The sequence below is a fragment of the Lactuca virosa genome, chromosome 2 (assembly GCF_052849685.1).
Source record: "Lactuca virosa cultivar CGN04683 chromosome 2, Lactuca_virosa_CGN04683_v6, whole genome shotgun sequence".
NCBI classification, from domain to species: Eukaryota; Viridiplantae; Streptophyta; class Magnoliopsida; order Asterales; family Asteraceae; genus Lactuca; species Lactuca virosa.
Genome location: NC_136427.1, coordinates 50,163,866 through 50,235,954, shown reverse-complemented (window position 1 = coordinate 50,235,954; position 72,089 = coordinate 50,163,866). Strand labels below are relative to the sequence as shown.

The window sequence follows — 72,089 nt, the reverse complement described above, 5'->3', positions numbered from 1 at the left end:
TTCGGTTTTATCAACTTTATACTTGAATTTAAAACAATAGTTGTCCCATGCTCCAAGCATGTACACTATGTTTTCTAAATACTAGTCATGCCATACACCAAGTATGCATACTATGTTTGTCTATGATCTTTACTTTGTAAAATAGATCAATTGAACATCACTCCAATGATCCTCTTTTCACAGTCCCAAATCCTTACTGCAAATGCAAGAATTCCAAATTCATGCCATTTACTGAAATCTGTTAGATTCTAAACTTATATGCATTGATCCTCTTAATGATTATGCACAAAGTCAGAAAGACTTGACAACAATCATTACAGAGCATCCCAAAGGAGATCGGCTCCTTGGAAACATCATTCTTTCATTAAGTTTCCTAATCTTACACAGATTGAATAATTTCTAACTTTGAAACATTTCCATATTCCATTTTGACTATCACTTCTGAACAAGAGTTGCCTCCTTACAGATTATGTCAATATGGTCCTTCCAGAATTAACATTATACTTCCAATTGTCCTTGAGCAACCAATCTTTGGTAAACCTTAGATTGTCCTCGACAATTGCTTAATCATTTTAGTCATATCCAATTCTAGACCTTTTCCCTTCATAATGCCCCAGGCATTTGGAAAATTTTAGAAAGGATGAATATAGCACATGTAATCGATCCTATATCCGAAGCATATGGGACACGATTCATGATGTCTCACATAAAGACTAAACCAGTCTTTTGCTATAATATTTCCATTTCAATTTGCCAAGTTCTCAAATTTCAGATTATGAAAAGGGATGCCGTAATCATAATCGAATTTTAGAACGCAAATAATGGACCCATATATAGAATTTCCTTATGTTGAGCCATTCCAACATGAATTCATATATATATCCTTGATTAAATACGATTAAAATCTGAATCTAAGCTTTTAGAATTGAAATGAAGTATAATTTCCTCTCCCTTAATTATAGCAAAACAACTTTTTCAACCCTTGCAACCTCACGAATTGAAACTTTTGTTTTCTATAATTAACATTGCTAACTTGCAACCTTTGTCATAATTATCATGCTCCCACTAACATGATGATTATTAGCATAACACTTATGCTCCCACTAGCTTTGACATGTACTCAGAAATCAGCTGACTTTCTTACCAAAGTTCAGATTTCTGATACTAGATTGTTTTGATAAAACTTTATCAAAATCATACACCTCTCTTAGATAGCTCACATGTGTGTCTGAACAATTTTAGAACTATGAAAAGGGATGCCGTAATCATAGTCTCAATTGTTTAGACCTTTTCCACTTCTCACAAGTCCATGTTAGTGTGCCGGTAAACCACACACGCTCCACTAACGACTTTGAGAATGCAAATATCACAATTGCTATCTAGCTAAAAATCTACTTAGTGAAAGTGTTTCCTCACCATCATTTTCATGAATCGGAGAGAAACCTTATGACACTTAGATTTAATAGTGTATGTGTTCTTATCCATGTGAATTTGTCAAAACCATAATCACAAGACAAGGTTAGTGACAAATCCAAACTCATATTGATTAAACTTGTGCAATCTCAAATTCTTGCCATTTGGCAGCTCAGGTGCCTGCCATTGCTTCCAAGTAGTTGTGCAACCAATTGAGAACTCTCAGAACTCCTATGCAAAGCCAACTTGAATAGGCACAAAAATTTCAACACGATAGGTTATAAACCTCAAGTCGTGTGCTAGTGAAGGACTTTAGGTTTTATTCTTGATTAAGTCTTGAAACTTTCAAGAGCTTTAAGACTCCCACTGTCCTCTTGACATATAAGACTCCCTTGTCAAATATTCAAGAGATAGTGCGGATTATTTATCAAGACTAACACTTTACACAATTGGCCTAAGTTGGTCTCTGTTTTATCCAAAACATCACAACTTACCAATTTCAAATGTACAAGAGTAGATAACCTTTTACTCTTACATTTGACTAGTGTTAACAAACCCTCTTTAAGATATGTCACTCAAGTTACAATCTTGGAGTATGACTCTAAGAATTGTTTTGGAACGAAGTATGACTCATCTTTTTGATTTAACCATTTCAACAATTCATGACTCCTCTTCTTAGTCATAAGAATGCACTAAGATGACTTTAGAGGACCAATTGTGATATGGTATCTTAATCATTAAGATGATCATAAACATGATACTAAAGTACTCTCCCATCTTTTCAGATTTGAGAAACTTTTATCTTTCTGCCATACTTTGATTCTTCTTATTCGTTCTATCTCACATTGAAACTTCTCCAATGCTACAGACTTATACTTAAACTTATAAGTATAACCATATTTACTGAACTTAAGAAAATCATGACGAATAGTCTTCTTGATCTTTTGTGGTGGACTTGACCAGTGCACAAGAATGTGTACTCGATCCCTTAGTCCTTTCCTTACTCACATAAGGAATTAGTCTTAATTTTCCAAGCTGAAAGTTCTCATTCATCATACTATACAACTTGCATGATTCCAAGTTTCGGTCCAATTGAACCTTGGGTGATGAGAATCTTTCCTTATTTGGTAATATTAGACACTACCACAACCGAAAGAATCAAATCCATTTTTCCAATATTGCTATCAATGGAATCTTATAAGCAACAACTTTTCACAAATGCCATTGTAAGGATACTTAAAATAAATAAAATCAAAACCTTTTTCTTTTATTTTAAAACTTTGCGGAAAAACTTATCCTTACAATCCATATGAAAACCTTGTTGTTATCTATTCCTAAGCAATATAAATATCATAACTCTTAAGTAATAGCCCAAAATTCTAATCACCGAACCATGCGATTGAAATCCATCTTCGCGATCAGAATCAGCATGTACTTAATAGAGTTAGACAATGGACTTTACCTGAAGTAGAGCCAAACTTATTGACTTTAACATCCTTAGGTAAATTTGGCAGCTTCGTAACCAATGCCCCTTCCTTTGGCAATAGTTACCTATGGACCCTTGATAATGGGACTATCTCAGACTTCGCCTCTCTCTTTACCATTGGGTCAACCGAGTTGACTATGGCCGATCCCTTTCCATTGGGAAGAGAGAGCTTTACTGGATATCCAATGTCATCATTGTCAATGTCCATAGCGTTTTAGGAAGTTGATCTTAGCAAATAGATAAGATCATTAAGGGTCCTGTCTTAGTCTGTTTCATAGGATTCCCAAAAGAACTCACTATGTGACTTAGAAAGTAGTTGAGCCACCAACTTTCTCAAGACTTTGACACCCAACTCTCCCGGCTTGTCAATATGTGACTACATCTCCAAGATGTGATCACACCTAGACCTTGCCTTGCCAATAGGGCTTGAGTGACCTTAAACTTTTTAGGAACTTGTGGGTTAGGGAGAATAATTGGAGGAGGTGAAAGAAGTATGATATCCATGGGACATCATCTTCATTTAGGAAAGCTTGTTTCAAGAGATTTGGGAAGATCATAAATGTCTAGACCAGACATCTTTTTGGGAGATATTCAAGATAGTTGATTTAAAGTCCTTAATATGACACCCAATATGAAATATTAAGGCTAGGACCCAACAAACTATTTTATAACTTAGAAGAGGGATGCCGTAATCCAAGCTATAAAATATTTGAAGGTAGGTGAATGACGATTCACCAATTTCCACCATGAAAAACAAAATAATTTATTAGGTTTTAATTGGATTTGAAAGTCCTAGATCTTTGAGATTCATTGAACTGTTCAAAGGCATGTTTCAATCTTGAGTGTGCCCTTCAGGTTTTGTGACTGGGATGCCGAGGATCACAAAACAAGGTGTGAATAACCATGCAAATATACTTGGTACCCTTAATATTTACCCCTTAATCAGTGTGCCGGTTAACCACACACGCTCCACCGATACTATGATAAATATTAAGTTACCCTTTGCCTACCTTGTTAAGTCCAGGTTAGTGTGCCGGTTAACCACACACGCTCCACTAACGACTTAAGCAAAGTGCAAAGTGTAATTTCATGGGTTAGCACCAAATTCACATTTTCCTAAGTAACTAAGATTGGGTATTAATAAGAGTTTAGTTACTTAGTATTTATCATTAATACTTTTAATGAAAGGAGAATGATAGTCCTTGTCCTACCCGTTCGGCTAACGACCCTCCACCAGTCAAGGAAGCGGTGGGTGAGAGTGGACACCCATTAAACTGCCATTTTATAGGCAGTAACCTTATACCCCCCTTATAGACCGGCTTCGTGAATGAGGCCTACTAACGGTAAGACTGACTTTACTCTTATACATATATATAAATATTATTAACTTATAATATTATAAAGTATAAGGGTTGAATTTTAACTTTTAAAATTCTAAGGGCTAACTTGGAATTAAAGTATTCATAAGTGAAAACTTTTCAAATTCGAAAACTTGAGGGCAAGTTTTGAAACTATTCAAAACTAATTAATTCCATAACTTATGAGTTTAAAGTAGTTTTAATTAAAAAAAAAAAAAAAAAAAAAAAAAAAAAAAAACTTTTCAATTTCCATAACTTGAGGGCAAGTTATGGAAGACTTTAAACTAATTAATAAAAAAAAATAACTTTTTTTATTGTAACTTATGGAACTAATTAAGGTTACACTTTTTTTTTTAATTTAATGAAGAGACTCTTGAACCTCCATAACTTGAGGACAAGTTATGGAGTCATAAAACCATTTAATTAGAACTAGACTCTTCATTTTGTAACCTTTGCCAACTTTTATGAGTTTTATGATTCTTAAATGTGACTTTTCATATAACTTGAGGACAAGTTACAAAAAACACACTTTGGAATCAACTCTTAGATTAAAATGGATTGAAAACAACTATTTCACACAACTTTTCTATTAATCTAAGAACCTCATAAGAACAAGATAATTCAAATCATCAATCTTCAAGAAATTAGCATGAACATACAAACTAATACAAATCTTGAAATTATGACAATTATCTTAGAAATTGGATTAGCATGAACATTACCACATCAAAAACAAGTTTACAAAAACATCTTAGGGTAATGTTCCTAGTCCAATTCTGTCACACCCCGCTAAAGCGGAAACACGAGGCGTGGCAGTATAAAGGGTTTCATAGCAAAAGTTGAAAGACAACACCAACCATAGTATTAAAAATCATTACAATTTTACAATGGGTTTGAACAACTTTTAAAAGAAATTACAATGTAAATTGAAATACAACACATGCGAATGCTCCTAAAAGTGAAGTGTCCCTAAGTGCCACTTACTCGATGATTCCTGAAAAAGCATGTAAAACGAGCGTCAACTATAAAAATAGTTGGTGAGTACTCACAGATAAACAAAATAATATTGGTTCCATGAATTGAAATCAAAGTTTTGATAAAAGTTTCCAATAATAAAAGTATATTGTTAAAATGAGTAAATAAGTTTGTAAAAACAAAGTTCTTTGTCATCATGAGAGATAAAGTATGTTGCCCAAATAAGATGCAACATTCATATTCTCATGGAAGATAAAGTTCGTTACTCAAACGAGTAAACAAGTTTCATTACTAAAATGAGCAATCAATTTCGTTGCTACAAGGAGCAAACAATTTCATTGCTAAAACATGTATATAAGTTTTCAGTAATAAAAGTTCGTTGTTGTAATGAGAAACAAAGTTCATTGCTATAATTAATAACAAGTTTATTGCTATAACCAGAAACGAGTTTGTATGTGTATGAGCAAACAATGAGTCTCAACCAAACCTATGACTGAAGCCCTATCAAGATCTATGCTTATCGTTCCATAGATGAATATGGTATCATGCACTCCAACAATAGGGCGAGTGAGGAGTTGTCAATTCCTAATAGCGCTATCCATAATGACCATTGGCTCAAAGAGTTAATGGTTAGAGATAAGGGAAGGGCCTTAGTACGATAAGTTCTCATGTTCCGTGTTGCATAGACATACATAGAGAGACATAGCAATAAAATAGCAATCATGTTTAATACAAATCAATTTAAATACAACATTCAAAAAAATAGTTTTTCGGGACATGCTTTTCCACCCCAAAACATAAAAACTGAAAATAGGGGAGTGCGTGAATACTCACAATATGCAAAATATAACAACCAAGTTTATACGAGTCAATTAAATACAACGAACATAAATAGTTTAGGACATGCTTTTCCACCCCAAAACATTTAAAAACCGAAAATAGGGGAGTGGTGAATACTCACAATGCATTTAGATGATGCAAATGGTGCCTTGAACTACGTTTCACGTGTACCACTACCGATTCCTACAATAATGGTATTCGCTAGTGAGTGTCTAATCGAAATCTAACACTAGTATATTTACTACTACAATAGAATTATGCCAATAGTGTGTCAAAATTTAATATTGACAAGTTACAAACATTTTTATGTGAAAATTTAATTTCAATGAATCAATTGTTATATAACAATTTAAGTGGAAATTTCCCATTATTGAAATGCTAATATTTAACATTTTAAGAGGTGTTCCAATGATTAAATATTCAAAAACTAAATTAATTTAGTTCTAAAATTTCCCAAAGTTTTCATTTTAGTTTTAATTTAAGCAAAGACCTCAAGATAAATTTTCTTGAATTTTTGATTTGTCTGACTATTTTTCACGATTTTAGTTTCTTGAATAACCATAAAATCATGAAAAATACTAAAAAGTTAATAAAAATTACCAAACTTCAGATTTTGGTTCTAAATGTACTAAAAGACTTCTTGATAAATTTTCATGGATTATGAATATGTATAACCATTTTTCATATATTTAATTCTCTAAATAGATACAAATTCATGAAAAATAGAAATCAGTTTCCAAAATTACCCAAACTTTTTGTATTACTGTTATTAAACATTATTAAGCTGGGAAAAATATAAAAACTGATTTCTAAACTGTTTAACTAAATTTTATGATTTTTGAGCATTTATTCTAATAAAAATTGAAATAAATAGGAAACAGTTTTCAAAATTGCCCAAAATTTTTATAACACTTTTATTATACATGTAGAAGCTGTGAAAAATATAAAAGATATTTTTCAATTAGTCTTTCTATTTTTCTTTGTTTTATCCTCTTAAATAATCATTAATTGGAGAATAATTATTAAACAGTTAAAGTAAATTACCAAAATTTTTGTAAAGTTCATTTATAGTGTAAATAATCTGGGAAAAATCCCAAAGGTGGATTTTATCTACTAGAATCCGATTTTGTGTATTTAAGTGTATTTAATCTTAGAAAATAGGAGAAAAATAGTATACAGAAGAGAAAAATCATCAAAATTTTTATGTAGCCTCCTAATGTATTACAAGGTGTTCTGGTAAATTTTCATAATTTTTGGATGAGTAAAACTGTTTTTCCTGTTTTTAGTCCATTATAAATACAAAAATCGGAGAAAAATAGGAATACATTATGAAAAATTCTGAAAATATTTTTCTAAGTCTTCCAAAGAGAGTATAAGCTGCGAAAATTATTATATACCCTTTTCAAATTATCTAAAGCGGTTTTATGATTTATTGGGGCTAAACAAAAAAAATCAAAACCATATTAAACAGTAACAAAAACCGATGAAATTTAATGTGGGGTCATTATTTAGCATAGGGGTCATCCAAGAATTTACCTAGGATTTATAGACCTCAGAAAGTATTTTATATGATTTGTTGCCCTATTTTATTTCAATAATTATAATAATTCGAGAAAACAGAATTATTTTCTGAAAATTTGTTGAACATCCCATTTTGTTGATGGGAATCTGGGAAAAATCGGATTTGGTCAGAAAAGGAGTTTTAGATATTTATTTGGAAATAAATCCTTCATGAACATATTTGAAAGCTTTTAACAACATACTTTGATGGTCTAGCATCTAAGCTTGAAGATCATCACATGCATGTTTGTTTGAAGACCATTCATGAGTTTGAAATGTTCAAAAATCGTTTTTGAAAGAAAACTTAGAGTGCATGTGGTGATTTTCCACCAAAACTTGTAGAAAAGTGCATTTTCATGATCTTGACTTAGGTTTAGGTCCTTGGATTTCACCATTTACAACATGCATGTTGTTTTTGGGTGAAATCCTACCACCATCATCATCAAAACTGAAGTGAATGAACATGCACACATATTTTCTAAGAGAAAGGTGTAGAAGAAGAAGGAAATGCAAGAAAAACCTTGAAAACATGGAGGAAAATGAAAGGAAATCGTGTTCTACCTTAATGAACACCACTAGATGATGAAGATTTTGAGCATCATGAGTGTTCTTGGACTTGTTTGCTGTAAAATTTCGTGGTTCATAGAGGGAGGAAGAGAGAAAATGTGTGTGAGAGTGTGAGAGAGAATGAGGGAAGATGGAGTGTGAGAGAGAAGAAGAATGATTTTGTGTTGGGAAGAGGAGAGATATGGGGAGGGAGATCCGAATTTTCAATGAGGAGAGAGACTCCCCACCTCTTCCATTTACTTTATATAAATTTGCCTCAATTTTTATAAATTTTCCCATTTTTTTATAAAGTGTGAATTAAGCCATGATTTGTTTTATTAAATTATTGATTTAACTTGTTAATTAGGAATACATGTTGATAGTTTAAAATTTATTTTCCTTGAATTCCTTTTCATAATTTTGATTATTATAAGATAATATTAGAAGCTTCATAATTATTTTATAGAATTTTTAAGGTTAAAGTTTATAAATGTGAGTTTTTTGGGCATTTAGGGTTTTTAGGGTCTTGAGATTTAATAAATATTTGGATATCAAAATAAATTGAATTATTTGAGATTTCAATTTATGTTAGAGTTTCATAACTCTTTTCTAGTTAAAAATAATGTTTGTAATTTATTTTTATCGATTTATTGGCATTCTATGTAGTGGTTTCGAGATTCAAGCGAAACTGAGGAATCAAGTATACTAGTCATAGTTTTCAACTCTAACTTAAGTTCCAACGAGACTAGGACCTCATTTCTACCACTAGGTCAAGTGCATGATGTGTGTATATGATTCATGAAAAGGTGTTTGAGTCAAAGAATGACCCGAATATGGATAGTCTCTACAGTTAAGTAGTTATAGAATTCACATATCAATGTGAAATCTATGCACACTATCCATTGATTCTAATTGTTTCCAAGTTTCTAGTAGGTTATAACTTAGCTTCTAGTTACTAAGTCTAGTATGTGTAGTGCCTATATGTGCAACTAAGTTTAGTCAAATCTAAAACCGACTCGAATTTTGACGACTGTCACAAATTCCAGCCAAAACAATCGACTATATGCATCCAACTCGATTTTTCAGCTACTTTTGCAAGTATAACAAGAAAACAAACCAAGCTCTGATACCACTGTTGTGTTATGAGCATTCTAACACTCCTAAGTGTACATGCAACCCTAAATACCTTTGATCTATGTTTTCTCTATTATACATACAATTATGAACATCCAAGGTATTATCCTAATCTAGCATACAAAATAATAAATATAACAAGATAGAATACATACCTCTTTGATGTAGAATGTCTTCATGAAGCTTGAGTGCCTAGTGCCCCAAGTGTGACACCTCAAATGGTTCACACAACACCAAATACACTTGGAATAACTTGAGAGAAACTTGAACAGTCCTTGAAATCGTCTAGCCCTCACACTCACACATTAGTCCACGATTTCTTGAGCCATAGGATTCTTTTATATGGTGGCTATTAGGGTTACACCATGTAACTCATAACTTTACCCATTCCTTATGCTCCATGGATTTTAACCTCCATGGAGTATCCATGGGTCACCCCATGGACTTAGTCCAACATAAGGAATCTTGGATCACAAGCCCACATATATAAGAATGAATGATTTACACAATCAACCCATATATTTAATTAGTCTCCTTTTGATCACTTAATTAATTCCAAATTAATTCTTGATCAATACTAATTAAATAACCTTATTAATATATTAGAACTTATAATATATTAACCAACCTTAAGTGTTATTTCTCTCATTATAGTCTATCCAAATGCATGATGCCATGCAACCCAAATGGACCATGCCGGGTCGGGTCAAGTCTTACCAATTATAGTTATGGACTTAGACATTAATCCAACAGATATGACCAAAGAAATTGCGGTAGTACAACGTGATTATGCTTTTCTTAATCAGAAGGTTGATATTATTGCGGATGTGGTTACGAAGTTTGTGAAGTTATACGAAAGTTTGAGTCCTCAAATTACTCAACTTTCTACGAATGACAGCCAGAGTTTCGTGGAGGTTATTACTTTGCTAAAGGAGCTGAAAGACTTATCTGTCAAGCCTGTTTCGTCTTCGATCATTACACCCGAATTCTTGTCTCAGAAGTTTACTCAATTTGAAGCTGTTTTGCATAAACAGTTGGCCCCATTGTCCAGAATTTCAAATCTTCTACCAACAGATGCCCCACCTGTCAACACAGGGGTGCAAGGGGGAGAAAAGAAGGTTGGTGATGCGAAAGTTGGTGGGATTTCACATGAAGATGTTAAGACTGTTGGCAAAGTTTATTCTACAAATATTCCAACAACAAAACCAATTCTTTCATCTGCTGGGCAGTTACTTCAACGGTTGTTACCACGATACCAATTACAAGGCCAATTTCGAAAGGAATTGTTATTGGTTCTTCTGCTGGAGGTGGTAGTAGTTCGAAGCCTAAAGAAGTTGTTGATAGCTCTTCGATCAAAGACAAAGGAAAAACAATTGTGGTCGAAAGAAAGAGGAGAAGAAAGCTGAAGCAGAAGGTGAGTTGGAAAAATTAAGAGTGGTTCAAAGCATAATGAGACTTTATGCTAATGATCCTCCTGGAATGAACAAAGGTGATCCAAGCAAGTATTATAACTATGAAACGATCGAAGCGAAAGTTTCATATAATCATATGTATGCATTTCTGAAGCAGCCGAAGCAAAGCTATGCTGTTGCTAATTCTGACATGAATCAACTGGATTTCCCTGTGAATGAGATGATGTTCATGATGGCTCAATACAAGATTGCTGAGAAGTTTGATAATGATAATGAATACACGTATATGAAACTTAGGTTTCATGCTGTACTTGGGAAACTTCCAGAGGAGATTTGGTCTTTGATAAAGATAAAGAAGGTGATCAACATTAAGAAGTATGTTTTGTTCGAGAACATGATGCAGAACTTCCACTTCTATGTTACAAGGGCAAATGGTCAAATGTACGATTTCTCTGTGGCAGATTTTCCTCTGATGAACTTGTATGATCTTATACAAGTTGCATTGCTTTTGAAAGATAAAGATGCTTCGTATCTTCGAGAAACTAATCCAAAAGTTTTTCGTCTTGGGATTGCTCACATCAAGATATTCATAGACAATTACTATGAGTGTTTGGCTCTAACTGATGTGGAGTTAGCTACTGCGAAGGGGTTGGCAGTGAAAGTTCCGATGGAACTTCCGAAGACTCAAGCTGAGTTAAAGAAGTTTGCAGATGGGGAGATCTGCTTAAAGCCATTTGGAATGGTCTTCGCAGGAAAGGATAAAAATGGGAACGCTAAAATATTTTTGTTCCAGACTAACGAAATAGAGAGATACACTACGTCCCAGTATACGAACTTTATTGTTCGTATGAATAATTGTTCGAAAAATAATATTGGGGATAAGAAGGAGCTGAAGAAGATTATTTCTTGGTACACGGAAATTCGAAGGGTGATGCTGTATGCTATACAGATTCTCACGAACTGAAGAAGGTCAACATTATTACAAAGGGGGAGATTGTAAGGGTCGAAGACCTATTGTAATATGTCGAAGACTTAAGATTATTTTACAAGGCATTTTTGTAATGAAGCGTACTGTTTTAGTCCTTGTAATTTTTTGTGTGCTTTCATGTTTCCTATAAATAGGGACATTACTTAGAGTTAGAGAAGAGTCTGAGTATGAACTTGTCTATTTTCTCTCTGTAACATTTGAAAGCATAATAGAGCTGAAACCAGATCATATTTACATCGTGTGTTCAAATTACATTTTTGTTACTCTTATTTGTTAAATACTCGATTCATCACTTCATCACTTCCTAGATCCTCAGTCCTAATCTAGCATGCTGTTCTAATAAAGCTGATAATCATACCATAGCATAAACTTGTGGGTAATTGGGAGTACTTACTTGAGCTCGGCTGATTGCATGCACCACACCCTTTTCTGTTTTCAAAGTTCTTTTCTTTCTAAAAATTCTTTTCTCTTTTCTAAAACTCTTTTCTTCCCTCAAGATCCTTTTTACAAAAAAAATTGATTTTCTTTTTGAAAAATTTTATACCAATTCCTTAGTTTGAGTTCAGACACACTCGAAAGTGTGCCCGAATACCTCAAACCAAGGCTCTGATACCAACTTGAAACATCTCAAAATACGGCCCAAAATTTTCATATTTCAATCATTAATTAAATCATAAACCATCTAAGATCATAAATAAAATCGTGAGTCATGTATCATAACGTGTCATAAAAACTGTTCCATATAAAAATCTCATAACAAAATATCAGAGTAAAACTCCCAGGCTGAAGACTGTGGTGTGTGCCATGCGATCATCCCGAGCCCTTCCCTTTGCTAGTGGAAGTACCTGAAACCAAAACTAAAAATCGTAAGTACGAAGCTTAGTGAGCTCCCCCAAACTACCACATACCATACAATAACACATATAACAAATACTGGGCCTTGCCCACTGCATCGGGCCCCGCTCGGCATCGGACCGAATTCCGGCATAGTTTGGGCCCCGCCCAGTGCATCGGACCGAAGTCCGACATAATTTGGGCCCCGCCCGGTATCGGACCGAAGTCCGGAATAAACTGAACATAACATGAGCATAAACATATAACATATAACATAAACATATAACTGCTGCATCGGGCTTGCCCGACATCGGACCGAAGTCCGGAACACATAACACATAACATAAACATGCATGAATCACAAAGACATCAAGCATACATAACTACTTCTCGGGACCACCCGGGCATCAGACCGAAGTTCGGAAACATATAAACTACATCGGGCTAACCCCCGACATCGGACCAAAGTCCGGAACTACTAACATCTAAACGGGTCGGCATTGTGGCCGTAGACCCGTTCCTACTGGAAGGAAACTCACCTCGCGTAACTGGCTGCTGAAACACTAAGCGGAAAATATATGACTGCTGCTCCGGAGACTCCCGGGCTATAATTTCCACAATGACACTTAGTCAGAAACTGACAACTATCCTTAGGGTAAATTGACCATTTTACCCCTGGCTAAAGTCCACGTCCTGGTCAAAGTCAACTTTCCAGTTGACCGGACTCGCCGAGTTGGCCCGCCAACTCGCCGAGTCCCAATCCTTTCATCTATCCCCAACTCGTCTCCACTCGTCCAGTTTAGAAAGAACTCGACGAGTTCTCCTTCAATCATAACATCGTGACAATCTTCATCTGACTCGCCGAGTTCCTCCCGAACTCGTCGAGTTTATCTTCATCACTTGATAGTGTCTAGTCTGTGACTCGCCGAGTTGTATGAACAACTCGTCGAGTCCGTCTTCATGAGTTGGGAGATGGCCTTGGACTCGCCGAGTATGTTCCTACACTCGCCGAGTCCCATGGTTTCCAGATCCATGGCTATGTCCATTTTGTTGAGTCCCTTCCCTGGACTCATCTAAATCCCTTCTAAACTCAACCGGGTTCCTCCTGAATCTGTAACACCGTGATTTCAAATAAAATTTTCATTTTTAAAATTACAAAAATTCTCATAACATGTTTCACAAAAATCACAATTATCAAATTAACAAAACACACTTCCATAATTGTTTCATTAATAATCCAGGATCTTCCAAAACATAACTTTTTATCTCGTGTGTACAATCGAAACGGCGCCTTCCCGCGATCCTGAGAGAACCTGAAACACATATCACATAACACGGTAAGCACGAAGCTTAGTGAGTTCCCCAATATACCACATACAACACATACGCCACTCGAGGCTACAGTACGACCCTCCGGTCGATGTGTCTCAGCGGAACCCTCCAGTCCCGTAGCTCGTTGGACCCTCTGGTCCGGTCATAGCTCGTTGGACCCTTTGGTCCGGTCATAGCTCGTTGGACCCTTTGGTCTGGTCTATATCGTTGGACCCTTCGGTCCGGTCTATATCGTTGGACCCTCCGGTCCGGTCTATACAACACATAGCATACATATATCACAATGCACATAATCTCATACATACACATAGCACACAAGACCCTCCGGTCTACACATAGATACCACTCTAGGTAATGTATAGTGAGAAGACTCACCTCGGATGGCGAACAGATCCTATAAATGCTGCTGCTATACTCCGGCTTCTATCACTAAGCCAAACCCACAAATAACCCCATTAGGATATAAGACAAACCTTCACCTTATTAGGTCTAAATATGGTCCACCAACCCGGTCCATAAATAATCCAAGCCCAATGGGCCCACCAAGGCCCAATACCAAATGGGTTCACAAAAAGTCCTCTAATTGCCCAACTATGGACCAATTTTCCAAATTGGGCCCAAACCCTCACATGGGCCTTACCCTAAACCCATCTAAATATTCTAGTCTACATGACTGCTCTTGGATGGCTCATCAATGACCCAAACACCAAAGCCCAATAAAAAGGCCCAACTCAAGGCCTAAGCAAAATTAGGGTTTTCACATAAAATGACAATTAGGGTTAAGTGTTCTCTCTTAACCCGTTAAGGACTTAGCCCATTAAGTCCATTATTCCACTAATCCATCATACAACTGAATCGGCATGAGTCATAACTTCAGTCCACTAGTCCAAACGCGGGTCCCAATAGGCCCAAACCAACAGACCCAAAATTAGGGTTTTCTAAACCCTAATTAGGGTTTCAAGCCCAATCACGAGCCATCCCAGTCCAAGGTTAAGCGTTTAGGTCCATAAGGGTTCCACTAGACCAGGCACCACTCATTGCCACCTCGGGCGGTGGTGATCGGCGGCGACACATGGCGGCAGCCATCATTTCCATGGTGGTGGTGGTGGTTCCTGCCCGAAAATCACACATACACGTATCACATAATAAACACACACACACACAGAGCCACCTCCTACGGTGGCTGGTGGCGGCAGAATCGGTGGCAGCCACCATTTCCAATGGTGGCGGTGGGTTTTCAAGTCGTACAATCACATGTATAACCACCTGACTACCGAAGGCAGCAGAATACTCAAAACAAACTCATACACCCACCCACAACCACATCCCACGGTGGCTGGTGGTGGCGAGATGTGACAGAAAGCGACCGGAGCTTAACTGGCAGCAGCCATGGCGTCTCCAGCGACATAATCACAACAGCTAGCGAGGAGGAGAAAGGTGGGTTGCGGTTGAACTTACCAAACAATTCTGGTGGCTCACGACTTGTACACGACGACACAGCGGTTCTTTTCCGTCCTCGGTGGTTCTCCAGCGGCCCCCGACGCTTCCGGCAGCTGACGTCGCAATGAATGTCCTCAACGACAGCGTAGCAGTCGGCGGTGCACAGCAATGAGGCAACAGCGTCCAGATCGGAATAGTGAACGGAGGGGAGGTGGTGGCTGCTAAACATCACGCATGGCGGCTGTAACATCAGGGCTAGGGTTGCTACTGGATACCCGTGAGGAAAGGAGTGCCGGGTCTAAATCATGTGCCTTCAATTAAACATTTGATCATTTTTACAATGTTAGCCCCTCCCCCATAAGATCTTTTCCAAAACAGATCCTTAAGTTACCAAATAGCCCCTCAAGCCTTCAAATCTTTTCAATTTAAATCCATAGTTTACACATTTAACCCCCAATGTCCAAAACTATATCATTTGTTTCCCCACACCAACACCCTGCTAAATATTATTTATTTTAGGGCTATTATTCATTAATAAACCTTTATCTACGTATTTATTTAATAAATGGGATGTTACAATTCTCCCCTACTTCAATTGGATTTCGTCCTCGAAATCATTTCTTACCATCCCTTACACGTCCGACAATTTGAACGGCATGGCCACAAGCCCGAGCATAACCCCAGCCGTTCAATCCAACAGAGTTATCTCAACCAACCACATTGTACATACAACCATTAAGTTTACTTTACTCCAAGCAATGTTACAACCGATCTGTAGTCACACATCATTTCCGACCTCTGTCGCCTAACACTCACTAACTCCATGCATGTTGAGGTCCTTCTCAAACCAATCGAACTGACCCTCCCAGGTCTAGAACATCAGATACAAACCACAAGCACTCCAAATGAAATCCATCAGGGACCTAAAATCTCAACTCATCTATCCTTTACACAGATAGGGCCAGACTCAACTCCAGAGTCCGGTTCAACAGCAGAGTTGGAATCACTCATCTCCAATCAGATACTCGACTCATGACCTGTGATCTGCGAATCTACGCGTACATTACTCCCCCATTCTCTACGAATTGCGACAACCTCTTCCCAATTCAAGATATAATGAATCCCGGTCATCATGGAGACCCTAGTCTCGTTCCTGATCCGACCACTAGGTTCCCAAAGTCTCAGTTGTCAAGGCTACCTAAGCCTAAGAACTCCTCTGTGTCATGCTCTAACCAGGGAATACTACAGATTCCCGTAGTCTTACGATACTCTCACACTGACTCGTGAATGCTACAGCTCCCCGTAGGTTGATATCACTTACTCACTCACCCGTGGATGCTACGGCTCCCCGCAGACTTACATCACTTACTCATTCACTCGTGAATGCTACGGCTCCCCGCAGACTTACATCACCTTCCTATTTACTCGTGAATGCTACGGCTCCCCGCAGGCTTACATCACTTACTCACTCACCCGTGAATGCTACGGCTCCCCGCAGACTTACATCACTTACTCATTCACTCGTGAATGCTACGGCTCCCCGCAGACTTACATCACTTATTCATTCACTCGTGAATGCTACGGCTCCCCGCAGGCTTACATCACTTAACACAGAGAAATCGTCAAGGACTGAGATCACGTTAACGATCATCCGAAACCCCATCCTATTACCGATCAAAACCCATGTGAAGCTACTCATAATAACTCTGAAACTAATTGACAAATCAAGTGTTGCTCCTCCCGGAGTGTAGATACAATCTATACATCAAACTACCAAATCTCAACAATCGAAACTGGACCTCGACGAACCAACCGCCTCGAACTCAACCATTGCAACCCTGAAGAGTCCTTGACCACAATAAGATCCCTAAATAACGGCTACTCGTCGTGGATACACTCGTTCCTTCCTAGACACGTACCACATGCTCTATCTCGCTCTGCACCTCGTCTTGACCACCAATAACCCTGGTCTCAGGAATCCGCATCGCAGGTCTCTATATCTAGTTCTCTAACCACTCTTGAACAAATCTCCGATCTCCTCAAAGAGTACCCGGTTCTCCCCCACTCAGGGTTCGAACCCTCACCAATTGGTTTACCAACAATCTATCCCACTGACAACCTGCTCATGCTATAACCTTACTTCGCGGCAGACGTACTGCCCAGATACTCCGATGAAAGATCGTAACCAAAGCTACTCCACAGGGCTCACCCCCAACCTCGAAAACCAAAAATCTCAATACTTTTCCTGTTTCCCACATGAACAGAAATAGCACCACTCAGGTCACAGAAAATGACATCTCCACTATCGGCCGGTCGCTCAGCCCATACCGTATTCTCCCATAACGCACCGTCCCTACTCATCCCTAAGTCTTGTGACTCCAACTGGCATCTCACCAACAATCCCTCGGAGCTAACTCGATTTCCCTCTCAAGGGATGTTCCACTAAAACTCGTTCATCATGGCCCTCTGGCCCCATACTCTTTCACATCTGATCTCAGTCTAGACAATCACCACGGAATAACCGGTAAAACCAGAATCACTAACCGCCACGTGTCATGGTACTCAAACCATGTGACCACCTCTCGATCTGCTATGAATCATGGTACCCGAACCATGTTATCTCCTCTTAATCTTCTACGAATCATGGTACTCGAACAATGTTCTCTCTTTTCAATCCGCCTCAAATCATGGTACTCGAACCATGACATCACCTCTCGATCTGCTACAAATCATGGTACCCGAACCATGACATCACCTCTCGATCTGCTACAAATCATGGTACTCGAACCATGACATCACCTCTTGATCTGCTACAAATCATGGTACTCGAACCATGACATCACCTCTCGATCTGCTACAAATCATGGTACTCGAACCATGACATCACCTCTCGATCTGCTACAAATCATGGTACTCGAACCATGACATCACCTCTCGATTTGCTAGAAATCATGGTACTCGAACCATGACATCACCTCTCGATCAGCTACAAATCATGGTACTCGAACCATGACATCACCTCTCGATCTGCTACGAATCATGGTACTCGAACCATGACATCACCTCTCGATCTGCTACAAATCATGGTACTCGAACCATGACATCACCTCTCGATCTGCTACAAATCATGGTACTCGAACCATGACATCACCTCTCGGTCTGCTACAAATCATGGTACTCGAACCATGACATCACCTCTCGATCTGCTACAAATCATGGTACTCGAACCATGACATCACCTCTCGATCTGCTACTTAGATCCTCCGGTATACTCCCTACATTGAGTATGGGTCCTCTGCTTTCAGTAGTACGGGCCCATACTACCTGCCACATCTACCCATACTCTCTACACGAACCATCCCAGAGTCCCTAAGTAGTTGTTCAACCTTCATAATCACCAATCTCGACACGCATGCTCGCTTCCCAACGAAATGCTCTACTCTGTCAGCGTACTCATTTGACTAAGGTCACTTCCTAGGCTCCTCCTAGGTTCTCACACTTCTCCGCCATCAGCTGCTGAGAAACTCCTTATGGTGCCAGTCATCTACCTCCTGAATATCGTCACATTCACTTGGTAGTTGACTCCCACCATCAGGAGTTCCACAAAGCACGAAGCAAGCAGCATTCGGACATCGAATAAACACGCAAAACCCACTCTACGTGATAACTCCACTTGCTCTACTCATACTCAAAAGATATCACCGAACTCAGCAACTCTACCCCTCGTGGATAGCTAACTACTCTCTCAGTAGGTCCCACAAATGCTCATCTAGGTATCTCTCCTAGATTACTCCTCTACTCAAATCCCTCTCCAAAAGGATTCCTGCTGGATACTCTTACTCAGCACATACTCGAAAGCTCATCACAGATAACGGCAACTCCTAGGCTAAGGCATCACAAATCAGGCCACTCTAGTCCTAAAATATGAAATACCTAGCCTATCTCTAGCATGCATTATACCTCTTAACATATCTCATAATACAAAAGTAAGGGTATTTTGGGAAATCACCGTTCGGGCTCTGGCTGATTGTAAACACTGCTCTTCCTTGTTTTCTCTTAGAAACTCTTGTTCACTCTAGGAAAATCATTTCTTTGAAATTTTTTCTCAAATCCTCAGTTTGAGTCCAGATTTACCCGAAGGTACATCCGAATCCCTCAAACCAAGGCTCTGATACCAACTTGTAACACCGTGATTTCAAATAAAATTTTCATTTTTAAAATTACAAAAATTCTCATAACATGTTTCACAAAAATCACAATTATCAAATTAACAAAACACACTTCCATAATTGTTTGATTAATAATCCAGGATCTTCCAAAACATAACTTTTTATCTCGTGTGTACAATCGAACCGGCGCCTTCCCGCGATCCTGAGAGAACCTGAAACACATATCACATAACACGGTAAGCACGAAGCTTAGTGAGTTCCCCAATATACCACATACAACACATACGCCACTCGAGGCTACAGTACGACCCTCCGGTCGATGTGTCTCAGCGGAACCCTCCAGTCCCGTAGCTCGTTGGACCCTCTGGTCCGGTCATAGCTCGTTGGACCCTTTGGTCCGGTCTGTATCGTTGGACCCTTCGGTCCGGTCTATATCGTTGGACCCTCCGGTCCGGTCTATACAACACATAGCATACATATATCACAATGCACATAATCTCATACATACACATAGCACACAAGACCCTCCGGTCTACACATAGATACCACTCTAGGTAATGTATAGTGAGAAGACTCACCTCGGATGGCGAACAGATCCTATAAATGCTGCTGCTATACTCCGGCTTCTATCACTAAGCCAAACCCACAAATAACCCCATTAGGATATAAGACAAACCTTCACCTTATTAGGTCTAAATATGGTCCACAAACCCGGTCCATAAATAATCCAAGCCCAATGGGTCCACCAAGGCCCAATACCAAATGGGTTCACAAAAAGTCCTCTAATTGCCCAACTATGGACCAATTTTCCAAATTGGGCCCAAACCCTCACATGGGCCTTACCCTAAACCCATCTAAATATTCTAGTCTACATGACTGCTCTTGGATGGCTCATCAATGACCCAAACACCAAAGCCCAATAAAAAGGCCCAACTCAAGGCCTAAGCAAAATTAGGGTTTTCACATAAAATGACAATTAGGGTTAAGTGTTCTCACTTAACCCGTTAAGGACTTAGCCCATTAAGTCCATTATTCCACTAATCCATCATACAACTGAATCGGCATGAGTCATAACTTCAGTCCACTAGTCCAAACGCGGGTCCCAATAGGCCCAAACCAACAGACCCAAAATTAGGGTTTTCTAAACCCTAATTAGGGTTTCAAGCCCAATCACGAGCCATCCCAGTCCAAGGTTAAGCGTTTAGGTCCATAAGGGTTCCACTAGACCAGGCACCACTCATTGCCACCTCGGGCGGTGGTGATCGGCGGTGACACATGGCGGCAGCCATCATTTCCATGGTGGTGGTGGTGGTTCCTGCCCGAAAATCACACATACACGTATCACATAATAAACACACACACACACAGAGCCACCTCCTACGGTGGCTGGTGGCGGCAGAATCGGTGGCAGCCACCATTTCCAATGGTGGCGGTGGGTTTTCAAGTCGTACAATCACATGTATAACCACCTGACTACCGAAGGCAGCAGAATACTCAAAACAAACTCATACACACACCCACAACCACATCCCACGGTGGCTGGTGGTGGCGAGATGTGACAGAAAGCGACCGGAGCTTAACTGGCAGCAGCCATGGCGTCTCCAGCGACATAATCACAACAGCTAGCGAGGAGGAGAAAGGTGGGTTGCGGTTGAACTTACCAAACAATTCTGGTGGCTCACGACTTGTACACGACGACACAACGGTTCTTTTCCGTCCTCGGTGGTTCTCCAGCGGCCCCCGACGCTTCCGGCAGCTGACGTCGCAATGAATGTCCTCAACGACAGCGTAGCAGTCGGCGGTGCACAGCAACGAGGCAGCAGCGTCCAGATCGGAATAGTGAACGGAGGGGAGGTGGTGGCTGCTAAACATCACGCATGGCGGCTGTAACATTAGGGCTAGGGTTGCTACTGGATACCCGTGAGGAAAGGAGTGTCGGGTCTAAATCCCGTGCCTTCAATTAAACATTTGATCATTTTTACAATGTTAGCCCCTCCCCCATAAGATCTTTTCCAAAACAGATCCTTAAGTTACCAAATAGCCCCTCAAGCCTTCAAATCTTTTCAATTTAAATCCATAGCTTACACATTTAACCCCCAATGTCCAAAACTATATCATTTGTTTCCCCACACCAACACCCCGCTAAATATTATTTATTTTAGGGCTATTATTCATTAATAAACCTTTATCTACGTATTTATTTAATAAATGGGATGTTACAATTCTCCCCTACTTAAATTGGATTTCGTCCTCGAAATCATTTCTTACCATCCCTTACACGTCCGACAATTTGAACGGCATGGCCACAAGCCCGAGCATAACCCCAACCGTTCAATCCAACAGAGTTATCTCAACCAACCACATTGTACATACAACCATTAAGTTTACTTTACTCCAAGCAATGTTACAACCGATCTGTAGTCACACATCATTTCCGACCTCTGTCGCCTAACACTCACTAACTCCATGCATGTTGAGGTCCTTCTCAAACCAATCGAACCGACCCTCCCAGGTCTAGAACATCATATACAAACCACAAGCACTCCAAATGAAATCCATCAGGGACCTAAAATCTCAACTCATCTATCCTTTACACAGATAGGGCCAGACTCAACTCCAGAGTCCGGTTCAACAGCAGAGTTGGAATCACTCATCTCCAATCAGATACTCGACTCATGACCTGTGATCTGCGAATCTACGTGTACATTACTCCCCCATTCTCTCCGAATTGCGACAACCTCTTCCCAATTCAAGATATAATGAATCCCGATCATCATGGAGACCCTAGTCTCGTTCCTGATCCGACCATTAGGTTCCCAAAGTCTCAGTTGTCAAGGCTACCTAAGCCTAAGAACTCCTCTGTGTCATGCTCTAACCAGGGAATACTACAGATTCCCGTAGTCTTACGATACTCTCACACTGACTCGTGAATGCTACAGCTCCCCGTAGGTTGATATCACTTACTCACTCACCCGTGGATGCTACGGCTCCCCGCAGACTTACATCACTTACTCATTCACTCGTGAATGCTACGGCTCCCCGCATACTTACATCACCTTCCTATTTACTCGTGAATGCTACGGCTCCCCGCAGGCTTACATCACTTACTCACTCACCCGTGAATGCTACGGCTCCCCGCAGACTTACATCACTTACTCATTCACTCGTGAATGCTACGGCTCCCCGCAGACTTACATCACTTATTCATTCACTCGTGAATGCTACGGCTCCCCGCAGGCTTACATCACTTAACACGGAGAAATCGTCAAGGACTGAGATCACGTTAACGATCATCCGAAACCCCATCCTATTACCGATCAAAACCCATGTGAAGCTACTCATAATAACTCTGAAACTAATTGACAAATCAAGTGTTGCTCCTCCCGGAGTGTAGATACAATCTATACATCAAACTACCAAATCTCAACAATCGAAACTGGACCTCGACGAACCAACCGCCTCGAACTCAACCATTGCAACCCTGAAGAGTCATTGACCACAATAAGATCCCTGAATAACGGCTACTCGTCGTGGATACACTCGTTCCTTCCTAGACACGTACCACATGCTCTATCTCGCTCTGCACCTCGTCTTGACCACCAATAACCCTGGTCTCAGGAATCCGCATCGCAGGTCTCTATATCTAGTTCTCTAACCACTCTTGAACAAATCTCCGATCTCCTCAAAGAGTACCCGGTTCTCCCCCACTCAGGGTTCGAACCCTCACCAATTGGTTTACCAACAATCTATCCCACTGACAACCTGCTCATGCTATAACCTTACTTCGCGGCAGACGTACTGCCCAGATACTCCGATGAAAGATCGTAACCAAAGCTACTCCACAGGGCTCACCCCCAACCTCGAAAACCAAAAATCTCAATACTTTTCCTGTTTCCCACATGAACAGAAATAGCACCACTCAGGTCACAGAAAATGACATCTCCACTATCGGCCGGTCGCTCAGCCCATACCGTATTCTCCCATAACGCACCGTCCCTACTCATCCCTAAGTCTTGTGACTCCAACTGGCATCTCACCAACAATCCCTCGGAGCTAACTCGATTTCCCTCTCAAGGGATGTTCCACTAAAACTCGTTCATCATGGCCCTCTGGCCCCATACTCTTTCACATCTGATCTCAGTCTAGACAATCACCACGGAATAACCGGTAAAACCAGAATCACTAACCGCCACGTGTCATGGTACTCAAACCATGTGACCACCTCTCGATCTGCTATGAATCATGGTACCCGAACCATGTTATCTCCTCTTAATCTTCTACGAATCATGGTACTCGAACAATGTTCTCTCTTTTCAATCCGCCTCAAATCATGGTACTCGAACCATGACATCACCTCTCGATCTGCTACAAATCATGGTACCCGAACCATGACATCACCTCTCGATCTGCTACAAATCATGGTACTCGAACCATGACATCACCTCTTGATCTGCTACAAATCATGGTACTCGAACCATGACATCACCTCTCGATCTGCTACAAATCATGGTACTCGAACCATGACATCACCTCTCGATCTGCTACAAATCATGGTACTCGAACCATGACATCACCTCTCGATTTGCTAGAAATCATGGTACTCGAACCATGACATCACCTCTCGATCAGCTACAAATCATGGTACTCGAACCATGACATCACCTCTCGATCTGCTACGAATCATGGTACTCGAACCATGACATCACCTCTCGATCTGCTACAAATCATGGTACTCGAACCATGACATCACCTCTCGATCTGCTACAAATCATGGTACTCGAACCATGACATCACCTCTCGGTCTGCTACAAATCATGGTACTCGAACCATGACATCACCTCTCGATCTGCTACAAATCATGGTACTCGAACCATGACATCACCTCTCGATCTGCTACTTAGATCCTCCGGTATACTCCCTACATTGAGTATGGGTCCTCTGCTTTCAGTAGTACGGGCCCATACTACCTGCCACATCTACCCATACTCTCTACACGAACCATCCCAGAGTCCCTAAGTAGTTGTTCAACCTTCATAATCACCAATCTCGACACGCATGCTCGCTTCCCAACGAAATGCTCTACTCTGTCAGCGTACTCATTTGACTAAGGTCACTTCCTAGGCTCCTCCTAGGTTCTCACACTTCTCCGCCATCAGCTGCTGAGAAACTCCTTATGGTGCCAGTCATCTACCTCCTGAATATCGTCACATTCACTTGGTAGTTGACTCCCACCATCAGGAGTTCCACAAAGCACGAAGCAAGCAGCATTCGGACATCGAATAAACACGCAAAACCCACTCTACGTGATAACTCCACTTGCTCTACTCATACTCAAAAGATATCACCGAACTCAGCAACTCTACCCCTCGTGGATAGCTAACTACTCTCTCAGTAGGTCCCACAAATGCTCATCTAGGTATCTCTCCTAGATTACTCCTCTACTCAAATCCCTCTCCAAAAGGATTCCTGCTGGATACTCTTACTCAGCACATACTCGAAAGCTCATCACAGATAACGGCAACTCCTAGGCTAAGGCATCACAAATCAGGCCACTCTAGTCCTAAAATATGAAATACCTAGCCTATCTCTAGCATGCATTATACCTCTTAACATATCTCATAATACAAAAGTAAGGGTATTTTGGGAAATCACCGTTCGGGCTCTGGCTGATTGTAAACACTGCTCTTCCTTGTTTTCTCTTAGAAACTCTTGTTCACTCTAGGAAAATCATTTCTTTGAAATTTTTTCTCAAATCCTCAGTTTGAGTCCAGATTTACCCGAAGGTACATCCGAATCCCTCAAACCAAGGCTCTGATACCAACTTGTAACACCGTGATTTCAAATAAAATTTTCATTTTTAAAATTATAAAAATTCTCATAACATGTTTCACAAAAATCACAATTATCAAATTAACAAAACACACTTCCATAATTGTTTGATTAATAATCCAGGATCTTCCAAAACATAACTTTTTATCTCGTGTGTACAATCGAACCGGCGCCTTCCCGCGATCCTGAGAGAACCTGAAACACATATCACATAACACGGTAAGCACGAAGCTTAGTGAGTTCCCCAATATACCACATACAACACATACGCCACTCGAGGCTACAGTACGACCCTCCGGTCGATGTGTCTCAGCGGAACCCTCCAGTCCCGTAGCTCGTTGGACCCTCTGGTCCGGTCATAGCTCGTTGGACCCTTTGGTCCGGTCTGTATCGTTGGACCCTTCGGTCCGGTCTATATCGTTGGACCCTCCGGTCCGGTCTATACAACACATAGCATACATATATCACAATGCACATAATCTCATACATACACATAGCACACAAGACCCTCCGGTCTACACATAGATACCACTCTAGGTAATGTATAGTGAGAAGACTCACCTCGGATGGCGAACAGATCCTATAAATGCTGCTGCTATACTCCGGCTTCTATCACTAAGCCAAACCCACAAATAACCCCATTAGGATATAAGACAAACCTTCACCTTATTAGGTTTAAATATGGTCCACGAACCCGGTCCATAAATAATCCAAGCCCAATGGGCCCACCAAGGCCCAATACCAAATGGGTTCACAAAAAGTCCTCTAATTGCCCAACTATGGACCAATTTTCCAAATTGGGCCCAAATCCTCACATGGGCCTTACCCTAAACCCATCTAAATATTCTAGTCTACATGACTGCTCTTGGATGGCTCATCAATGACCCAAACACCAAAGCCCAATAAAAAGGCCCAACTCAAGGCCTAAGCAAAATTAGGCTTTTCACATAAAATGACAATTAGGGTTAAGTGATCTCACTTAACCCGTTAAGGACTTAGCCCATTAAGTCCATTATTCCACTAATCCATCATACAACTGAATCGGCATGAGTCATAACTTCAGTCCACTAGTCCAAACGCGGGTCCCAATAGGCCCAAACCAACAGACCCAAAATTAGGGTTTTCTAAACCCTAATTAGGGTTTCAAGCCCAATCACGAGCCATCCCAGTCCAAGGTTAAGCGTTTAGGTCCATAAGGGTTCCACTAGACCAGGCACCACTCATTGCCACCTCGGGCGGTGGTGATCGGCGGCGACACATGGCGGCAGCCATCATTTCCATGGTGGTGGTGGTGGTTCCTGCCCGAAAATCACACATACACGTATCACATAATTAACACACACACACACACACACACACACACAGAGCCACCTCCTACGGTGGCTGGTGGCGGCAAGGGCGGCAGAATCGATGGCAGCCACCATTTCCAATGGTGGCGGTGGGTTTTCAAGTCGCACAATCACATGTATAACCACCTGATTACCGAAGGCAGCAGAATACTCAAAACAAACTCATACACACACCCACAGCCACATCCCACGGTGGCTGGTGGTGGCGAGATGTGACAGAAAGCGACCGGAGCTTAACTGGCAGCAGCCATGGCGTCTCCAGCCACATAATCACAACAGCTAGCGAGGAGGAGAAAGGTGGGTTGCGGTTGAACTTACCAAACAATTCTGGTGGCTCACGACTTGTACACGACGACACAGCGGTTCTTTTCCGTCCTCGGTGGTTCTCCAGCGGCCCCCGACGCTTCCGGCAGCTGACGTCGCAATGAATGTCCTCAACGACAGCGTAGCAGTCGGCGGTGCACAGCAACGAGGCAGCAGCGTCCAGATCGGAATAGTGAACGGAGGGGAGGTGGTGGCTGCTAAACATCACGCATGGTGGCTGTAACATCAGGGCTAGGGTTGCTACTGGATACCCGTGAGGAAAGGAGTGCCGGGTCTCAATCCCGTGCCTTCAATTAAACATTTGATCATTTTTACAATGTTAGCCCCTCCCCCATAAGATCTTTTCCAAAACAGATCCTTAAGTTACCAAATAGCCCCTCAAGCCTTCAAATCTTTTCAATTTAAATCCATAGCTTACACATTTAACCCCCAATGTCCAAAACTATATCATTTGTTTCCCCACACCAACACCCCGCTAAATATTATTTATTTTAGGGCTATTATTCATTAATAAACCTTTATCTACGTATTTATTTAATAAATGGGATGTTACAGAATCATAACATTTTGGGCAATCAACCCACGACTCGCCGAGTCCCAAGAACGTCTCGTCGAGTCTATACATGTCCAAGCTCATAAGTCGAAATCTGATGTGCAAAACTTAACCAAAGGTAGATCTGGGCTCCTAAGGCCGATATAACACGTAAAGTCATAAACTTTACGTGCATGCATGAAGCATTTGAGCTTAAAAGGTCAAAATGGGGGTTAATAGCATGCATGGGGGTTCTCATGGCCATAAAGATGGCACCTTTATGCCATGAGGACCCTTCAAGGTCCAGATCTGAAGGTGTATCAACTTGGGACATCCAAATCCCAAGGATGAAGCTTCAAAGCCCAAAATAGCCATAAGAAGATCTAGGAAATCATATGTCAAGTGTGAAGCTTTATTACCAGAGGAGAAGATGGTGCTGATTCTGGATCTGAAATATTCTCTTGAAGTCCTCCTTCTTCCTCTTCTTCACCCAACTTCAACCACACAAGATAACTTAAGGAAATGGCACCCAAATACTCACAAAGCTCAAGGGTGGCGGTTTAGGGCTTTCTGTATGTTGAGGGAGTGATAAGGGAGGCCACAAGGGTATTATGTTTCTTTAAATAGGGGGGACAAACCCCAAAATTAGGGTTTCCATCAGACAACTCCTACTCGCCGAGTCGGTCTTCCGACTCGTCGAGTAGGTCACTTAGTTCCCCGACCCGGAGTCGATCCTACTCGACGAGTTGAGTCTCCAAATCGTCGAGTCCAAGGGTAAAACATGAAGTTTGACTTGAATTAAATGCGTACCTGAGACTGGGTGTTACAATTCTCCCCCACTTGTCTTAGACTTCGTCCTTGAAGTCTGCTGTCTCTGAGAACAACTCTGGGTAGTGCTCTCTCATCTCCTCATCGGGCTCCCACGTCCACTCTGAACCCTTGCAGTGTTGTCACTGCACCTTAACTAACTCTACCCTTTTGTTCCTTAGCTCCTTCGTCTTGCGATCCAAAATCGCCACTGGTCTCTCGATATAGTTCAGGCTATCGTCAACCTAAATGTCCTCAAGGGGTACCACTGCTGACTCATCCACTAAGCACTTCCGCAACTGAGAAACATGGAAGGTGTTGTGGATCTGGCTGAGCTCTGCTGGAAGATCTAGTCGATAAGCAACCCGACCCACCCGGGCCAAAACCCTAAACGGACCAATGAACCTGGGGCCCAGCTTGCTCCGCTTCTGAAATCTGATAACACCCTTCCAGGGTGACGCTTTCAGGAGGACCATATCGCCCACCTGAAACTCCAAGTCCGATTGTCGCTTGTCGGCATAACTCTTCTGCCGACTTTGAGCAGTTTGGAGCCTGCTCCGGACTTGCTAAATCCGCTCCATAGTCTTGAGTACCACCTCTGTACTCCCCATGACTCGCTGACCGACCTCACCCCAACAGATTGGGGTCCTACACTTCCTCCCGTTGAGCATCTCGAAGGGAGGCCGGTCTATATTGGAGTGGTAGCTGTTGTTATACGAAAACTCCGCTAACAGAAGATACGTATCCCAACTGCCACCGAAATCTAGCACACATGCCCGAAGCATGTCCTCGAGAGTCTGAATCGTCCTCTCACTCTGCCCGTCCGTCTGAGGATGGAAGGCGGTGCAGAAGTGGAGACGAGTACCCATCTCGTCGTGAAACCGCTTCCAAAACCTAAAAGTAAACCGGACGTCTCGGTCTGACACCACCGAGACAGGCACTCCATGACGTGCCACTACCTCTCGCACATAAATCTCGGCCAACTTCTCGGCCAAGATGCTCTCCTAGATCGGTATAAAATGGGCGCTCTTGGTCAACCGATCCACGATGACCCATATCGAATCAACCCCACGTGCGGTCCTGGGAAGCTTAGTAATGAAGTCCATCGTGATATCCTCCCATTTCCGCACGGGAATGTCTAACGGCCGCATCTTACCGTGCGGCCTCTGGTGCTCTGCCTTAACCTTCCTACAGTTCAGGCACCTCTCCACGTACCAAGCTACGTCCCGCTTCATGCAGGTCCACCAGTAATCGGGTCGAAGATCCCTGTACATCTTCGTCGCCCCTGGATGGATGGAGAACGGAGACTTGTGGGCCTCATCCATCAACACCTGTCATACTCCTCCCCAGTACGATACCCAGACCCTCCCATGCAGGGTCAACAATCCCCGACTGTCGTAATCAAACGAAGCCACTCGGCCAACTATCCTCTCGCACTTATGGCGCTCCTCCTTCAGGCCCTCAACCTGTACCTCCTTAATCTTCTCCAACAGTGGAGTAAAAACTGTCATACTCAAGCAGATATCTCGAATCAGAGCCGCTACCACCTTGCGGCTCAGGGCGTCGGCCACGACGTTGGCCTTGCCCGGGTGGTAGAGGATCTCACAATCGTAATCCTTCACCACTTCTAACCACCGACGCTGCCTCATGTTCAGCGTATAGATCTACACACAAACTCATTGCTCTCCTTCGAGGAGATTCTGGTTCATAAGGGTAGTCCTCCAATAGTACATGTAATTGTACCCAAAGATGTGTCTCTTAAACTAGATTACGACATTAGAAGTAATAATACAGGAAAACCCTTTTTATAAATAACGGAAAGGTTTATAAAAAAAAGAAGTTTGTAAACCGTTTAATGAATTCCCAAACTATACTTACTATAGTTTGTGTGTATGTATATGTATAACCTTGTATGAATTCCCAAACTATACTTACTATAGTTTGTGTGTATGTATATGTATAACCTTGTATGAATTCCCAAACTATACTTACTATAGTTTGTGTGTATGTATGTATAACCTTGTATGAATTCCCAAACTATACTTACTATAGTTTGTGTGTATGTATGTATAACCTTGTATGAATTCCCAAACTATACTTACTATAGTTTGTGTGTATGTATGTATACTTTGATGTATGTATTAATCTGAAAACTATATGATTATGTTTATAAGTTGAAAACTTCCTTTATGCTTAGCATGTTACAAAAAGGGATAAAATATCCTTAGGGACTAGGTAACACTTGAAACTATGTGTTATAATCACATGCGATTGACTTAAAGGGTTTGCGGCCACTCAAGAGAGTGTACGGCCAGAGGGTGTACAACCAATGGGTGTACGGCCGTACACACTCCAAGAATGGTGACATATGGGTCTTGATTCATAGAGATTTCAAAGGTTCTAGAGTTCTAATGGGTAACAAGTGTCTATGAAGTGGCCTAGGTTCAAAGTCATCACCCTAACAAGGGTGTACGGCCGTAGGAAGGGTGTACGGCCGTACACTCTTGATGATCATGAGTTTTATGGTGTTTCAAGGTCCTATTTAGCATCAAGGAAGTGTTCTTGGTCCCATGTTTAGTTCTAATGCAAGTTCAAGGCCAATAATGAGCATCAAAGAGGGTTTACGACCCTATGAGGTGTGTACGGCCGTACACTTGGGTCTACGGCCGTACACCTTCATGTTCATGCTAAGATGGTCGATTTTAAGATGAATAACAAGTGTTTCTAGTAGATAACGAGCATAGGAAGCAGTTACTCACAATTTGGAAGCTTGATTAAGGGTTTATGGCCACCAAGAACTAGTGTGTGTTCTTGGTGTTCTTAGTGTAAGATGAAGATCTAACAAAAGATGAAGTTTTTGGAATGAAAACATGGATTCATCACTATTTAAAGCAATGTAGCAACAAATTAAGGTAGGAAACACTTACATCTTTGAAGATCTAGGTGAGAATCATGATGAAGCTAGAGAGAGAATCTGAATTTTTGGCTTGGAGAGTTGAAAAAGTGTAGAAAAATTGACTGAGTATCTCTTATATAGGGGGAGTGTGCGGTCATGAGGGGGTGTACGGCCGTACACCCATGTGTACGGCCGTACACTCCTCTTGAAGGAGTGTTTGGCCCGAAATGTAATACTATGACTTAGGGTAACTCATCCCTAAACCCAAACCTTCATTGTACTAGGCTTAGAACACTTAAACAGGCTCTAAACATTGCTAAAAGATAGCTGAAATGAGTTTGACTTGATTGAATTGAATGGTTGTACAAGATAGAAATTTCGAGTTGTCACATCATCCCCCCGTTAGAGGGAATTTCGTCCCGAAATTCAGACACTGAATACAAATCATGAACTCGGAAATAGATGGGGGTACTTCTGTTTTATCGAATCTTTGCGCTCCACAATGAATTCAGGTACGGGTTCCTCTATGAAGTGTGAGTTCTCTTCTAGTTCGATCTCATCGAGGGGAAACACAAGTGTCTCATTGGACAGACACTTCTTTAGGTTCGACACGTGAAAGACGGGATGTACGCTTCTAAGTTCTCGGGGTAAACGAAGCTTGTATGCTACGGGACCGATCCTAACAGAAATCTCGAATGGTCCTATGAATCTCGGATTCAGCTTTCCACTCTTTCCAAAGCGTATCGTGCCTTTCCTGGGTGAGACTTTCAAAAGAACACGTTCACCAACTTGGAACTCCAAAGGTTTTTGTCTCTTATTAGCACAATTCTTTTGCCTATCTCCTGAATATGGATTTGTGTTAGCCTCTAAGTTTAAACTCAACCCATTTGACGAGTGGTAGTTCTGGAGGGTTTACTGGGTATACTACGGGAGGGTTTCGGAGGGTAAGGTACTCCTCGTATGAGTACTTTGGGGTCTAGAATATGAGAGAGGTGATTCAGAGATCTATATTAGGTTGTCGTTACGAGCGGCAAGGGTCTCGATAATTGGTCGGTTAAGGCGGTGGGTTTTCGAGACACACGAAGTTGGTATGGTGAGGACCACACTAATCTTCATCGAATGACTACGCCGGATTCTTTATAGAAACAAGTGTTAGGTCGATTTGAAAGAAACGTCTGTTATAATGATGGTGTATTCGGAGTGTGTTCGACAGTGTGTTATGTGTAAGCTTTCTAGTGCTTTCCCGATATTACCACTGCCACAGATTGTACTGCCAGAAGCGAGTACTAGTAGTGAAAGTGCTTTGATAACTAGTGACGATACTTTATATTATGATTCTTCTCAGTACCTCTATGATCTCTTGGCATATACAAGTTATGTATAATTAAGATGAAATAAGAAGGTCGACTGAGTGACTCTTCCCTGAATCCACAACCAGACAAGGAACAGGATTTAAGGCGGAATCACTCACTCTAAGTCTGCAACATCTCAGCTATACACAACCCTGATGTATAGACTAAGCCATCATAGCTTCCCTGAACGGATCTTTAGTTTTCTTACGGATGTCGTGACTCATTCGGACGAATGAGTTATTTACAATTACTTTTTAATTTCCCTAAATTTTTAATATTAATATAGATTAAATGTTTAAGGAAATTTTATTAAGAAGACATACCAAAATCTCAAAAGGGAGGGGGGTTCCTCGTTGCTCTTACATGTCATGTTGTTACACTCCTCCTTCTCCTCCGTCATTTCTCTCCGTCGAACAGTCTCTCTTGAAATGCCCCATTTCACCACATGCATGGCATACTTGAATTATACTAGCATCGGTAGCTGAAATGATGTGTTGAGTCAGGGTTCTATGGAAGCGAGCTTCTTTGTCATTTTTAGTCCTTGGACAATTTCTTTCGAAATGTCCGGGTTCGCCACAACTATAACAAACCTGACTCATTTTCACGCCAAGAACTTGGGTGATTGATCGTGTCGGTGCCCTGCAGAAACGAGTGGTGTGTCCTTGCCTATTACAGTTCTTACATCGCAATTCGCGGCATTTTTCTACGTGATAGAAGTTGCTTTTCTTGCAATCTGGTATATTTCCAGCATATTGCCGTACTGGCATTGGTACTGGAGTGGCAGATGTCGTGGATGTAGAAGTTGCCACAGGTTGTTGTCTCTTGACAAGTTTTTGAGATAACTTGCGCTCCTTTTTGTTCCAGAATTTTCGCTTATTATTCTTAGGTTTGTGAGTTGGAGTATCATCCTGGCTAGGCCCTTGTCGGTTTCTTGGTGTGTTGCTACGGTTTGAAGTGTTGAAACTGTTTCCATTCTCATTTGGGTTGTTGGCATTGAATTGCGCCATGACAGCTGTCACTGCGGCTGTGACCGTGGCCTAAAATGTAGCGAAGTCCATCTGCAGAAATGGTGTCTCGCCAGTTGGTTGGTTACCTCCTTGTGAAGACATGATTTTGTGGCATGACGAGAAACGATCTTATGAGTAGCGATGATCATTGGTAGTTGTATTTCACGAATTTATATACTTATAAATTTCACGCCTTGGAGGACTACCCTGAATGGTTCTGATAATGTTCCTGAGGTGTATTCTATGGAAGTGGGTATTGTACGAGCGTTAATTAAGCTAAGTTATACTGGCTTTCGAGGGTATTATAATCCGACTTCTATAGTGTCCTGATAACTATCCATAAAGGAAGTCTATATGAAATAAACTTTTGGATTTGAATTGGCTATTCTTGAATGAATTTCTGACGATACGTTGTGAGGCGGCATTTCTCAGTTATAAATTTCAAAGATGAAATAGTGGTATGACTTTGATAGAGTTACTTAGTTTGCATGTTACTCATCTAGAATATATCTTTGATAATGGTGATCTTTACTGAAATAAGATTGATGTCACTATAGTTGGTATTGAGATTACACAGAGTTTGGAAAATTTGACCTAGGAGTAGGTCTACAACTTACCAATAGAGGGAAAATTTGACAACATAAAGACTAGTGAAACAATATTTGCAAGACAGGAATGTTCACGGGGAAAGTGCTACTTAGAGCATTGATATAAAAGCTATTCCTTAATTCAAAAGAAAGGATGAGTAGAGTATTTCCTATCGACGACGGACACCCCTCATATGAATCCTTAATTCGGCCATTTGACGCTCCACATTAAGCAGGTGTCTCTCGTATGCTTACTGGCGTGCTCGGATCTCCATGACCTCAGCTCAGGTTGCAGCTAGCTCTTGCCGCAGAGCTTCATTGTCTCTCATAGCTCTCCCATGAGCAATTTCAAGGCGATGAATGCGATCCATACTGGCGCTTGAATCCGCTTCAAGTTCCACAGTTCGCTGAATGGTGGCCATACCTAGCTCAACATTACCAGCCACCCGACGAACCTGGATTGGAAGGGCCCTGTCTGCGGGGCCTCCCTCATTCAGATTGTAGAAGTTGCGGTCTCCGTTGTATGGGAGGGGTTGGCCTTGCTCGTGGCTCTACCTATTCAAACTCCCAACCCACATAGGCTTTGGACCTTGGAATTCAAGTCGGTGGTTAGGATTTGGGATTGGGGCCACTTGAGGTAGGTTCTCGACTTCAGGTTCTGAGTCAGCCTCTTCAGGGAATTGTTCTGCGAAGTCATCATCCAAAGGAATTTCATGATTTTCTTCTGGCTCTGCCTCGAGCCATCCATTATTTCCTTGGTTGGGAAAGTACGGGTCGCCAGGGAGATTGAATCCAGCCATGCTATCTACACGAGAATAGGGGTGAAAGGGATAGTTAATAGACGTCGAATCTAATAATACTTCTATAGTATTTTAATTGTATGCTCGATACTAAGTTGTTATCTTATAGTAACTAAAATACTCCTATAGTATTTTAATGTGGTATGTTCTGTTCTATCGATCTCTTGATGAATATAGTTTAATAAGTTTTAGGCTTGCTGCAACATCACGATCACTCCCAGACACATGTTGGTCATGTCTCAAATAAATATAGTTGATCAGGCTATATTGATCCTAGACATAATTACATAACTATCCAGGTTTAACCGCAGTGTTCAACATCCAAATACTTTTGTTTTGTTCTACTTATGATAATATTTCTAGTACGTAAGTATACTTGTATACTTCTTATCAAATACTTATATTTGGAAAAAGTATACTTTTAGTTCAGAGCACTTCGGCCCCCTTAGTGTTTATAGTTGTATACCATGTAAGGTTCGGTATACTTAGTTCACTATAACAATAGCTCTGATACCAATCTGTCACACCCCCAAACCGAAACGGCGGAAACATTCGGGGGCGGATGACGTCATATGTAGTATCACAACAATTGCATCATAGTAATCAAAGTAAACACAACCATTACATTTAATATATATAGTAAGTGTTTACATCAGTTTGCTTCATGTTTTTATACATCCAAAAGTAATAAAAGAAATACGAAACTCCATACGCTCCGTCTACTCAAAAGTCTGCCGATGTACCTGTCTACTGATTTCCTGAGAATACAAGCGGTTTTGAAAGAGAGTATCAGCATAAAAGCTGGTGAGTTCATAAGTATCTTTTTGTAGTAAGAACCTGTTAATGAATCAGTGAAAGTGTTTGTATATTTCCAAGAAAATCCAATATTTTCTTTAGTAAGAGTGAGATATTATCAGTTCCATCTATAATCACTTAGTTCATGTTGGCCACGTATAAACCATTATTGAACAGACAGTTGACTATGTGGATCTGCCCTAAGTCCACAACCAAACAAGGAACAGGAAATGAGGCGGAAACCACACATTCTACAGTCTATCGAATATGATTCATACGTAACCCTGATGCCTAAACTAAGGAATTATAGAATTAATTATGAATGTTTATTACTGTATTCTGTTATAGTATAGAAAAACGTTAGTTTGTATGTCTTGTTATTATCAACCGTAGTATGTGTGTATTCTTGTACAAAAACCTTTGTATAGTACGTTCTGTATGAAAACCCTGGTTATTATCAGTATGTAGGAGTAGTTTATATTTCTCAATAAGAAACTATCTCTTTTTCCATACTTATACTAAATAATCATTGTTCATGTAATGTGTATTACTACATAAGTATATCGTTGTTATCTACTTGCGAGTTTTATGACCATACTAAACTCGATATGGCGCGAATCGGGCACCAGTATCCTTTATGACTTTGTCACCCGTAGACCTGCCGGTTCTACTGTAGCTAGCAGCAAGGTGCGGGATAGTCAGTCTTGTATAGATCTACACACAAACTCATTGCTCTCATTCGAGGAGATTCTGGTTCATAAGGGTAGTCTTCCAATAGTACATGTAATTGTACCCAAAGACGTGTCTCTCAAACTAGATTATGACATTAGAAGTAATAATACATGAAAATCCTTTTTATAAATAACGGAAAGGTTTATAAAAAAAAGAAGTTTGTAAACCGTTTAATGAATTCCCAAACTATACTTACTATAGTTTGTGTGTATGTATATGTATAACCTTGTATGAATTCCCAAACTATACTTACTATAGTTTGTGTGTATGTATATGTATAACCTTGTATGAATTCCCAAACTATACTTACTATAGTTTGTGTGTGTATATATATATATATATATATATATATATATATATATATATATATATATATAACCTTGTATGAATTCCCAAACTATACTTACTATAGTTTGTGTGTATGTATGTATAACCTTGTGTGAATTCCCAAACTATACTTACTATAGTTTGTGTGTATGTATGAATACTTTGATTTATGTATTAATCTGAAAACTATATGATTATGTTTATAAGTTGAAAACGTCCTTTATGCTTAGCATGTTACAAAAAGGGATAAAATATCTAAATATTTTATAAAAGTATAGAAATTGTATATTTGTATCGATTGCATCCGTTTTAAGTTCATTGAAATCCTTTTGTATAAGTTTCATAAAATCATTTATGTATGGCTTGTATTCCCCCCAGAAAGCATTAAAAACTCGGAAACATGTAGGGGTATGAACTCACCTGTAGTAAGCGTTTCGAATAAAGGTTCGCGTAAGGATGAGTAGTTCCACGAATGAATTCCTGAGACACAAACGAGTCCTAAATGACATATAATGGCATATATGGGCATGTAATTAGTGTTTTGGGCAACTAACACGCAAGTAAATACCCTTAGGGACTAGGTAACACTTGAAACTATGTGTTACAATCACATGCGATTGACTTAAAGGGGTTTGCGGCCACTCAAGAGAGTGTACGGCCAATGGGTGTACGGTCGTACACACTCCAAGAATGGTGACATTTAAGTCTTGATTCATAGGGATTTCAAAGATTCTAGAGTTCTAATGGGTAACAAGTGTCTATGAAGTGGCCTAGGTTCAAAGTCATCACCCTAACAAGGGTGTACGGCCGTAGGAAGGGTGTACGGTCGTACACTCTTGATGATCATGAGTTTTATGGTGTTTCAAGGTCCTATCTAGCATCAAGGAAGTGTTCTTGGTCCCATGTTTAGTTCTAATGCAAGTTCAAGGCCAATAATGAGCATCAAAGAGGGTTTACGACCCTATGAGGTGTGTACGGCCGTAACTTGGGTCTACGGCCGTACACCTTCATGTTCATGCTAAGATGGTCAATTTTAAGATGAATAACAAGTGTTTCTAGTAGATAACGAGCATAGGAAGCAGTTACTCACAATTTGGAAGCTTGATTGAGGGTTTATGACCACCAAGAACTAGTGTGTGTTCTTGGTGTTCTTGCTGTAAGATGAAGATCTAACAAAAGATGAAGTTTATGGAATGAAAACATGGATTCACCACTAGTTAAAGAAATGTAGCAACAAATTAAGGTAGGAAACACTTACATCTTTGAAGATCTATGTGATAATCTTGATGAAGCTAGAGAGAGAATCCGAATTTTTGGCTTGGAGAGGTGAAAAAGTGTTGAAAAATTGACTGAGTATCTCTTATATAGGGGGAGTGTGCGGTCATGAGGGTGTGTACGGACGTACACCCATGTGTACGGCCGTACACTCCTCTTGAAGGAGTGTTTGGCCCGAAATGTAGTACTATGACTTAGGGTAACTCATCCCTAAACCCAAACCTTGATTGTACTAGGCTTAGAACGCTTAAACAGGCTCTAAACATTGCTAAAAGGTAGCTGAAATGAGTCTGAATTGATTGAATTGAATAGTTGTACAAGATAGAAATTTCGGGTTGTCACATCATCCCCCCGTTAGAGGGAATTTCGTCCCGAAATTCAGACACTGAATACAAATCATGAACTCGGAAATAGATGGGGGTACTTCTGTTTTATCGAATCTTCGTGCTCCACAATGAATTCAGGTACGGGTTCCTCTATGAAGTGTGAGTTCTCTTCTAGTTCGATCTCATCGAGGGGAAACACAAGTGTCTCATTGGACAAACACTTCTTTAGGTTCGACACGTGAAAGACGGGATGTACGCTTCAAAGTTCTCGGGGTAAACGAAGCTTGTATGCTACGGGACCGATCCTAACGGAAATCTCGAATGGTCCTATGAATCTCGGATTCAGCTTTCCACTATTTCCACAGCGTATCGTGCCTTTCCTGGGTGAGACTTTCAAAAGAACACGGTCACCAACCTGGAACTCCAAAGGTTTTCGTCTCTTATTAGCACGACTCTTTTGCCTATCTCCTGAATATGGATTTGTGTTAGCCTCTAAGTTTAAACTCAACCCATATGACGAGTGGTAGTTCTGGAGGGTTTACTGGGTATACTTCGGAAGGGTTTCGGAGGGCAAGGTACTCCTCGCATGAGTACTTTGGGGTCTAGAATATGAGAGAGGCGACTCAGAGATCTATATTAGGTTGTCGTTACGAGCGGCAAGGGTCTCGATAATCGGTCGGTTAAGGCGGTGGGTTTTCGTGACACACGAATTTGGTATGGTGAGGACCACACTAATCTCCTTCGAATGACTACGCCGGATTCTTTATAGAAACAAGTGTTAGGTCGATTTGAAAGAAACGTCTGTTATAATGATGTTGTATTCAGAGTGTGTTCGACAGTGTGTTATGTGTAAGCTTTCTAGTGCTTTCCCGATATTACCACTGCCACAGATTGTACTGCCAGAAGCGAGTACTAGTAGTGAAAGTGCTTTGATAACTAGTGACGATACTTTATATTATGATTCTTCTCAGTACCTCTATGATCGCTTGGCATATACAAGTTATGTATAATTAAGATGAAATAAGAAGGTCGACTGAGTGACTCTTCCCTGAATCCACAACCAGACAAGGAACAGGATTTAAGGCGGAATCACTCACTCTAAGTCTGCAACATCTCAGCTATACACAACCCTGATGTATAGACTAAGCCATCATAGCTTCCCTGAACGGATCTTTAGTTTTCTTATGGATGTCGTGACTCGTTCGGACGAATGAGTTATTTACAATTACTTTTTAATTTCCCCAAATTTTTAATATTAATATAGATTAAATCTTTAAGGAAATTTTATTTAGAAGATGTACCAAAATCTCAAAAGGGTGGGGGGTTCCTCGTTGCTCTTACATGTCATGCTGTTACACTCCTCCTTCTCCTCCGTCATTTCTCTCAAAAGGGAGGGGGGTTCCTCGTTCAGGACTTTAGTGTGTACTCTGGTAGGTACGGTGAAGACTATGTCTCACATAACTGTATCAACAGGTTTACGTATAGTGTAATGAAAACTCTTTTATGAGTGGAAATATTACCTTTTCATAGTAAATACATAGTGTAAAAATAATTATACCTTTAAATAGTTATTTGTTTGTCCCAAAATGATAAAATAGTGTAAATGACCCGTAAACTACACCCATTATAGTTTATCATAAATGTTTTGTTGTGACCATATGTTTATATATATATATATATATATATATATATATATATATATATATATATATATATATATATATATATAAGTTAACATGTTTGGATGTTCAAAAATATAATATATAATTTTACATCTAACACAAGTATAAGAACATTTAGTATGATAAAGCCAATTTTTTTTCTAGTTTTTGGTCTTTTTACGTCTCTAACCGGTAAAAATTTAGTTGTAAACTATATAAAGTTTATATTTACCTTTTTATGGAGGTTAAGTCACGCTAACCCTTTTTATTTAAAACAACATATTTTAGGTTAAAACTCACAAAATTGTACCATAACCTAGTCATGACCATTTTTGCTAGAAAAACACATATAGTGTTCATAAAAAACATAGTTTTGTGGTTTTGTTTTTATGACCCTCTTTATATGGCATTTATACTCATTTTTCATAGTTTTGCATTTTAAACAACACACCACATATAAATGTTCATGTAACTAGATAATAACATTATTTCATGCAAATAATACTTTTACACAATATGAAGAAAATGCATGCATAACAACTTGTGTTATTATTTAAGTTTACTTGTATCCCCCCCCCCCCCCTAAAACTTGGAAAAATCGAAAATGAAGGGGTATGAACTCACACTGAGTGGATTTCTTAGTGGATAAAGAGGTACAGTTGAAGGTTTTCAAGCTTAGAACAACTGAAGATGCTTGAAGAACACTTAAAGATGGAATTACCCTATGGATATTAACACATATTAATGTGTGTAATTGTAACAAACTAGTATTTTTATGTGTAGAATCACTAGATTTATGGAGAAAAGCTTCCCAAAAGTTGAAGAACCAACTTGTGGAGAATTAACCTTGAAAGAACTTGAGTTGTTCTTGAAGAAGAAGAAGAAGAAGAAGAAGAAGAAGAAGAAGAAGAAGAAGAAGAAGATGAATAAAGAAGAATGAAGAAGAGTGAAGAAGATGGAGTGGGGGGGATCTTCGGCCGTAACTTTTAAGGAGGGAGGGGAGGGTGGTGGGGTGGGGTGGGTAGGGGGTATGGGGGACATGGATTAGACTAGTTGTATAATACCTCATGGGTCATGTATTTGTAAAGAAGATGTTAGTATAAATTGGGGGACATCCTAGTTTCTAGTGAGTTTTTATAAAAAAAAGTCAAACCTTTATAAAAACTTGGCATTTATATATAAAAAAAGTGGTATTTTTATAAAGGAATATGGTATAAATGATGCATAAATATTTGATTTGAATTACAAAAATTCAAATTATTATAAAATTCATTATTATCAAAAATAATAATACATTACATGAAAGTTAGGTTGACTTCCTAAATTCTTTTCGTTAAAAGTTGGGTGTTTAGGCCGGGTATAGAATATGTCGCGTTTGGTGACGAATTCACCAAAATTTTGTATATGTAACCATTGATATGAAATTGTCATGTAATGTAAGGTTTATAAACTCCACTACGTTGTGTTACGAATATTTTTTATACCCAAATTGTCACACCCTCAAACCGGAACGACGGAAACGTTCGAGGGCGGAGGACGTCATGTACAGTATCACAACAATTGTATAATAGTAATCAAAGTAAACACAATCATTACATTGATAAAGTATAGTTTTTACATCTGTTCATAACATAGTTTGTATGACAACAAAAGTGTATGGCAAAAACTAAAAGACATGACTGTATAAAGCTCCGTCTTCTCAAAACCTGTAATGTACCTGTTTACTGATTCCCTGAGAATACAAGTGATTTTGAAAGTGTATCAACATTTAAGTTGGTGAGTTCATAACCATTTTGTTTTAGAAGTTTGTCTTGATTTCTTGAAAATGATAGTGTGTTCCTCCAGAAAATCCAATATTTTATGTAGTAAATGTAATGTAATCTTAGGCCTTAAGACCAAAATGTGTGTATGTTAGTGTACTCTGTAGTAATAAACTAATATACTTGTAGTTTTATTAGTGAATAAAACTGTATAAATGTGTGTTTTTCTTGTAATGTATACCTTGTACTAGAAAATAGTGTAGCATAGCAGTGTTTGTATGAAAGCTCTTTGCGTGTATGTCTGGAATCCACCAGCTGTAGTGTAAGATAGTGTACTGTAGTCTTATTATTATTAAATAAAACCCTTGAAGCAGTGTATGTCTCGTAAACAATTGTTTTAGTTGATACTTCTTGTGAGTTTCTTATAACCATGCTAAAATGACTAGTGGCATGCACGACGTTCTTCAGGCATCAGAATGTTATGACATTTGTCACCCCAGACTTGTCGGTCTAGCTGTTACAAGCAGCTCAGATGCGGGATTGTCAGTCTCGTATAGATCTATACACAAGTTCACGCTCTCCCTCAAGAAGACTCTGATTATAATTTTAGGACTTTAACCTGTACTCGAGTGGGTACAATGAAGTAGTGTCTCACAATCCTGTATTAACTAGTTTACGTATAGTGTTATAGTGTTCCCTTATACTGGAAAATATATATGTATTACCTTGCAGTAGTGTACTTGTAATGTAAAATAGTTATACTTAAATAATTATTTTAGCAGTGTATCCATGAAATAGTGAAATAGTGTATCCTTGAAATAGTGAATTAGTGTGTATATTCCATAAACTATACTTGTTATAGTTTATTACTTATTCCTGTATAGTGTTCTTGAACTAGTAAAATAGTGTAGTGTTTCCCAAAATATACCTATTATAGTTTAATTGTATGTTCTGTATGATAAAAACCATTGTAATTTAACAGTTTGTATAAAATGGTAATAAAAATGTTTGTGGAAATACCTCTTTTGCCCGACACATTACAAAAGGGTTAACAATATAGTGAAATATATTTTATACTCATATATATATATATATATATATATATATATATATATATATATATATATATATATTGATAGCATGCAGTAGTTAAAAACAGTCTTGAAGTAGTTGCAAATGGTTTGATATGGTTCGAAATCGTTTGTATATTTACACAAGATTCCTTGTGTTTTACTTGTATCCCCCCCCCCCCCCATAAAACAATGAAAAATAGTGAAAACGTATGGGTATGAAGTCACTTCGAATGTACGTTCTCGTTTGGATACGAAGTGGTAGCGATGATCCTTGGGTTAAAACCTGCGTGAGTAGTCGTATACTAATAATAATTATACATGATATCGTATTTAAATTAATAAGATATTACTTTAAATAATAAATAATAATTTAAAGTGTTAGACAACACTTAATTATGTAAACAATACTTACAAAAAGTCTTAGGAATTATTTGAAGGTATTCTAGGCGTTTTCGGTGTGCTTGGGAGTTTCCGGTGTAAGCTTGAAGATTTGAAGATTGTTCTTGGTGTTCTTGGGGAAATTATGAAAATCTTGGTAAAATCCCTTGACGATATGATGATTTCATATGTTAGTTGAGAGGATTTTGGATGAGTTTTGAGAGCAAATTAAGAGTGTTTTCGGTTTAGAAAGTGAGAAATGAAGTATGTTTGCGGCTGAATATATATATATATATATATATATATATATATATATATATATATATATATATATATAACATTTTATGACAAGTTCCGTACTAAAGAAAAAAAAGAATAGTGTTGTAACATTTTATTTGATTACTTGCTATATATGTATATTTATTTACAGCATGGTAAAACATGATAAAGAAGCAACAAATGACCGTTCCTCTCTCATAAACAAAGGTTTGTTCAATTGTTTGGTTCGGTTTGTATTTGTTAATGCATTATGGTGTACTTTATAAACATCAATCACTCATTATCACATCAATACATCTTGCTCAAGTTTTTTATAACCAAATCTTAGGTTTTCTGTATGATTTTTATTGCTCAATTACTTTGGATGCAATTCTCAAGATTTTTATTGTTTACTATATTGATTCTTTGGAACCTAATCACACTACAAACAAAATTAAATTTAGTGGTACAATTTTTTAGTGGCACAAATTTTTTTATGCCACTATATTAGTTTTTTAGTGGTAATTACCTTTTTGTGCCACTATATCTTAGGCAAATCGGTTACCTACATCCCTAAAATTTCATTCCCGCTTTTGATTCCCGCTCCCATAATTTTAGTTCCCGCTATACCTAATTCACAATTTCATATTCCCCTAAATACCTCAAATACCTTTTCATCTCCAAAACCTAAATTGCTTGAATGGAAAACGTAAATCGCTCAAATGTTCCCACTTTCCCTAACTCCTCCGTGCTCCGGAGCTCTGACCTGCACTCATGGTCGACTAAAGGTGTCATAGCTGCACTTCGTTGCTTAACTTTGAATGTACTGTATGTGTTTGTTTTCTCTTTTACTTATTTCAGGCTACTCCCTTTACTTTTCTTTATTATCTTTGATTACTCATCGTTGGACATATTTTAGATTGTTGATATGGAACCTTGTTCTCCAAAGCTCCAATCCTTGTGTATTAATGAATGCTTATTTTTTTGGTTGTTTTTGTAAGATAATGATTGAACGATTACATGGATTAAAGAAATGTGTGTTAATGGCAGCAGAAGAGGCTTCATCACCTTGGGCACTTGAAAGTTAAACAGGAAATATACTCAACATGGATCAGTTCATCCAAAAAAATCTTATAAAGCTTTGCTAATCCAAATGTTAGGTAGTGGATCATATTTTCTCTTGAGATTCTAGTATTATTCTTTATTTAATTTGGTAAAAGAAAATATAACTTTGAGATGCATTACTTGACAGATGAGCAGGGGACAACTCATAGAGGATCTAATGCATCAAAAGGTATAATAGAAATTATAATAAAAAATATTATTTGTAATCTAGTGCATCAAATGGTGTAATAAGAAATTATAATAAAAAATGTCTCTTAAAAAATAAAACAAAATAGTGTAATTAGCTTAAAATGGAGTCCAGGGAAAACCAAAGAGAATAATATTTGAGTTATACATGAGAGATGTGGTCATATGGGTGGTTTTAAAAGAACTATTTTACATATTATAACAACTATTTTTAGATATAGGACTAATAAAAAGAAGAAAATATAAACTAATGTGTCATTATGTTTTATTATTTTAATTAAATTTAATAATGATTCATGCTTTTACTTATTTTCATATGTAATCTTATCTATTTGCAGGTGTTACACTATTTTTTGGATCAAGAGTGTAGAATTATGGTTTGGTTAACTTCATGGTATTACTCCACGGCTTGCACAATTGAAGAAGTTACACTATTTAGTTTCTTATTTCTTCCCCGACAAATATTTAGTTTGATGTTATTATCTTTTGAGTACTAGCATAACATTTAAAATATTGTTATTAGACAAGTTTAAATTGAAGTAATGATATTGTATTTTCCATTTATTATCTATTATTATTTTATATACCATATAAAATTAAATAAAATTGAACCTAATTTATTAATATGATATTTTTTTTGTTAAAAATATCACTAAAAATTAAAATAATATTTATAGTAGTAGTTAAATAGTGGCATAAAAATAGTGCCACTAAAGTCAGCAAGTTTTGTAGTGGCATAATAGAAAAGTGCCACTAAAACCCAATAAGGCTGCAACGACACAACCAAAAAGTGCCAGTACGGTCTTTAGTGACAACGCTTTTAGTGGCACTTTTTCTTTGCGTCGTTGTTTGCCCTAGGGGTCTTTAGTGGCACTTTTTCGGTTTTTAGTGGCACTTTTTTTGTACCACTACATGTTATTTTATTTGTAGTGTTAATTCTTCTTTTGCAATATAAACAGTTTTTCAATGGAGTTAGTAAAATTTAATTTGGTTTGTAGTAATATCTAGTATGTTATAATTATATGTGATTCAAATGTAAATCACATGTAATTCACATATGAATTACATGTGATTCACATGTAATTCACGTATAATTACATGTGATTCACATATAAATCACATATGAATCACATGTGATTCACATGTAAATCACATATGAATCACATGTAATTCACATATGAGTTACATGTGATTCACATGTAATTCACATGTGATAACATGTAATTCACGTATGAATTACATGTGATTCACATATAAATCACAAGTAATTCACATATGAATTATATGTGATTTACATGTAAATCACATGTAATTAACATATGAATTACATGTGATTCACATATAAATTACATGTGATTCATATGTAATTCACATATAAATTACATGTGATTCATATGTAAATCACATGTAACTCACATATGAATTACATGTGATTCACATGTAAATCACATACGTATTTTTGTGAGTGTTTTTGCATTAATCATTTTTATTTTTTAATTTTCTTGTAGGTTTGAAAGAAATTGTGGTGAATATTGAAGAGGTGAAAAATGATAAATTGAAGAAGATATGTAAATATTGACACGAAGACGCTTTGAAATTTTGTAGCATTTTTTTGTTTTTTATATCTTATTTTGTACCGAATAAAATACTTATTTTATTGTGTTTATAGATTAGTAAATAAAATAAGTTTTTCTTATGATTTCCTTACAAATATTATAGTATATGAAATATACATATATGCATTTGTAAAAATATGCATATATGTACCTAAAATGTTGATTTTTTTGGTTAAAAAATTATAATATTTTTTAAATATTATAGTTTTTTTTAAGTTTTATTGATTTTTAAATACTTTTAAAAAATTGTAGTTTTTAAAAAAAAAATTCAATTTTTTTTTCAAAAATTCATGTTTTCTATAACACAATTAAAAAATCTGCATTTTTTAAAAAAAAAATTGAAAAATACTATTTTTTTAAATCCGAAAATTTGAATTATTACGTAACTTTTTAGACATTTCTATTAATATTTCCAATAACACAAAAAATTAAACATTAAATGAGATTGATAAGATTACAACCATACCCTTAATGAATTAGTTTTGATCCAACGCTCCACTTTTAGTTCTCGGGTTCTCGGAAAACTATGAGTTCTCAACCGATCTCACCCTTATATATATATATATATATATATATATATATATATATATATATATATATATATATATATATATATATATATCAAGCAGTTCGGTCGGTTATCCGCAGAGATACCTAAGTATCCAAACAAAAACCGACCCGTTGATATCCAGTTTTTTCGGTTTCGGTTTTTTCCAGTTTCGATTTTTTTCGTTTTTGGTTTTTTTGGTTTCGGCTCGGTTTTTCGATTTTACGATTTTTTTTGCACACCCCTACTATATACATATACTAGGTTAAAACCCGTATGCTACATGAGTGATAAATTAACATAACTTACATTTTAGTAATAAAAATTAAAGAAATAGCAACATAATATCATTTGTCTAATGTTGAATGCATGATTTTATGAAAACTAAAAAATCAAATAAAAATGTAGTGCATTGTTATTTCTGAATATATAAAAAACCTCACCATACATATCTATTACCCATATTTTAGTAAAAGTACTAACACATATCAATATAACTACAAAGAGCTCTATATTAATAAAAAAGACAAAGAAACTCCTATAAACACCTACCAGACAAATAAAAAAAAAACATATGGTAAATCAGTGTCAAAGCAAACTCTCATGTGCAAAATAACAATTATGGCATTCATTTCCATCTTAGGGCAATAACCTATAAAATTAAATTCTAAATTTAATTGATAAAATCATATGCAAGGTCTTGAATGTGGAGAAAAAGAGAACCATGAATTTATTGACATAAACCCACCTTGGTATAATTAATTAAAATTAGCAATATATATATATATATATATATATATATATATATATATATATATATATATATATATATGATGCAACCGTATTAGGTTGATTAAAATACATACTAAATACTAAGGGGACATGAACACACTCACATACATACACACTATTCTTCTTGCAGATGGTAGTTATAAGCTTCAGCATTTGAATGTTCCTTGTGTTTACTGGTGAGAACTTGTGTTTATAAGGCAATTTTGATAATAGTGAATAAGCACAAAGAATGAAACTCAGCAGCAACAAAGAAAAACTCAAGGGCCAATCTATGTAGCTTCATTTTGTAAAAATAATTTAATCACCGTAGAACATTTTCATCTCACACACAAAAAAAAAAAGCTAAAAAATTCTCCGCTACAATGTAAGAGAAATTTTTAAGAAATGGTCTATGTGCAACATTTTTGTCACAAACAAAAGAATTTTAAAAAATAATTTTTTTTTCAAAAATAAAAAAGATTAACAACCAAATGATTCCATTTATAGCATTGTACTTAGAAAGTACATTGTTATAATTGGGAGTAATCAAGGAACCTGATGCATTTTAATGTCGAAAAAATAGTTTATTCTATAAAACAATCCAGGAAATCGACACATGAAATGATTAATAGGAAGTTGGTAGGTTAAGTTAAATTAACTTTGGAAGCCAACATTTTATCTTCCTTTTTCAATTAAATGAGCATATACATATGATTAACAAAAAGCACAACCATATCATAAAATTTTATTGGAGCAAAGTAAATAATGCCCACATATAAGATAACACTACAATATTTCATCACAAACAAAATAATTATAAAAAATAAGATTTTGAGAGGAATAAAAGAAAGATTAAGAACTAAACGATGCCAATTATGGCATTATACTTAGAAAGTATATTGTTATAACATGCACAAACCTTCAAATAAAAAATAACATTCACATCAAATTCGCAGGAAAATGGGCAACAATTCATGAAAAATATTTAGTAAAAACATTTTTTTTGAAAGTACAATGCAATTAAATTGTCATTTCAAAAAAAAATTGAAAAAAGTTGGCATCACACCTGACCTGCTAACAATAGACATCAAAAGACCACAACTTCAGGAAGCAAGCCAATATCACATATTCCCATTCCACTCAAATGATTCCAATTACCTTTTTACCCTTGGGCAATCTGATAGTATTCTACAAGGTCAAAAGAAGGTTTTTCTTGATTACAAAAAGAAAACAAAAAAAGAAATCTTTAGCTTTACCTCATCAAATATGTTTCAACTCAAGTTGAATAGCAACCTCTATTTGTATTATTATTCCCAGATGAATCAGCGAGGTGGTTCCTTGACCAGGTAAAGGGGTAGGACCTGATGCTTCTTGAGCTGCTAATGCTTTCTTGCTAACGATATGATATATATCTGTCAAAATAGTTTGAAATATTTTCTCAACATTATGTGCTTCAAGTGCTGATGTTTTAAGAAATGAAAGCCCTTCTTTTTCAGTGAGAGATTGGCCATCTTGTTCAGCCACTATTCGGAGATGATTCAGATCAAAATTGTTTTCGGCCATCATTATCAAAATTTTGGAGTCTGTGTGGTCTCTTAACTCACGCAACCATCTTTGAATGTTATCAAAGGTTTGGCTCTTGGTTATGTCATACACCAGAAGAGCTCCAACTGCACCTCTGTAGTATGCACCCGTTATCGCTCTGTACCTTTCTTGCCCTATTGTATCCCAAATTTGTGCCTTTACTGTCTTTCCATCAACTTGTTTTCATGTCATTTAGTCAAATCTTGGTGAAATATGAACTCATAACACCCCTACACATTCTTTCATACACTTGGTGTGCCAATTTGGATTGGATACTTTAGATACTTGACATGTATTATTAGACAGGAGTAATTCCTAATTAGTCGGTATATTAGCAGAAACTGTTTATCGGATCATAGGTTTTTTAAGTTCAAAAGAGAAATCAACAGGAAAAAGAAGGAAATTTAGACCTGAAGAGTTCTAGTAGCAAACTCAACTCCAATCCAATTTAGCAAACTAACCTGAAGAAGATGAAGTCTTCGGGCTTATAAGAAGAAGAATCCACCGATTAACCTGAAGTATGAAGCAATGATTATCTTAAAGTTGATACAAACAACAACTAAACCGAGTAAAATGAGAAAGATGTGCCAAAGGTGAAAGCGAAGAGCGTAATTATGTAAAGGGGAATTCCTGATTTCAGAAAATTGAAAACGAAGAGCGTAATTGATGGTACCAGAAGATGTATGTAGCTAGAAAAAAGATGGATGTGGATAATTTCCGAGATTTAGGGAGATCTACCATTTTAGGATTTCAAAATTTGAATCCAAAATCTAATTTGGGAAGTAATAGTAGATATGCGAGATTAGGGGAGAAGAACGCAAAAATGTTATTTTCGGAACTTCACATAGAAACTTTCAGCGGGAAAATTCAATTGGGAGGGGCTAATAGAATGTCACCCGACAAAATTGCTCTTATTTATTAGATTAGGGGATTTATCATTTTGTTATAATTCTGTTTTGACATCGAAAACCGGAACGACAGCCGTAACGAGGACCAATATATACATTTGGTTTGGATTTAATTTTGTATAATATTTCAGTTTCGGGTTAGGTCCGAATCTCGGACCACGAGGGCCGAATACTAGACCATCATGACCAAATTAATTTGCAGGTTTTTTTTTTTTTTTCCTTAAATCCGGTTTCTTTTATTTTTGTGAGGATTGGGGTTTGGCCGGAGGGGAAACAAAGGAGAGGAATGCCGCTGGGTAAGTACTACTGTGACTACTGCGATAAGCAGTTTCAGGACACCCCTTTCCACCGGAAACGCCACCTTCAGGGCCTTCTCCACCAGAAAGCCAAAGCTCTCTGGTACGCCTCCATACCACGAGGTTTCCTCTCTCTCTCTCTCTCTCTCTCTCACACACACACACACATGCTAAAATCGTATCGTACGATTTCATGTTTTCTTCTAATTTACAGATCCCAATCAAGTATCCCTACAATCATCAACTGTTGGACTCTGCCATCGCTTCATCCGAACGGTAATCGCTTCGCTCCTTTGTTTTCCACAGATTTTATGAACTTTCAAATCGGCGTTTAGTTCTTTTTGGGTTAATTTCATAATGTGAAAGTACCATGAATGAAATTTCTGGTGGCGACATGCTAGCAGCGTTTGTTTAATGATCTTAATCGAGATTTACACATTCATTATTGTAAAAAGTTTCATAGTCGTCAAAATTGATATATAGATTTCCAGATATTGAGAAAAAAATATTCACCTAATGAAACATTGTAGCCCTACATTTGAACAATACCTGTATCATCATCATCATCATCATCATAACTTTCATTCATTGATTGTTTTTAGTTTCACTTTCTCTTGGTATTCTGATGAATTCCAACTTTCTATTTGCAGGGTTCATGCCCATATGGTGATTCATGTAAATATGTTCATCCCAATCAAAACCTTCCAAACATGAACATGCAGGGTTTTGCAGGTGAATACTTGTTCCTTTATAGGGTTTCTTTTAAATTTTTACTCCCCATTGTCTATTGTTCTAGTAAAATAAACAACAAGTATAGTAGTAGTACATAGCATTAGATTTGAACCTTTTTAATCGTAATATTGAATCTAATCTCTTCTTCAGTTACAAATAGCATTGAAACTCAATTGCCAAGTTTCCCAGGGAGTCAGTCCATTGAAAGATCCTCACTCTCAGGTAAGTATTGCTAATCAACTGTTAGCTGAGAAAAAAAACTTATTTTTATCGTGTTTGGTAACATTTACATACTTTTATAGTGTTGTATGCATTTAATCATTACAAAAACAGTTGAAGGCTTTAATCGTATAAAGTTGTATAACTATGTTGTGTTTTTCTGTATTTTGTCCTTCTATGCGAACTAAGCTGCAAAATTTTGTGTGATCACCTTTCTTTTCTAGAGATAAATACACATACATACATATGTATGTATATGTATATGCATGTAGACACACATACATACATAACCTCTCAAGAATGTAGACCCAACCGAAATTGGGTAGTAAAGACATGGTTTCTAGGGCTATTTTCACTGAGGATTTGGAGGGCATTTACGTCTTTTGCACCAACTAGAGCTCATGAGCGAGTTGCTCCACTTTTTTTGTTAGAACGAAAAATTGTAGTTTCTGTCTCATTGACATTAGTCATTGTTTCGTAGGCTATGCCACACAGGCTAAACCCTAAACCCTAAACCCTAAATTTGTTTTGTATACCTTGTGTTTGCAGGCGGCATGGTAGTAGATAGGATGGGTGTTATGCTTGGAAATTTACCTCCATCGTTAAGACCACCACCAGAAGGTGGATATCCACCTCTTCCATTTGTAGATTGGGGATAGGTTTGTGTTTTATCATTTAAATACTTAATTTTGTTGTATATGAATGATCAAATACTTGATAGTTAATACATGCACATTATCAAGTTGATTGGAGTATGATAAACTATTGGTTTTGTTTATTGGGTAAAATACAGAAAAACCTTTGTACTTTCATCGTTTTATTGCTTATTTATTTTTCGTAGTGAGCGAACCAATACATACATAAAAAACAATTTTCTAGGTTCTCTGAAAAATAAAGAAAAGCACGACCTAGTTTTACTATTTTATTGATACAACCATTGAACTATTATTATTAAAAATATAAAATTTCACGATTGGTTCTTGTGGTTAACAAAAAGTCGCACGCTAAGTTTCTTATGAGTTTCAATTTCTTGCATGGTTGGTCTCTAACGCATGCAAAATGTTTTTTATATCCTTATTATTATTTTTAAATATTTTTCTTTTACTTATTTACAATTTTGGATTAATATTGTAATCAATTAACTTTTATGATGGAACATATTAAAATCCAAATAATTATGTAAATAAAAGTTAATTGACTCAGTAGGATTCAATATATTGTAAAAAAAGTTAATCAAACAGTATGTCGATTGTTTGATTTTAATATTGATATTTCAGTCGACATACTTTAATATGTTCATGGTAGAAATGAATTTATGATGGAACATATTAAAATCCAAATAATAGAAATGATTTTATGATGGAACATAATAAAATCAAACAATATGCCGACTGAAAGATCCATATTAAAATCAAACAGTATGTCTGACTGAAAAATTAATTGATTATTAATTATGTAAATAAAAGTTAATTGACTCCATTGTCATTTCTACAAATATTAATTAATTATTTGGCGAATACGATTACATGCCTTTAAAATAATACAGTATGTCGACTTAGAGATCCAACATTACGATGGTTAGACTCAAACGAGAGCTGCGTAATAGCGTCAAATCAGGCAATCTAAAACTATTTAATTTTGGGAGCATGCAATCTAACGTACTTGTTGAATAACTAATTAATATTAATATAGGTTCTAAGCAGCAAGTAACAAGCAATCCCCTAGACTATAAGACATCTTAAGTATTAGACAATTCTAACCGGTGATTCCTAAAAAGATCCATGGCCCACATACTAGCATGCATTTCTCACATTTCATACATCAACAAAGATAACAAATATAAATATTTTGGGAATCACTTTCCTTTATGAGCTTTGAGTGACTGTACACATCGCATTCTTTCCATTTGTATAATTTTTTTATGAAAAGATTTATTAGTTACTCAGATCCGTAGTTTGAGTCTGGAATCACATAAATGTTCATCCAGTTCGCTCAAACCAGGGCTCTGATACCAACTTGACATGTCCCGATTTTCAAACCAAAATTTTCAATTTTATTTATTAAAACATATCAGAGTGTAATTTACATTATGCAAAAACATGTTGCGAATGCACGTGTGTACAGTCGAACCTTGCCCTTCTCACGAATCGATGAATTTCCTGAAAAGCATTCATAAACAACTGGGTAAGCGCTAGGTTTAGTGAATTCCCCAGAATATCATCTACCACAATACATATACATGCATACAAACGGGCCCTACCCAAGCTACATAATGGGCCCCACCCAACATACATAACGGGCCCACCCAAAACTATATGAAGGGCCCCGTCGGACATACATAACTCTACATAGAGACTACACCTTATGTTCTACTAATATAGGCACATAGAAGGTATACTATCGACTCTACTCTACTAGCTCCTATGTCCTAACATACATGGATATATATTGTAACACATAGTATAGTAAGGTAACTCACCTGGATAGTTTCTCAAAAGATTAACAGCTTTCTAGGCGATCACACTGGCGGTCAATGCATCTAACTAGTATTAACCTATAACATTACAATTTATTAGCCCCTATAGGAATCTGGTAATGAAATGTTAGATCTTTCACTAATCCCAGTTAATACTGAGAGTTCTATCAAATAAGGATCGACCAGGCAAGACAGTTGAGATGCAAGATCATTTCGGCATATAGCTTTTCTGAAATCCAACAACCAAGCCAACATGACCATTCTAGACACCTCTCCTGTAACGCCCGATTCCTAGGGTAAATTCCTTTAAATTCTAAATGTTTAATTATTTTGCAAAGGTGGCTATTACGCAGGGCATAATTAAGGTACACAGGGCGTACCTTGTCGATACTTGGATACGGGGTTTTCCCCCTGGTACGCTGGGCGTACCTAGAGTACGCAAGGCGTACTCGAGTCAGGGGAAAACCCTAAAATTTAGGGTTTGGACCCTATTTAAGGACCTTATAACCTCAAGGCCTCTTTTATTATCAATCTTCTTCGTCCCAAAGCAGTTCCCTCGAAACCCTAGCCCCTTTTTAGAGAGTATTGAGCCTTTGTGCGTTTTGGTGTGGTTTGATGCATTTTAAAGAAAAAAGAACCCTTTGGAGAAGCACTTGTTGACTTGAAGCTTGTAGATCCAAAATTTACTCACCTTGACCATTCTTTTGGAGGTATAAAGTCTCAACCTTGTTGATTCATTTCTTAGATTTAGTTAGTTTAGGGTTTTTGGCATATTTTGGTCCCTTGGTTTGATTCATGTGAGTATAAGATATTCCAGAAGCTTAGGTTAGTAGATTTTGATGCTTTTGAGGTCTATAATACATAAAAATAGCATCTTGATGGATTTAGCTCAACCATGCATGAGTTGGTGGTCATAATATGAAGTTAGAATGTTAGAAATGGGTGTTGGGCCTCTTTGAGCCATGCAAAGGCATCAAGTTGATGACTTTATCATTTAAAACGTTTCCCAAGAGGAAGATATGTGATTTGGACGTTTGGACTTAATGCATTAAGTGCTTAATGTGAGTTTTAGTCATCAAGGGAGTACGTTGGGCGTAAACTAGCGTACGCTCAGCGTAATACAAGTTAGCCCCATTTCCCCTTCGTTGTTGAAGCTTGTACGTTGGGCTTAAGAGGGTGGTACACCTAGCGTACTCACAAAAAGAATTTTAGGCCTTAGGTCTTCATTGGTTTGGGCCATTGTTGGGCCTTAAGTCTTTATATGTTTGGGCCATGATTAGATGGGTCAAATAAGAAAAGGGTAAAATGGTCTTTTACCCTTAGCATGTTAGATTATGATCTGGACCTTTTATTATGGGTTATTACCCTGATTATTTATTAGAGTTAATTTTGGATATGTTCAGTGTGAGGAGCCGTAATAGCAGTAGCTCAAGAGTGTGAATTGTTCATCTTTAAATTGAGGTGAGTCTCTTCACTATACTTGTGGGTCGAAGGCACCAATGACGTCCCACTGAATTATGTTGTAGGATAGTAGTGGTCTTCGTGACTGTAACATCCCAAAACTACAGATAAAATTTTGTTTTTAATTTCATTCAAATCACACGACACTAATATCAAAATAGTCAAAAGAGTATCATAGTAACATGTTATCAGAGTACAAATTCCCAAAATCACTAGGTGAGGAAATCATAGGGTGATGTGGTGCGATCAGGCCGGGCCCTTCCCCTTTGAACTGGTAGTACCTGAAACATAAACTGAAGACTGTAAGCACAAAGCTTAGGGAGTTTCCCCAAAATACCACATACTAAACAAACATACTGCCAAGCATATCTGGGTGCTTGTCTACCCCTTCGGTCTATTTCAACCAGATACTATCAAATATATATGGGTGCTTGCCTACCCCTTCGGTCTATTTCAACCGGATACTATCAAACATATCTGGGTGCTTGCAATCCCCTTCGGTCTATTTCAACCGAATACCGGACCTATTTCACCCATACTACTACCACATAATATCATAACATGAATCACAGAGTCATCAAACAAATACAGGTATAACTGACAATTGTCACAAAGACAATCATCATACTACATCATAAACTAGTGGGCTAACATTGGTACCTTCAACCCATAGATACTACGAAGGAAGACTCACCTCAGACTGAAGATATTAAATCGCACTCGCAAAATCCTCTTCCTAACGCACAAGCATAAAATCCTAATTAGAAATTATGCCACATTCTAACTCGAAAGTCCAAACCCTAATTCTTGTCTTAAGGAAAAAAGGGCTTTTTTTACCCTTGCCTCATTGCCCCCCCCCCCCCCCCCTCCAAGGCCCAAATCCATACAAAGTCCAAAAAGGCTTCCAAGCCCAACTATAAGGCCTCTAAGGCCCAATATGGCCCAAGAACACCTAACATCGCCTTAGGCCCAAAAATATCTTGCTACAACAGGTGGGCATGAGGACCAACCTAAACAAGTCCAAAAGCCCAACACTAATCGACCCCAAAAGTCATCTAAGCCAAACTATAAGGCCTCTGAGCCCTTGTTGTGCTGCCACTGCACCTTAACCAACTCAATAACCTTGTTCCTCAAGGTCTTCGTCTTCATGTCGAGGATCGCTACAGGTCTCTCAATTTAGTTCAGGCGGTCGTCCACTTGAATGACCTCCAACGGAACCACTGCGGAATCATCAACCAAACATTTCCACAACTACGAGACGTGAAAAGTACTGTGAATCTGACTGAGTTCCTCCAGAAGATCCAACTGATACGCTATCCTGCCCACCCAAGCTATAACCCTGAAATGATCGATATACTTGGGGCCCATTTTGCCCCGCTTCCTGAATCGAAAGACACATTTCCAAAGTGACACCTTCAGGAGAACCATGTCCCCAACCTGAAACTCCAAGTCTGATCGGCGCTTGTCGGCATAGCTTTTCTACCGACTCTGATCTGTTTGAAGTCTACTACGAACCTGCTGAATAATTCGGTAGTCTTGAGTACCACCTCGATACTCCCCATGACTCGTGGACCGACCTCACCCAACATATCGGGGTCTATCATTTCCTCCCATAGGGAATCTCAAAAGGAGGTCGATCGATGCTGGCATGATAGCTATTGTTATATGAAAATTCTGCTAATGGAAGATACGTATCCCAGCTACCGCCGAAGTCCATAACACACGCGCGCGCAGCATATCCTCCAATGTTTGGATGGTTCGCTTGCTCTGACCATCCGTCTGCGGGGGAAAGCCGTGCTGAAATGCAGACGAGTACCCAAATCCTCGTGAAACCTCTTTCAAAACCTGGAAGTAAACCTGACATCCCTGTCTGACACCACCGAAACCGGCACCCCATGCCGTGCTACAATCTCCCTAATATAAATGTCCGCTAACTTCTCCACATAGATACTCTCCTGAATTGGAATAAAGTGCGCGCTCTTGGCCAATCGATCCACGATGACCCAAATCGAATCCACTATGTGCGCTATCCGAGGCAGCTTCATAATAAAATCCATGGTAATCCCTTCCCATTTCCAAACGGGAATGTCTAACGGCTGTGTAACATCCCAAAAATATGGTCAGAAAATTTCATTTTTAAATCATTAGTGAAAGCCATCATAATAAACCATTTCATATATAAACACGACTGTTATATCAAATCATAGTATAATCTCCAAAACATATTCTTTTTATCAGAGTAAAACATCCCAGGCTAAACAACAATGGTGTGTGCCATGCGATCACCCCGAGCTCCTTCCTCCGCTACCGGAAGTACCTGAAATCAAAACTGAAAACCGTAAGCATGAAGCTTAGTGAGTTCCCCAACCTTCCACATACCACATACATAACCACATACTGGGCCCCCGCCCGCTGCATCGGGACTTGCCCAGCATCGGACTAGCTCTGGCATCGGGCCCCGCTCTGTATACAGATCTGTCTTTTTTAGGCCCCGCCTGTCTTCGGGCCCCGCCCGCTAAACATATACAACACATAATCATAGCACATAACACGTAAGCTAAACCTACTCTATTGTATTCCGGTACTAAGGCCTCGCCTATCTTGGGCCCCGCCCCTATCCTGCTACTAGTGAGTCATGGAACCCCGTCCATGCTCCTGCTGATAGTGAGATACGGACCCCCGCCCACACTCACCTCTCTCCTACCTCGGGCCTCGCCCCTGCTCTACTACTAATGAGATACAGAACCCCGTCCATACTCTGCTAATGATGAGATACGGGACCTCGCCCACACTCACCTCCCTACCAGGCTCATACAAGTATCACAAAGACAACAAGTATAAACTATCATGCAAACATTCCTCGGGCTCCCACCCGGCATCGGACCTTGGTCCGGAATAACATACTAGCATACAGTGCCTAGGGCTAACCCCCGAGTCTTCCTATTCATAAACTACATGGGCTGGCATTGTGGCCGTAGACCCATTCACACAGTCAGGAGACTCACCTCGCACTGTTGAAGACTGGCTGAAACCTCTGGCTGCTATCCGACAATTCCCTGAACCGCTGCTCCCCTAGCTTCCCAAGCTACCAATACCAACATAACACTTAGTCCCAAAAATGCCCTCTAGAAGTCAATCTAAGTCAACTCTGGTCAAAGTCAAAGTCAACGGTCCATGGTCAAAGTCAACACTTCTAGGTTGACCTGGCTCGCCGAGTTAGTCAACCAACTCGTCGAGTTCCTATTCTTTCATCTGTTCCCAACCCCGACTCTACTCGTCGAGTCTAGCAAGAACTCGACGAGTTCCCCTTCAACATAACATCGGGACTATCTTCATTTGGCTCGCCGAGTTCATCCTTGAACTCGTCGAGTCCATCTTCATCACATGAGTGTGACTAGTCTGTGACTCGCCGAGTTGTATGAGAAAATCGTCGAGTTCGTCTTCATAGGTTGGGAGATTGCCTTAGACTTGCCGAGTTCCTCTTTGAACTCGTCGAGTACGATGATCTCCAGGTCCCCTAAGAACCCAGACTGGCCGAGCCCCTTTCCAACTCAACTCATACTCTTCAACAGAAGGATTTTGGGGCAAGAACACGGTCTGACTCGCCGAGTCCCATAAGTGACTCGTCGAGTCACTCAATGTCCAATTCTATTTAGACGATCTCAGCCGAGCACAAGGCATCCAGGACCTAGATCTAACCTTCAAGGGTCGAAATAACACGCAAAGCCTCTGCCTTTACATCCATGCATGGCCCTTTTTGCTCAAAAGGCCATAACAACCTCTCAAACCTTGCATGGGGAGTTCTAATGGCATAAAGCTTGCACCTCTATGCCATAACAGCCCTTAATGGTGCTAGATCTGAAAACACAAGCCCTTGGGACGTCCATTCCTCTCATGCTAGGGTTCTTGGACCAAAAACCCCCAAAAGTGACAAAGAAGAGATCTATGAAACCACAAGTCAAGGTAGAAACTTGATTACCAGAAAGTGATGAAGATGAAACAAACTTCTTGGATCTACCACCTTCTCCTTGAACCTCTAACCTCCTTCTCCTTCCTCTAGTCTCCAAGAACACTCTAAATCCTTCAATAATGACTCACACACTCAAAGAGAACACTAGGGTTTCGTGGGTTAGGCTCTGGACAATGGAGGCTACAAATGAGGCTGATAGAATGAGAATGAGATGCTTAAATAGGGTACCAAGTCCCGAGATTAGGGTTTCCCAACCCATACCAGACTCGCTGAGTCAGTCCCCCGACTCGTCGAGTCGGCCACTTAATCCGCGACACGGAACTCGCTCCTACTCGTCGAGTTCCTCCCTGGACTCGACGAGTTGACTCCTTGACTTAGGGTTTTCCTTTCTTTTCTTGGTCTGTTGGATTAGGGGTGTTACAACTCTCCCCCACTTAAACTAGACTTCGTCCTCGAAGTCCGCCACGGCCCACTACTCCGCAATCTCTCATCTTAATCTCCGCATACCTTGTCGGCTCGGTCCAATCCTCGAAGGACCGCTTTTGTTGGCCTTCCGACCAGTCTTCTTGAGCGAAATGCTATACCTTGAAGGTATCTATATGAGAACCACTGAATCACTACAAACCTCGAGTACATTGCCCTTACCCAATCGACAATCCTGTCGGTACGCTCTGAGTACTTACGCTGGACATCCAAGGGCTTCACTCCTTTTTCCAGCGCGGTCACAGGCCTTCCCGAGGCAACTTCCATAAGCAATAACCTTCTCTATCTCTGCGTAGAACCAACCCTGTGCTATGCTAAATCTCCAGTCACTCCGAATGTTGGTTCCTCCACTGTCAACTATTGAATGCTTCCTCTTCTCACACCTCAATGCTGAACGTCCAACTCAGCGGCTGGATCAGATAATCCTTCGAGTAAAAGATTCGTTCCTGCAACGGTTAGACTCAGACAAGAGCTGCGCAACAGAATCAAATCCTTCCCTCTGAGATTATTTAATCCTGCTGTCAGTGGCTTAGCACCTCTCAGTCAACTAACTACTCCCTGCACGAATCCTCTTGTCGCTGCCCCTGTCTGAGGATTCTGCTGTCTCTTATCCACTAAACCGAGACAACCCTGGTCCCAACTGATCTGCTATTAACTGCGTTACCGGACTCCCACCGGTTACTACACCCAAACTCAGACTCTCAGTCGCTCCCAGCGACTTCCAAAGAATCTTCAGCTATCTAAAACTGTCCTATCTGTCTTCCATAGGTAACGGGGCCTCCCAGGTCCTAAATTATCTATCCTCTATCTAGAATACCGGATTACACCCGGTTACAAAACCACTGACCACTCTCTCAGTCGCTCCCAGCGACCTCCGTATAAAACTTCAGCTACCGAAACTACTTTATCCACTCTGCCACTCATGGCCCTATAGATCCTAAAATTCCCGATCCTGTATCTTAACCCTAAGGTCTCTACCAGGTCCCACCCGCACTGCTATAATCACACGGGCCTCGCCCACGTGTCTCACCCCCAAACTATATCTCGGAGTGGCCTCCCCCACAGGTCTCACCTTTCTAGGGCTATGCTGGACCAACTCCTTCCTGAAACTCAACGAACTATTCTTCCTCGACCTCTATCCGGCTAACTAGGAGATACGGGCCTCGCCCACACTCCGCTAACTAGGAGATACGGGCCCCCACCCACACTCCTCTAACTAAACTGCTAATGAATGCTACGACTATCCCGCAGTCTTACAACACTTCCCCACACTGTCTAATTGCTGACTACCAGCCTGGATACATCCCACAACCAACACTCCACAGTCTAACATCCTGATTAACTCGCGTGCTACTGGGAAAACATCAACCTGGTTTCCTAAACCAGTCCTCTACTACTGCGAATACATGAACTCAATGTCGGGATGTTTCTCAAACTCTCGACTTCCTTGCTGCTCTATCCAAACGGCTACCTCGACTGCTTTCCTTATCAGCAAGGATGTGAACACATCCAAATTGCACTCCTAGCTCAGCTTCTGACTACTGGGATAGTACTCCCCCACTTCGATTCAACTAGATTCCTACAGCTCCCAGCTTGGAAAGGATTCTCAATCCTTCTCTCCATCTAATGGTCGATCCGCTGACAACCGATACTTACTATTGCTGGTGCTCCAAAACTAATCAATCCCAAATCTGAACCACTCTCGAAGATTAACAGAACACTTCTCGAGCCCCACTCACACCTGCTGCCGTGACTGCATCCTGGGAACCGGCTCAAAAAGGGGGGGTACTAATATGAACTACCGCCCGAAAATCCATGGTATGCAGATGGCATATGATCCGAACACGAACAGAAATAAAATTCTAACATACATTCACTAACATAGATGCAATACCATAACAATATAATCATGAATAAAAATTGACAGGAAGGCAAAAGATACACACATGCAATGTCCGGTGCTGCTCGCGTCTCCACTGTAGACAACTGAAAAGCCCTGCTCCCCACCGCAGGTGCCTCTGCTCGGCCCTGACGGCCGTCGGTGATCCTCAAGGTCGCAGGGGCACGTACCATCACTTGTCCTGCTGGAAACAAACTCGGACACTAGGCCTTCTTGTAGCCCCTCTAACTGCAATGGAAACATATCAGGTCTGATCCCTGAGTGGTGGTAGCTGTACAATCCCTGCTGAAATGACTAGTCCGACCGCACTTGAAGCAGCCAGAATCACCACCACTACCACCCCTGCACGCACCCTCGTGCGTCCTGCCACACTTGCCACAACGACTGCGACCCTGATAATCCCTCGATCTCCCATCCGACCCCCTTGGGTCTCTTGCCTGAATCTGCGGCTATCGGGACCTCCTCCGACTTCCTCTTCCTGAGGTGCTCCAGATCGATCTCTCTCTTCATGGCCCGAGCAATCATATCCTCCAGGGTCTTGCAGCTGGACCTGCTCACAAACTCCCTGATGTCACTCCTCAGCATCTCGTGATATCGGGCCTTCTTCATATCCTCGTCCGCGACATACTGCGGAACAAGATGAGCCCTCTCCCTGAACTTGGCGGTGATCTCCGCCACTGACTCTGTAGTCTGCAGCAAATACTGAAACTCTCGTGCTAACTGTTGCACCTCAATCACTGGTGCAAACTCGGCCCTGAACCTGGTCGAGAAGTCACTCCATGTCATTGCGTCCAATGCGGCATCATCCCCCATGGCATGACCAACCTCCTCCCACCAATCCCGTGCTCTGTCCTTCAGAAGACAGGAGGCAAGTCGGACCTTGTCCCCCTCGGGACATCAGCTCGTACGGAAAGCGTTGGCAACATCGGCCAACCACCTGCCGCTAGCGATGAGGTCCTTGGCCCCATGGTAATCCGGAGCTCCAGAAGCTCTAAACTCTCGGAAAGTCAGCGAACGCGCTCCCATCATGGCCATTATCTCAGTATGAAAAACTCCCAGCTTCTCATTCAGAAGCTCCAAAACGCCCTCCTTGACCGAACCAAAGATCACAGGAGTCTGGTCTAGAATACTGCGCGTAACCTCAGCTGAAATACATCTCTCATCCGCTTCTCGAGCTGCTCGGCTCCTGAACCTGAGCCTGATCCCTCTCCGGCGCCTGATCCGCCCACTGGTCTCTCACGCAACGTCACCATGCTGCAAACATGCCATAACAACCATCAGAATACACATCACTAACGAGGGATCACACACGCACTACTAGTTCCCTGGTTTTATCTTAGCCCTTCTCGAATCGAGTACAGATCCTCTGCTTTCAGTAGTATGGGCCTCTACTACCTTCCACATCTATCCGTACTTAATTTCCTCAAGAATTGCCTCGACTACACCAAGTCCCTTTCAATGCTACTATCACTGCTCCCAGCACTACTCTCATCCTAGGCTTGCCCTAGAGTATCCTCTAACTCGCTATCTGCCTTCAGCTGCATAAGAAGTTCATGTTACCTCTCCCTAACTAACTCGCGAATGTCATTACATATCACTCAGACTAGATAATTCTTCGAATGAGAGATCCTACCCTACAACGGTTGGACTCAGACAAGAGCTGGGGAATAGGGCTAGACCTAACCTTCTGAAATTATTTAGTCCTTGCAATATGTAACTTAACATATTCGTTCACTAGTTAGTTAGAGATAACTAGAACTCCTAATAGCACAAATCAAGCAGCATTCGGACATTGGGAAAACTAACCACATAATCCAATCAAGTTGTTCTATCCTCTAATCAGGAATCTGTACTAGCATGCAACACATAAAGCTCATACACATATAATAGGCACATAAGGCATCCTCCTAGATCAGCGTGCAGTTCTCATAAGCATATCATAACATAACAAACATGTATGGGTAATTGGGAGAACTTACTTGAGCTCGGCTGATTGCATGCACCACACCCTTTTCTCTGTTCAAAGTCCTTTTCTCTTTTAAAAACTATTTTGTTTTTCTCAAAGCTTGTTTTTATAAAAATGATTTTCTTTTGAAAATTTTCTCATACCAATTCCTCAGTTTGAGTTCAAACACACCTGAGAGCATGTCTGAATCCCTCAAACTAAGGCTCTGATACCAACTTGTAACATCCCAAAAATACGGTCCGAAAATTTCATTTTTAAATCATTAGTGAAAGCCATCATAATCAGCCATTTCATATATAAACAAGACTGTTATATCAAATCAGAGTATAATCTCCAAAACATATTCTTTTTATCAGAGTAAAACATCCCAGGCTAAACAACAATGGTGTGTGCCATGCGATCACCCCGAGCTCCTTCCTCCGCTACCGGAAGTACCTGAAATCAAAACTGAAAACCGTAAGCACGAAGCTTAGTGAGTTCCCCAACCTACCACATACCACATACATAACCACATACTGGGCCCCCGCCCGCTGCATCGGGACTTGCCCGACATCGGACTAGCTCCGGCATCGGGCCCCGCCCGACATCAGTCCCCGCCTGGCATCGAGCCCCGCTCGGTATACAAATCTGTCTTTCTTAGGCCCCGCCTGTCTCAGGGCCCCGCCCGCTAAACATATACAACACATAATCATAACACATAACACATAAGCTAAACTTACTCTATTGTAGTCCGGTACTAAGGCCTCGCCTATCTTGGGCCCCGCCCCTGTCCTGCTACTGGTGAGTCATGGAACCCCGTCCATGCTCCTGCTGATAGTGAGATACGGGCCCCCGCCCACACTCACCTCTCTCCTACCTCGGGCTTCGCCCCTGCTCTGCTACTAATGAGATACGGAACCCCGTCCATACTCTGCTAATGATGAGATACGGGACCTCGCCCACACTCACCTCCCTACCAGGCTCATACAAGTATCACAAAGACAACAAGTATAAACTATCATGCAAACATTCCTCGGGCTCCCACCCGGCATCGGACCTTGGTCCTGAATAAAATACTAGCGTACAGTGCCTAGGGATAACCCCCGGGTCTTCCTAGTCATAAACTACATGGGCCGACATTGTGGCCGTAGACCCATTCACACAGTGAGGAGACTCACCTCGCACTGCTGAAGACTGGCTGCTATCCGACAATTCCCCGAACCGCTGCTCCCCTAGCTTCCCGAGCTACCAATACCAACATAACACTTAGTCCCAAAAATACCCTCTAGAAGTCAAACTAAGTTAACTCTGGTCAAAGTCAAAGTCAACGGTCCATGGTCAAAGTCAACACTTCCAGGTTGACCTGGCTCACCGAGTTGGTCAACCAACTCGTCGAGTTCCTATTCTTTCATCTGTTCCCAACCCCGACTCTACTCGTCGAGTCTAGCAAGAACTCGACGAGTTCCCCTTCAACATAACATCGGGACTATCTTCATTTGGCTCGCCGAGTTCATCCTTGAACTCGTCGAGTCCATCTTCATCACATGAGTGTGACTAGTCCGTGACTCGCCGAGTTGTATGAGAAACTCGTCGAGTTCGTCTTCATAGGTTGGGAGATTGCCTTGGACTCGCCGAGTTCCTCTTTGAACTCGTCGAGTACGATGATCTCCAGGTCCCCTAAGAACCCAGACTGGCCGAGCCCCTTTCCAACTCAACTCATACTCTTCAACATAATGGTTTTGGGGCAAGAACACGGTCTGACTCGCCGAGTCCCATAAGTGACTCACCAAGTCACTCAATGTCCAATTCTATTCAGACGATCTCAGTCGAGCACAAGGCATCCAGGACCTAGATCTAACCTTCAAGGGTCGAAATAACACGCAAAGCCTCTGCCTTTACATCCATGCATGGCCCTTTTTGCTCAAAAGGCCATAACAACCTCTCAAACCTTGCATGGGGAGTTTTAATGGCATAAAGCTTGAACCTTTATGCCATAACAACCCTTAATGGTGCTAGATCTGAAAACACAAGCCCTTGGGACGTCCATTCCTCTCATGCTAGGGTTCTTGGACCAAAAACCCCCAAAAGTGACAAAGAAGAGATCTATGAAACCACAAGGCAAGGTAGAAACTTGATTACCAGAAAATGATGAAGATGAAACAAACTTCCTGGATCTACCACCTTCTCCTTGAACCTCTAACCTCCTTCTCCTTCCTCTAGTCTCCAAGAACACTCTAAATCCTTCAATAATGACTCACACACTTAAAGAGAACACTAGGGTTTCGTGGGTTAGGCTCTGGACAATGGAGGCTACAAATGAGGCTGATAGAATGAGAATGAGATGCTTAAATAGGGTACCAAGTCCCGAGATTAGGGTTTCCCAACCCAGACCAGACTCCCCGAGTCAGTCCCCCGACTCGTCGAGTCGGCCACTTAATCCGCGACACGGAGCTCGCTCCTACTCGTCGAGTTCCTCCCTGGACTCGACGAGTTGACTCCTTGACTTAGGGTTTTCCTTTCCTTTCTTGGTTTGTTGGATTAGGGGTGTTACAGGCTGCATCTTGCCGTGAGGCCGCTGATGTTCGGCCTTGACTTTCCTGCAACTCAAGCACCTCTCCACATACCAAGCAACATCCCGCTTCATACAGGGCCACCAATAATTAGGACGAAGATCTCTATACATCTTTGTAGCCCCGGGATGAATTGAGAATCTTGATTTGTGCGCCTCCTCCATCAGAACCTGATGCACACCTCCCCAATAAGGAACCCAGACTCTCCTATGGAGAGTCAATAAACCCTGACTATCATAATCGAAGAAAGCCACCTGACCCACAATGCGCTCACTCTTCCGGTGCTCTTCCTTTATAGCTTCGACCTGAGCCTCTCGAATATGCTTCAATAGTGGGGTAATCACTGTCATCCTCATGCAGATATACCTGATCGGAGCCGCGACCGCCTTGCGGCTGAGAGCATCGACCACCACATTGGCCTTCCCCAGATGGTAAAGGATCCCACAGTCATAATCCTTCACCACATCCAACCACCGACGTTTCCTCATATTCAGATTCGACTGATCCATCAAGTACCTCAGGCTCTTGTGATCCATGTAAATAGTACAACGGACCCCATAAAGGTAATGTTGCCAAATCTTGAGGGCAAAAACCACAGCCCCCAACTCCAAATCATGCGTCAGATAGTTCGCCTCATGAGGCTTCAGCTGCCTCGAAGCGTATGCAATAACACGACCCATCTTCATCAAGAACGTGCGCAATCCCGTGATAGACGTGCCACAATAAACCACAAAATCCTCAACACCCTCTGGCAGGGTCAGAATCAGTGCCTCGCACAATCTCTGTCTCATGGTCTCAAACGCTGCCTGCTGCTCAGGCCCCCAGCGAAAAGTGACAGTCTTCTTCGTCAGTCGTGTTAAGGGAACCACTATCTTGGAGAAATCCTAAATGAATCTCCGGTAATTTCCTGCCAACCCAAGGAAACTCCGAATATCAGATGGAGACCTCTTTATTGACTACCTTATCAACTTCAAAATTAGACTGTAAAATCTGTTGGTACAACCCAATCTCAAAGTCATTAACTGCCTCATTAAATTCATTAAATCCATGATCAAAATCATTAGCTGCAATATCCTTATCCCCACCAAGCCTAACTTCACCAACATCATCCATGGCCAATTTCTTACTACATGATGACAAAGCTTTGTCCTTGATCCAACCCCTTTTCGTATTATACTCAGGGGATAATGACAAAGCTACATCAGCTTCATTGCCTATAATTCCAACTTGTTTGGTGAAGTTGACATACCATTATGTAAAACAGGGGGTGCACACTATGTGGTATATCAGTGGCTTGATTATTAGTTGTAAGGGTTTCATGTTCCTCAATTTCGTCTAATTCCAAAATAATAACTCTTTTTTTACAGGTTTAGGAGGCATAAAGTGAAGCAAGATTTTCATACCATGTTCAGTGTAAACCCTTATGATTTTATACTCCTTCACATATTGGGAAAGTTTACAAACATCATCATCATTTCCTAGGGCATGTAGTTCAAAATGCATGTCTCCCTTGGGCAGTTGAAAAGGATAGTAGATAACTTGAGGAACTGAGTATCCTAACCCTTTTATGATGGCATCCATTTCATGAACAGAAAACTCTTCTATATCCACCATAACAACATACACGACAATTCTATCAATATAGTTGATATCTGGAAACTTTGTGAACTCACCCCCATGATGTAACTTGATGGTAAACAGTGTATAAGGTGTCCATCTTCAAAACAAGAACAAAAAACAAGTTTCATAAGGGATGATTGCACATAAAAATACAACTTAGTGAGCAAAAACCAAAATACGTACCATATGCCACCCTTGCGTTGAATGATTTGTTTGATAGTCTTACGTTCCACATTGGTATAGGGTTCTTGATCCTCACTCAATGAGAAACTCGCCTGATCGAAGCTCACAACCTGAAAATGGGATTAGGGTTCTTGATCCTCACTCAATGATGAAAAAAAGTGGATCCACTAACATATAATTAGGGACTATAAATGCAAAGGAGGCTCGATATCATCCGTAAGACGGTAAAGGAATACATACTCTCATTTATTAAATAAATAAAAGGAATAAAGAGGGAATGACCAAAATACACTCACTTTGACAAGTCAAACATATGTTAACGGGGGAGAACATACGAAGGTTAAAATATTGGACCAAACTTGCAACAAAATGAAAAGTTAAGACCTCTAATGTTAGTCCAAACTTTTTGAAGGGACCATTTTTACAGTTTTGTCAAAAAGTTATCAAAGTCTATCGACATTCATTGTAGGTGCCGCGTTACACGTGCGAAGTACCTTCTTCGTCCACCTTGGTCGACAAGTAAGGTCTGCAAAACCCTAAAATCAGGAACAAACAACCGATCTCAGATCACTGGGTAGCACAGCAGAGAACAAAAATGGGGTTGCAATGGATGATTTTGACTTATGTTGTTGCTGCCGAGGCAGTCATGGCCGTCTTGATAACTTTGCCTTCTCCCAAGGCTTTGAAGTCTACTCTCGTCTCTCTAATTTCTCTCATTTTACAGCCATCCATGTTCATCGTCCCCTTCGCTAGTTTTCAGCTTCTAGGTTTTCTTACTTTTTATCTCTTCTGCACTCTTAATTAGCTATTGATTCTTACTTTCGTAATTGATCTAATTTTTATGTCTAATGATGTTCCAGATATCTACTGGAAGAACGAGCACAGGTTGATGTGTTCTGGTGAGGCTTGTACTGCTGCTGAGAGAGATCGATACGAGAAATCGGTAATTGTTCTTCTAAACCCTAACATCTAATCGTTCATTTGGGGTTTTTAACATCTATATAGAATTTATTGCATCTCGCGAACATATTTGGTTGGAATTAAGCCAATCAGGTACCAATTTCAAGCTTTTGCTTTGAGATAGATCTTGAGAGTAGAGAGGACTTATGATTGTGATTTGTTCTTCGTTTATGAAAGTGATTAGTCTCTCCAAATGGTTGAATTTTCAAAGAACCTTCATCTAGTTGTGATCAGTAATCATGTCAATATTGTATCATGTTATGGCTTGTGGTGTTAGACATAAGCATTATCATCTTGATCATTTAGTCTGTAGTATATTTGATTTGTGGTTTTCTCCAATTTAAACACTTTCACAAATCAAGTGTTTGCTAGATAAACGATATTAAAAATATTCGATTATTTTTGTATGTTTCCAAAGTGTTAAAATTGATCTAAAAAATAAGGGGATTAAACTTGTGTATTGATGATATAAACTGTTGTTGCAGATATACAAGTCTCAGAGGAATATTATTTTGTGTTGTGCAGCTTGTCTTCTTTACTGGTAAGTGGATGGTTGTTTTACTACGTAACCACTAAACTATTATTTTATTATTGATTTAGGCTCCAAACTATTATTATTATTTTTTTTTATTGTTTTAGCAATTAAATTAAATTTTTTTTTGTGATGCAATGCAATGAAGGTGTGTCTATCGTGTTTGCAAGTACCACAAGGAGATTCAAAGAATGGAGGAAGTTGAAAAGAGGTACAAGGAAGAGTAGTTTATAGCTTACCTATTCTTTTCCATCGAATGTTTCTATGTCATCTTCATGTTTTCAATCCCTAGGATTTTATTGTACCTTAAAAATCATGAATTTCTGCATTATCGTGTGGTAAAAATAGCTATTACTATCTTACATATTATGCAATTTCTATTTTCTTATAATAAAACTGGGAGGCTTCTCCTCTTCCTCATCATAAAAAGTAACTTTTAAAAATTAATCTTGTCATGTTGTGTGTATGAGATAGAAGAAAGAAACAAGTGATAGTACCTATGATATGGATTTGACCCATGTCGTATCTATTATACATGTATGTGACATTGACATTTAATGAGAAGGCATGGTATATTTATATATTAGCTCCATTACATTACCATACCATCGTATCCTGTTTCTCCAATCCAATTATTGTTCATTTGAAAAGGATCCATGCACCAGATACCAATCTACTTTTTTTTTTTATAATTATTTTATGGAGGACCACAAGTGTTTCATAAAAAGTTATCATCACTAGCTCACCATGATTATGGTTAGATACCAATCTACTTGCATTGACGTGTGTATAAACATAGCATAAAAATGATTTACGTATTGGGATTTATACTAGAGGTGTCAAAATAGACAAATAGGACGAGTTTTGATCAAGATGGTAAATTTTTTAGGGGATATTTACAAAAGATGACCACATTGTACCGAAGGTATTGGAAATAACATGCATTTAACAAAAAAACCTTCATTATTGGAATGATCATTTCAGCTTTAAATAAAATAAATTAAATATATAATGTGTGTTTAAAAAAAAAATTGTTAGATTGGTTAAAATGACCACATTATGTATTTTTTGTTTAAAGCCGAAATGATCATTCCAATAATGAGTGGTGTATATTAGGGGTGTGCGCGGTGCGGTTTAGAGACAAAACCGCAAACCGCACCGCATGTGCGGTTTGAAATATTTGGAAACCGCAAACCGCACCTCGAAGGTTGTAAACCGCATTATGCGGTGCGGTGCGGTTTGATACGGTGCGGGCGGTTTAGGTGCGGTTTGATACCATTGCAAATATATATATATATATATATATATATATATATATATATATATATATATATATATATATATATATATATATATATATATATATATAGGTGAGTTCAATTGAGAAAATAAAAAAGGTTGAGAATGGGGGAATCATTCTGAGCCACTCATTTAATCTAAGCATAAAAAGACACGGTGACAAACTTGTAAATATGTTAATAACCTTCAATCTCAAATACGTAACTATAGAGAATTCGATAACAGTTCGTTCATCATCAAAATTTCTCCTCCAACCTTCAACAATCATCCAGATTTCTTCAACTAAACCATCATCAATGTCATCCAGTGTTAATCAATCATCGATATTCGTGGCTGGGAGGTTCGCCGTTCAAGACAGATTCGCAACCCAAATTCATCAATTTCATCGATTTCTTTGTTGAATACTCCGAATGTTCGTAGCTTGCAAGCATTTGTTAAAGTTCATAACGGATTTGGAACTGGAATTTCCCAGATTCGCAAACGAAATCAGTTGGAATCAAGATTTCTTCGCTGTTCATGAAATTGGAATCGGAGTTCTGGACTCGCAGTCACAGTCGACATTGAAGGACTCAGAATCAGTACTCACAGGTTCCCAATCGGATTTTCGGAAATCAAAATCAAAATGAGAAATCGATCAGACATAGGATGTCGCATCTGAAGTCGAAATCGGAAGTATATGATGATTTGGAATTGATAACTTGATGTTTTTAACATTTTTAAAATAGTTAACTTGTATGCACTCTAACTGTTTGATGAAATGCATAAACTAAATTACCACGTTATATTCACATATGAATATGTTTTCTCACCTGAATCAGTATATGATTATTAAAAACACAAAACAAATATGCAAGTCTGTATGTTATTCATATGTGAATAACATATAAAAATTATATATATTTGTCAAAATACCTTCTAATATTCATAAGTGAATATATTCACAAGTGAATATACCTTGTAATATTCATATGTGAATATATTGTGTAATATTCATAAGTGAATATATCCTCTAATATTCACAAGTGAATATACTATGTAATATTCACATGTGATATACCATGTAATACTATGTAATATTCACATATGAAATATCATTTAATATTCATAAGTGAATATACCATCTAATATTCACAAGTAAATATACTATGTTA

At 39.4% G+C, this 72,089-nt stretch overlaps 2 protein-coding genes and 1 pseudogene across 2 annotated transcripts; 2 read left to right on the top strand and 1 right to left on the bottom strand.

Moving 5' to 3' along the window:
- Positions 1-49,076: 49,076 nt before the first annotated feature.
- LOC145157429 (ras-related protein Rab11C-like) lies at positions 49,077-50,125 on the bottom strand (annotated as a pseudogene).
- Positions 50,126-50,509: 384 nt separating this feature from the next.
- Positions 50,510-52,351, top strand: LOC145156340 (C2H2 and C2HC zinc fingers superfamily protein). The gene is made up of 5 exons (XM_079075754.1): positions 50,510-50,711; positions 50,803-50,864; positions 51,239-51,320; positions 51,471-51,542; positions 52,089-52,351. Exons 1-5 carry the CDS (start codon positions 50,579-50,581, stop codon positions 52,196-52,198), a joined length of 459 nt encoding a protein of 152 aa, XP_078931880.1. The 5' UTR covers positions 50,510-50,578; the 3' UTR covers positions 52,199-52,351.
- A 16,264-nt stretch (positions 52,352-68,615) lies between these two features.
- On the top strand, positions 68,616-70,001 carry LOC145159104 (uncharacterized). The gene is made up of 4 exons (XM_079078001.1): positions 68,616-68,914; positions 69,008-69,090; positions 69,593-69,648; positions 69,788-70,001. The coding sequence occupies exons 1-4, from the start codon at positions 68,743-68,745 to the stop codon at positions 69,864-69,866; spliced, it is 390 nt and encodes a 129-aa protein (XP_078934127.1). The 5' UTR covers positions 68,616-68,742; the 3' UTR covers positions 69,867-70,001.
- Positions 70,002-72,089: the final 2,088 nt, after the last annotated feature.

What these genes read in the sequence shown, in the direction of transcription:
- LOC145156340 (XM_079075754.1), top strand. Translation starts at nt 50,579, where the DNA reads ATGCCGCTGGGTAAGTACTACTGTGACTACTGCGATAAGCAGTTTCAG. An exon ending in GCCATCGCTTCATCCGAACG is followed by an intron (nt 50,865 to 51,238) that starts GTAATCGCTTCG and finishes TTCTATTTGCAG; the next exon opens with GGTTCATGCCCATATGGTGA. An exon ending in GAACATGCAGGGTTTTGCAG is followed by an intron (nt 51,321 to 51,470) that starts GTGAATACTTGT and finishes TCTCTTCTTCAG; the next exon opens with TTACAAATAGCATTGAAACT.
- LOC145159104 (XM_079078001.1), top strand. Translation starts at nt 68,743, where the DNA reads ATGGGGTTGCAATGGATGATTTTGACTTATGTTGTTGCTGCCGAGGCA. An exon ending in CGCTAGTTTTCAGCTTCTAG is followed by an intron (nt 68,915 to 69,007) that starts GTTTTCTTACTT and finishes ATGATGTTCCAG; the next exon opens with ATATCTACTGGAAGAACGAG. An exon ending in GAGATCGATACGAGAAATCG is followed by an intron (nt 69,091 to 69,592) that starts GTAATTGTTCTT and finishes CTGTTGTTGCAG; the next exon opens with ATATACAAGTCTCAGAGGAA.